Genomic DNA, 70,529 nt, shown 5'->3' with positions numbered 1-70,529 from the left:
CACCATTACACAAGAAACAATTGAAGCTGGTTTGGGGAGAAGAGTCTCCACCCTGCAGCCTGCTCTGTGCCACTGCTCCTCTCACATTTTTCCAGGGGCTGAACTGGATCTGCAGGTACTGGTAAAGTTGCCTTATGGGAGGCTGTACAGTAGGCAGGGGCTGCAGCTGACCTGGTTGAGTCTGTTGGCCTTCTGATAACTATGAAAAGAGGGTGACCAGACCTGGGGTGATGCAAATGTGGAAGTAAAGCTTCACTTCTGTATGCTGACATGATGTTTCTTGCCTCAGGCATAAAGCTGCCTTCCACAAACTCACACATGCCCCCTGCCAGTGGGGCTGGGGGGTTGTCCAGCATCCCCACCTGTGCTCCCCACCTGAGCCCCATGCCATTTATCAACACCCTTCCTATCATTCCCATCAGTGCAGTGGCATCCTAGAGGATCATCTTCCCCCAGCAAGCTGAGCCCTGACCTACCTGCAGGGAGCAAACAGGCAGCAGCATCCCCAGGTGACCAAGAGTGCAGGTGTGTGATGGGGCTCCTGCCCATCTGCCTCGGGTGCAGGACAGTGTGACAGTGCTGCCAGGTGTTCTGACACCAAGGACTTGGGGGAGTTCAGAGCAGAACAACAACCAAACAACAAAAAATCCTTTTCCCCTCTGTCTAACAACTCTGCAAAAGCCAAGAGGCAATCAGCCCAAAGTGCCACGTGGAATAGGACTTGGTAATTGAATGAAATCATAGGGCCTGGTGATGACAGGGCAAAGAGCTCTACAGGGCAGGTTGCTCAACCCTCTTAGCCTCCTTCTATATCTGGAGTGGCTACTATTCTCAGGGAGAGCTGCCAAGGGCATCTGTCAGGGAAATGGCCAAAGCAATGCAGCAAGTTGGAGCAAATGCCTCCAATCAGACCTCAGAATTTAGGTCAACATTTACATACATCAGTGCCGTGTGTGGGGATTGTGTTAGTGTAAATACACAATGAGTAAACTTCAAATACAGACAGCCTGACTTTTTTTTCCCCTGTGCCATGTCTGTGAGGTCAGGGAGCACTTTTATCTAGATGACTTAGTATGTATTTTAGGCTTTGTGTAGGGATACAGGACTGGAGAGTAATTCCTAGTGCACTGGCAGGGCAAACAAACACAGTGAAGGATCCTGTTAATTCATTATCCCACTCCAGGTTGAACACACTTAGTTTCCCAGCTTCCCTTCCTGCAGGGCCATGGCAGTGGCAGCATGCAGCCCTGCACTCTCCCTGAGATCCATTCGACTGGCTTTAGGCATAAATTTGGTTTTAACACACACTCTACATGCAACTTGCTGATTTATTATGGACTCAGAAAAGCACCTGATTTGATGAATCTGAGTTTAATAGTTTAGAAATCCCTTCTGAAAAAAGTAACAGGCCAAAATGACACTCAGTGTCAGAAATTCAAACCTGGCTCTTTGTACTGGTTTTGTATTAACCTTATGCCTAAAAGAAAAATACAGCAAAAATACAAAGACTTAATTTCTACAAAGCCAGCAGTGAGCAGGGGTGAAACAATTCCTGGCTGTTGCAGGGCTTTCTGTGTGGCAGTGCTGCTATAAACAGCATTTAGGCTCTGGATGAAAGCAGCCACTGACAATAAACTCAGAAGTAACAATATCAATTAATTTAAAGTAAGCTTTTCATTGTTCCCTGGAACTGTATGCCTCAAAGCTTAGTAAACGTGGTACTGATTTAGACTTGTATATATAAGGTAATGATTCAGTTTTAATGGTGCAGTTTTCCTCTCTAGGCATGAGTTTTGGGCTCTTTTATGTCTGTTTTCCATGATGGACCCTGGTCCTTGATGTTTGGCACATCATGAACAAATTGTCTGTCAGGTGCTTGGTCCATGGCAAACTGGGTGTGAAATGCACATCATTATTGTTGTTATTATTATTATTATTATTATTATTATTATTATTATTATCATTATCATTATCATTATCATTATTATTATTATCATCCTTGCTGGTGTTACTTGGGAAAGTTTCTTGGTTTTTTAGTGTTTTTTTTGTTTGTTTGGGGTTTGTTGGTTTTTTTTTAATTTGTCTTTATGTACCTCAGCAAATGTGGTGGTTTGTCACTGTAGGATCTTGCTCTTTCTAAGTACTCAAAGCACTGGTGATAACATCAGTAGACTGCTAGGGAACATTTGATGTTTGCACTGGGCTGGTTTGTGTGTAAGGGCACGGTCTGGCTCTCCAAAAGTCAGTGCAGAAATCCCTGCTCATCTCCCTGAAGATCAGGTCAGCACTGATACAGACAGGTTTTTGTGCTGGTTATAAAAGACCATGTGTCATTTAGTGTGAAGCACAATCAGTGCATGGTCAGCTCATTTGTTTGTGCACACAACTGCAGCTCAGACGTGATGGCTGGGGCAATGATGACTTCAAATCCAGTTGGCAGTGAAGAGGGCATTTCCCAGGGCTTTGGAGTTCTGTACAGGTCCAGTGTAGCTGGAGAGGAGAGGGCACAGCTTATTCTGGGAGCACACCTCAGAACCTGCAGGCCAGACCAGTGACTGGTGGCTTTCTCTGAGTGTCAGTCAGATCAGAACCCTCTGCAGTGACACACGTCATTGATGATCCACACATCAGCCCTTCAGCAGTGGGTGTAAAACAAAAAACAAAGTCCAAGCCTGAGGACCAAGGCCCTTTCCAGAGAAAAAGAGAAAGAACTCCTTTCCCAGTGCTACGCCCTTCCTTTCCAACCTCTCCCCTTAATCCAGGTTACCCAACTCCAACGTGATTTAACTCCCAGTTGCCACTTTGAAATGCCTTCCTCCTGTCACTCTTGTCTGCCCTTTGCTGTTTCCTAACCACTGTCACATGCCTTGCCTCGCATGACTTAATTGTTTGGGACCTTGGGCTGGATTTACATATATAAACAAATAAAAAGATCCACACCTGCAGTTGCTTTGGCCAGCTGGCAGCTGCCTCTGCAGTAGCAGCATTCCTGGATCATGACATTTATCAGAGCAATGGATGTGCCCTACACCAAGTGCTCCTGGTTGGCAGCCATAGGCAGTGAGAGGAAGGCCCAGAGCACCAAGTCAGCCATCCCTGCTCCTCTTTCTGCAAACACCTTGTGGGTGCTCTGGCACAGGGCCTGGGGAAGGCAACCAACACTGCAGGAGTGGTGTGGAGTCTGTGAGCAGGAGCACAGCTGTGTCCTGGTCATACCCACAGGCAGCAAGGACAGGGCACATCCTGAACCCCACTGTCTGCAGCCAATGGCTCACAGTGAGAGAGGAGAGCTGGAATGGTGGGATGAGAGAAAGAGAGATGTTGTTAAAGCTCTGCTTATTTTCAAGGGCTCATTAAGCACTCAGCACTTTCTAATGAGGGATTTTGAGCGGGACGTGTGAGGAGCTGAGGTTAAGAAATTATCAAATATGTTTTTGATAGTTAACCTTTCTTGGCATTGTGCAAAAAGCAGTGGTAGCTCCTGTGGCAGGAATGAGAGTGCCCACATGTTTTAAGTCAGGCGTGTGTTTAAACACTTCAGTCAATTAAAACTCCAGGGCAGTGCAAGTTTCATTAATAATCCTCCAGTGTTTCACCACAGGATAATCTAATTGTTCCTCATCAGGCAGATGGGATCCCAGGGACAGAAAGATTAAGCTTTTAAGAAACTCAAATTATAACATTCAAAGTGGTACCCTGAATGATAATGCATTGCCTGTTCATCTTGTAGCCTTTGATGATAACAACCAAAACACATGCATGTTGGGCAGCTGGTTTTGGGGACAGACTTCCTCTGGATTGCAGCAGATCTCTGGGCACCAACCTATCATGGTTTAAGGAGTCCCAGTACATCACAATACTTTGCTTTTCCAGTCCCATTTTCATAAGACCCTCGGGAGCTTTGTAACCTGATAATTAAACATCTCTACTGAGAAATAAGTGTGTGGGAGCCCCACAGCATCTCAGGATAAGCAGTGAAGAATCTAGATGCCTGATTTGGGAAATCCTGTCCCTTGTCCTGGGTGGCACCTCTAAACTTTACCCAAGGTGGTCATCCTTGCCTCCTGGTGACTGTGCAGGAGGCACTGCATATGGAGACACCCTTGGAATTAAACCAGCAAGTGAGAACAACACAGGTCATAAGAGGGATCCATAAGAGAGATGCTTTCTAAGTGAGGACTGATTCTCTCCACCTAATCCCATCCTTCTCTCCACACTCTGCTGCTTGTGACTCTAACACCTTTAGCCAGGAACTGTGCAGGACAAGATGCCTGGAGCCTGTGTGCAAACACAAGAGAGCAGCACGTGCAGTGACTGCTTGATTGTTTTTCAGCTTTAGAAAACCTCTTCCTGCCTCATTTCCTCTACTCTGTTGGAGAACCAGTCATCCACGACATGCTGCAGCACAGGGTAAGGCAGGTCAATAGCCTGACAGAAGCAACAAAGCAAATTGAACCATGGATCATCACAATCCTTCTCACTGTGTCTCTAAAAGGGATTTACTCCTGTTCCCTGCATGGCAGCTCAGACACGGGACATCTGGAAAAAAGCTGCTGGTGGTTGGCCCCTGAGGGGACACAGGCAAGGATGGCTGAGGTTCTCATTGTCACTCTCAGTCAGCAAGTTACTCCTCTGGCAGGATTTTATGCTGTCTTGTGTTTTAAGCTAAGACCAAGAGTTCTCCCGCTCCTCCTCGTGTGTGGAGGGTTTTAGCAAAAATCACATTATAAAGCCAAATAAGGGAAAAGAAGTATTTTATTGCAGGGGTGCAAATAAAAGGGATCTGAAAGTGAAGATGGGAAACTGCTGGGAAATAGACTAAGGAGCAGGAGAGTTGTAGAGCATTGAAGGGCTTGGAAAGATCTCCCCAGATATGGGATGCTTCCAAAGTAGGTTGTACAGAGGGAACACGTCCCTGTGCAGCACATACAGATCAATGGAACTAAAAGAACACCTGGTGTGGGTAATGACTGGAGTTACCCAGTTAACTAATGAGGAAATGCAGGATAAACACTTGATAGAAGCTGACAGGAGAGGACCTGACAGAAAGATGAAGCAGATTGAGCCTGAATGAATGAAGATGGTCATGGGGTATTCAGAGGACTGGGCAAATGGTCCCCAGTCCATGTGCTGGTCAGCCACTGGCTGTCACCCTGACTGCAGGAGCCTTCCTCTCATGGCCTTGTTGGAGTCCAGCCCTGTGGCTGGGCAAGGCTGGGAGAAACTGGGTCAGGATCAGCTCTAGAGCAGCAGGGCTAGGGCCAGCAGCTGATAAAGGGAGGGGAGGGCCCTGGCATCAACCACCCTATGTCAGCACAGAGCTCTGGGGACTGCTGGGGACAGCAAGGCAGCCTCCTGCACCAAGAGGGGCTCTGGGGATCAGGCCCCAAAGGGGACACCAAGGAGAGGAGCTGGGGGGGGGCAGGTGGCTCTCGGGGTCTGTCTCAGCCCTGGAAACTGAGATGTTTTCCCAGGGCAGGCTAAAGCTGGACAGAAGTTAGCATTAAAGACAGATGAGGAGATAAAAAAGCTCAGATTTCCATACGTTTGCTTCGCCACATCATTCACAAAGACACTTTGATCTTGAGTCATCTGTTGCTATAATTACTGCGAGGTGGTTGATGCACACACACTTCCCTCTCTGCTGGGTCACTGCAGCTGGGTCCTGACCCAGGTCTGCCTTCCCAGTCCTTTCTGTGCTCAAAGGTTTCCCACCCAGGGCTATCAGACAAGTCACTCTTCTTGGATATCAAACCTTCCTGCCTGGCAGTCAGTTACCACTCACCATGTGCACAGAAAGAGGTGAGCAGTGGAGAGAGCTCTGGAGAGAGCCCAGCACTGGCAGACAGGCACTGAGCCTGGCCTGGGGGTAGCTGAGGATCAGACACTTGGGGTGCTTATCTGCGGGTGATCACTGCACCTTTTGATGTTCCCTCACTGCTGTTTGGACAAGCCCTTCCAGGAGCCATTCCAGAAGAGCCACTCTGCTGAACAGTTTTATCAGAGCGAGACAGAATCTGCTGCTGGATGTGAGCACAGCTTCAATAAAACAGGTGCATTCCATCCCCTCCTGCTGCTCCCTGCCCAGGGCATTCCTACAGGACAGGACACAGCTCATCACCCTCCCCTTTGATGCTCCCTGTGGGCTGCAGAGGATGTGCCAGTGCTGGAAATTGCTGCTTCATGAAAAAGGGAGAAGGGAAATCACTGGGAGCAAGGATAACAACAGAAGAAGCCTCTGACCTGCTGGGGACAAAAGAGAAAGGAGATACTTCAAAAACACTGTCTCCCTTGAAGTGGCATGCAGCCATTAGTCTGGGGGATGGAGTTTAATCTTAATTAAAAACTGTGTGCAAGCTCCAGAGCATCTTCACAGAGGAGCTAGCAGAGTCAGTCTTTGTCTTGAGATGTGGCTGGTGCAGAATGGGTACAGTGCAGCCCTGGAGCTGCCAGCACTGGCAGAAACCATCTGCACAAGCAGAGCAGCAGAGGCTGCTGAGGGGCAGGGTTGCTGCTGCTGTGGGGACTCTGCAGGGCTGGCACTCAGACACAGGCACACGTGTGGCCCTAAGGCCACCTGGAATAAGGATAGTGTTGCTCATTCCAGAGACAGGAGCAGAAGGAGGTGCAAACATCTCCAGGGGCAGCAGAGATGAGACAAGGGCCTGCAGACACACCACTCACACCCAGAGTCTCCCTCTAGCAACCACTTGGATGTTAATACTCCCAACAAAACATTCCTCTCTGTCTCGGGGTGGATAGCTCCCTGGCTCAGTGCAAAGGTCTTTCACCCTCACTAAGCATGATGAAGCCTTGCAGAGAGACTGTGCAGGGCATGGCAGCTGCTTCTACCCAACCTGGAAAAGAGGATTTGGTCCCAGTTGTTTCTTGTGGGATGGGAGAGGGAGTTTTCATGAGGAGGTGGTCAGGGAGACCAGACACTACTGCCCTCCTGAGTTTGGTGTATGTCATCCCACACTTTTTCAGTCAGGAATTGCCTCTGTCCTGGCTGAACTGGCTGCTCTTCCTCTCTTTCCCTGCCAATAGCAGGGATGACATCAGAGGCACTGAGTCAGGAGCAGATGTGCCTTGGACTCTGCCACGTTACCCCAGCACTGTCCCCTCTGGTCTTTAAAAAATAAAACAAACCTTCCTAAAGCAGGTTGCTGTCACCCATGTTAAAGGCAAATTTACCAACACATCCCATTGCCAGGCAGGAAAGGAGAGGGCGTTCAATTGCTTTATCAGTTTGTACCTTGCCCTATCAGTGGTTTCCATTTCCACTTACTTGTCTGTCTTGTCCATGCAGTTTCTCTTGCTCCCAGGGCAGCTGCAGTCACATTATGTATGTTTGCAGTTGCCACATGGTGATTTGACTTAAACAAATAATGCAACAAGCACACAGGAAATGAGAGGAGAAAATATTTATGGGAAGTGTCATTTTGGGGAAACAGGCCACTTGGTGTAGTTTGTTTCAGATGTGCTATTTGGGGCCTCTTTTGCTTATGTGTCACATTATTTCTTAGGAAGGAAAAGGGAGAACTCCCCTGCATATGTAACTGTACCTTTTAAAGAATGAAACTACAGAAGAGGCTCAGAAGGGAACACAGACTGTGGGAGGCCACGGATTTACAAGCAGAAGATCCATGCTGGAGGTTCCACGTTGATCCTCACTGTTGCAATGGCAATAGAATCTCAAAGAGGAGCCTTTTCCAGGTTTCTTTTGCTTTGGATCAAAATGGGATGAGCTCATTCCACTAAGGGTCCAGAAAGCCTGCAGCTTGTCCCAGGCCTCAAAACATCCATGACATCCTCACACCTGAGCAGCAGAACCTGGTGAATCTGTGATCTAGACCTGGATGCAAGTTCTTCCCCTTCCACCCATGGCTTCAGCCTTCCTAGGAGACCCTCAATCCCCTCCTGCCTGTTTTCCTGCCCCCATTGTAACAAGAGCAGAGGGCTGTCTCTCAGTCCCTCATCTCTCACCACATCTGGTACCACACACAGGAGTCAAGCCCTTGCTCCCAGGATGCCAGCTCTAGCTTGTCTGCTGGATAGAAAAGGAAAAAAAATGACATTTTCTATTCCAGCCTTTCCCCTGAGAAGCAGAAACACTTGCTCAAGGCAAAATGTTCTCCTGGGGCAGGAAGCTGAGGGACAGGGATCTGCAGTCTGGGATCAAGGCTCAGTGCAAGAGCACACTCATCTTTCACATCGTGGTGCACCAGTGCTGACCAGGACAGGTCCATCTGCTCATCAGCCAGCCTCTTGGCTCCCCAGCCACTCTACTGTGCAGGGTATTCATCCTCTTCTTCTCCTCAGGTTTCCTTTTCACACAGACTGCTCCCTTTGCCTCCAAACAGAGTACTTTTCACAATTTCTTTGTGTTACAATCTATTTCTTTCACAGTTATTTTTAATACTGTCTCAGATCTTACATGCAAAATACCATTACTACCTTTTGACAGACAAATATTGTCACCATTTCAAAATGAAATACACTAATATTATGGCAACAAAGCAACTACAATGTCAAAATAGAAAGTTGACGATCTGTAGGATTCCCATTCTGTGGGAGACTGCCAGCTCTGGAGTTTTGGTCCTACAGACTTTAACCCTCATGTTTTCCTGACATCTTCAGTGCCTCTTAACACAAATTATTGAATATGTGTCATAGAGGCTCATTCCAGTTCAGCTGCAGGTGCTTTCTGGAAGAAAGCAACACCAGAGATCTCTGGAAAGAACTCATTTTGCATTAGCATCACCAGACCACTGAGGTATTCCCAGCCAAACCTGACCTCTGGCCCTGCAAGGATCAGCCTCCAAGGATCATACATGTCTCAGCAGCCAAGTTACCAGCTGCTGGCAGCAGAGCAAGTGGAAAAATACTGCCAAGATGGACTTCCCTCACCCCCTCATCAAGGGCTGGTGACACAACCCCTGATGCCCTCCGTTTCTCAAGCATCCTCTGCAGTAGGGAGGGACCTCTTCGAAGGCTGCAATAGATGGAGATGATAAAGTGTGCCTGGAGCAACCACCAGGAGCTGGTAGGTCACATGAGGCACAGCTCAAGGTGGCAGCATGAAGAATTATGTCACATTTGGTTGATCTGTGTATCACCACCTCGATTGCAGAAGGGATCAAAGCAGCTATAAATAGTTTAAGTAACCTGTCCCTGTGTGGAGCCCTGTAAGGAATACTGTTTTTTAGGTCACAAAACAAGCAATTATGTGCCAAGAGGATATTGCCCAAATATTTGCAATGTGTTTTTGCTTTTCTTAATTTCATCTTCGTGCTGTGTCAGTCCCAAAGGGTCAATTACGTGTCCAAAAGACACATGTTTCTGTAATTATGCTGGGCCTAGGGTTACCCTGAGTGGGCCCTGCAGCAGAGAAGCACAGGGGTGTCCTGAGCCAGGAGTGAGTTTCACTGGGAGAAGGTGGGAGCATTGGTAATACCCTTAGTCCCTGAAGGAAAGCAAGTTGGATCTTGGCAGTGACACAAGGCATCTCACCTGAAGAGGTACAATTCAGGTTTTACATTTTACCTTTTACATTTGATTTGCAATTTTTAATTCACTGAATTTGAAGTAGTTTGGGAAAGTAAAGGCATGTGATGCAAAACAAAGCTTGGCCCATGATTCCATCCAGAGGTTTTCCTGGCTTACCCTGCAGTGCTCACAGAAACCAGCTGTGATGTGGGAAGCCACAGGGGACATTTCCCTGTGTGGAAAGGGATGTGTGAAGTGCGGATGTGTGTGAAGAGCTCCTCTCCTGGGGGGCAGAAAGCCAGTGGGGTGGCAGAGCAGGAGTCCTTTCCCTCTCTTTTCTGCTCTGCCTGTTTAAACCATGTGCCCTGATGGGCTCATGAGCCAGGAGTAGCCCCTGCTCCTGGGACAAGGAGGGACAGGGAGGGAGGTGAGACTCTGTTTGCTCCTGGCATCAGGCTTGGGAGCTGGGGAACTGCCAGCCTCTGCTTTGTGGCTGCTGCTCCAGCCCCTTTTTTCAATATTTGGTTTGTTTCTAGAGCTTTCTCGTGACTCAGGAGACTGTTTGCTAGGAAACAAAGTCAGGAGAAGCCCACTCGGGGGGAGAGCCCTGGCAGCAGGAAGGAAGTGGTGAGCAGGTGGTATTCAGAGCTCCTGCTCCCAGCCAGCCCTTCCCCGCCGACGGGAAGTGCTCCTGCTTTGAAGTTTATTTGGAAAGCTTTAAAAATACTTACTAATTGCCTCACATAGAGCCTTTGGTGTACAAGGAACACTTTGCAATGTAAATATTCTCCCTTGGTACACTGAGGATTAGATAACTAAACCAAGCTCATACCTCTTGTAGGAAGCACAGCTCGTCACCACCGCAGCCTCTGTCTCTGGAGGCCTTGAGTTATTCTTTTCTCTTTATTCACAATGAGTGGTTTCTGTGCTGAAAAGATGACACGTGAAAATGTGTACACTTGGTGTCTGATCAGTTTCACATCCCATCTGTAGCACTAGCCAAAAGCCTTTCTCCCACAGAACCCTGAAATTCAGCTGTCCCAGTCCACCTTTGTCAGCAGACAGCCCAAATGAGCCCCCACTTCCCAACCAAAGCACACCCAGAAGGCAGGAGGGACTGGCCATTGGGCAGCCAAAGCAGGGGGGTCACTGGCCATTGGGAAGCCAAAGCAGGGGGGTCACAGTAAAGACACAGCCCTTCCCCTTCTCCTGCAGGGCCCAACACGTGGCTGCTGGTGCACGGAGCTGGGAGCCATAGCAGAGTCTCCAGGAGGACAGGGAGGTCACGTAATACAACAACCTGTAGTGGAGCCAGGTGCCAGATGGGAGAACACCCACAAACCAGAAAATGTAAGTGATTGATTGTTTCTGCAAGATAAATACACGTGGAGTGAGCTGGAGCCAGTCTGAACTACCAAGGGCATGCTGGGGCAGGGGAGGTGTGTGAACCGGGAAATGAGAAGCTGTGAGAGTGGGTGGATTTCAGAAAAGCTCTGTTACTCCAGCAAAGACTCAGGCTGGGTGAGATGGGATGCCACAGAGGAAAGTATGGGATTGCTGTCCCAGCCAGCTCCCTCCCTGTGATTATTTGCCATGTTAGGGCTGGTTTGCCTTTTCTGTAATTTATGCACCTCTGTCTGCTGCCCTGTAATCTTTGTCAACTTTTAGATCTCTGTGAAGGAAAAGTACAGATGGAAGCAAAGACATTTTATATAAGCAGCCTTCCTTGAACTATCACAGCCCAGTTCTAGTTTGGCCTTCCTTGCAGCTCATGGAAATGATTCCCTTTCCTCAAGCCTCAGCCAGCCCTGAAAGCCCTGAGACTAATCCAGCTGTATAGAGAGGTACTGGCTGGCAGAAGTGCTCCTGCATCATGGTGAAGTTCCAGTGACACAAGAAAACCAGGGTCAGGTCTTCAGAGATGAGAGGAGTTAGGGGAAAATGGTCAGGGGAGACATCAAGGGTTGATTTTTCACTCATCTGGTAACATTACTGTGGAGCTAAGGGAATGAATGTCACTCACATTCAGTCATTTGCAGATCATCCACCTAAAGTAAACCATTCCCAGTTACTTCTCTTTCAGGTGCAGGCAACTTCCAGGTCCTGGCTGGGTGGGGGATTTCCTGTCTGTGTTTAGCTTGTACCTCTTCCAAGGCTTGTGGTTGGCAGGGTTCATGCCTTCCATTAGCACCTGCTGGATGTTTAACTCATTTTTAATTTTACGACTAGGGGAGTGAGTCCTGACTTCTGCAACTGGCAGAGTTCATCCTGGCAGCTGAGTCTGTGCCTCTCCCTTGCTCTTGTTCTTTGGACAAAAACCATCTCTATGGCAGAGGTGAAGGGCTGAAACTGTTTTGCTCCATGCTCACTTGTGTTCAAGGGACCTGGGCAGAAGGGGCTGCAGTGGAAAGCAGACATGTGGCACATGCATGGTTTGAGACCTTGCAAGAGACAGGCCACTGGAACTGGGGATTGCCCTCCCTCTTTCTTCCCTGAGGAGTCTAGGACTCCAGTGTTTCTTTGGGGCGCAGATGGATGCAAGACATACACACATGCCTGGAAATCTGCCTGGAAAACTAGAGACAGAGATGCAGGAAGAAACTGAGCACTGCAAGAGTGCTCTTCCCTCCGAGCTTGCTCCTTCCTTCCGAGCAGCACCACAGCCACTGTCAGGTTTGGGTGATGGGCACCCTGTGTGGGCAGACAGCTGGGGCAGGCCCCCAGAGCTTCAGCCAGCTCATGCATGCTGCTGAATGCCAGGCAAAACAGGAACTTAGAAGCATGTCTTCACTAGCATCCTCTAAGGAAAGGGGTCCTGCTTTCCTCTGCTGGATGTCAGGAGTGGCTGTGGCAGAAAGCAGGGATCATCTGTGAGGTTCCCTGTCTCATGCTGACTTAGAGCTGCTGCCAGGCCTGGTACCTTCTCAGAGATGGAGAGATGTGCTACATCATCAGTCCTGTTGTCCTGACACTCCATTTGGGAGATTCTTCAGGGAAATAGAGCAGCAAATCTGCAAATAATAGATATTTGTAGATTCCTAAACCAGCAGATACCTGGAGGCAACTGTTTTGACTAATGTCCTGTTGCATGCCATGAAGCAAGAGGGGAAGAAAGAGTAGCAGTTGCATTATCTGCTCAATCAGAAGTTGGCACAAAGCTCTAATGAGGAGCTGGGAGCATCACCAGGAGTATTCTAGCAGCTGAAGGGTGAAGCATGATGCTGTGTAGCCAGTCCCTGGTGAAAGCTGCATTTCAGGGGTAAAAGCAGAGATGCCAAGGGAATTTCTCACTTGGTTTTTCCTGCTGTCTGCAGAGGTCAAAGCAGGAGACTTCCAGAGCAAAGGGCAGATGTGACTCAAACATAAATGAAGCTTCACCAGGAAGCTGCCTCAAGTCCCCCAGTGATCACATCAGAGCACTCCAGCAGCTCAGGCAGGCACTCACACTCACTGTGTGCACAGGGGGAGCACTCCTGAGATGGCCAAGTCAGACATCTGTGTGGTGATGGAACCTGTCTCAGAGTGCATGTCTGGAGAGTAGCTCTGGATAAAAGACATCTCTTGGAAGCTGTCAGGTGTCTGACATGGCTGCTGTAAATCCAGACACTTCTGTGGACTGGCAAAGCACTCAGTGAACAAGTGCAAGGTGTGACACTGCCCTCTCCACCCAGGATTTTGTAGGCCCCCAGGCAGGAGCACAGTAAGAGGGACCCCTGTGCATGCCAAGGGGATGCACCAGAGTATGGCCATGCCCTCCTGTGGGCTCAGGCTCAGCAGCTGCATCCTCAGAGCCAGCACAGCTCCTAGAATCAGGATCATTTTGGCTGGAAAAGGCTTTGAAGATGATCAAGTCCAACTATTAACCCAGCACTGCCAAGACCACCACTGAACCGTGTCCCTGTGTACCACATCTCCAGAGCTTCTAACTCCCTCCAGGGTACCTGATTTGACACTTTCACTGGCAGCCACTTCTCACAGTCCAAACCCAAGTTCCATTCCAAGCTCTTGTTTCAGATAAACTCATGTCCTCAGACTGTGCCAGCTGCTCAGACTGTTTTAGGTTGAGAATTACTACACTGAGGTATCCGGTGAGTAAGGTTTATTAGAGCTGTTTGCCCTACCTGTGTTTTCCAAACCAGAAGCAACCCTCTGGCCAGCTTGGAGAGCTCCAACTCGGTACCCTCGGTAGCTGCATCCCTGGGGTTCCCCCTGGCCATGCCTGGGAGCACCATGACCTCTGGTGGCCACGCCGAGCTCGGGGAGGGCACCCGGGATCACTGCGGCTGCCAGCCCAGTGCCTACAGAGCCGAGGGATAAACGAGGTCTCACGGGTCACCTCGGCAGCTTTCCCCCTCCCAGCCACCCGGAGAGAAAGGAACCTGCAGCAAATCCCCTCCTGCCTTCCATCATCACCTCGGGGCTGCAGGATGCAGAGGAGAAGCTGGGCTGCCCGGGGGTGAGGCAGCTTGCAGCCTCCTGCTGCCTCACCCATCCTGCTTGCATGGTGGGAGATGGCACACAGACAGCATTTGGTGTTGCAGCTGAGGCTGGATCTTGTTGGGAGTGTTTAGCAGTGAGAAGCTGTCATGAAAGGAGGTGCAAGAAGCCTTGTACTGGAAGCTTAAACCTGTGCATGTCTCAGTACTCCCTTAGTTAGTGGGGAAGCCCCATCTGTCCTTTCTTTTGCACCATGTGTGTATGCAGGAGCTAAGTGTTTTACCCAGTGAAATGTCCAAATCCAAGCTGGATTTACTGGTGTATGCACACTCCACACAGGGAGCCTGCAGAGCTGGAGATAGGAAACAGCAACCTGGCCCTTCCTCCACTGAGGGGGCACAGATCCCACCATTTTGCACCTGTTTTGTCTCTGAAGCTGCAAATAGCAACTCTGCAGACCCTTTGTCCCACTCTCACTTTGTTCTGGAAGCAGAGGTGTGAATAGACAGGACAGGATGAAAGTTGGGGTAAGGCAGATAGAGAATGAGTAAGAAAAGTCCTTCAGGTAACATCCCTGGAAAGGTGAAGATGCAGGCAAGGAATCTGTCCCCAGGGGAGGAGCAGGTGGTGGAAGGTCAAGAAGCAAATCTAGAGCCATGCAACTGCTGGCAAAGCTTCTCCTTGGACTTGTGCACTTCCACAAGTTGGCTCCTGCTCTGTTGGAGATCTGGGTCCAGCACGACTGAGAAGCACATAAGCACCAGCTCTGTCTTTGGCCTCAGCATGACCCAAAAGGAGAGCCGAGAGACTGAAGAGCAACTGGAGACAACTCAGCCTGTTCTCCCCTTGCTGAGTGGAGACACAGCAACAGGAGGGTCAGGAAAGGTTCATTCCTGTGACGTGGGCCTAATTTTGTGCCCTGTGAGCTGGGGAGCACCTCTGTCCCCCAGCCTGTCACGTAGCCCTGGGTCAGCAAGGAGGCCCTGCTGTGGCTGCAGCCCCTGCTGGCATGGCTGGGGGCAGTCTCAGCCCTCCTGCACCTCAGGCCTCACCCCACCTCAGGGACAAGGCATTTTTCTTGGTGCTGAGCTCACTTGTCACCTGCTCCCCAGCCTGCAGAGCAGCAGCTCTTCCCGATGGGCACTGCTATCTCCCCCCCATCAAGCAGCCTGTCTGCCCTGTGAGTTATTGCACTGCTCCTACCCAAACACGTGCTGCCTGCCAGACACTGGTGTGACCACTGCTTGGCCCCTCGTTGCCCAGCAGTGACAGTTTCAGCTCCCAGGCACTCTGCTCCCATGGTATTTTCAGCCTTGGCCCGACCTTCACATCAGCCTGAGGATCTGAGAATGTTGCATCACAGTTTGCTCCCTGTAGGATGTCCTGTAGCAAGAGCAGTGTTGTGAGGTTATTGGTGTCTTATTTAAGCGGTAAGAAGTGATCACAGGCTTGTCCAGAGCCCTTTCTTGTTTCTGAAATGTCATTTTAAATAAACATCATGTTCTGCTCCTGATTCATAGAGCAAAGGAGTCAGAAATGTATGGGGAAATCTTCCAACCTCCAGGAGAGGGCTACAGAACTAGCAATGGTTTTTAAGTGCTGCAGCTGTCTGTCTGCTGTCTTAGATCCACCACTTCATTAGCTTCACCTCCACAGAGAGGGCCTGGTGTCAAAAATCAGTGTAGCTGGATGGGCAGTGCAGGTGAGCTGCAGCATCTCTCCTGGTGGGACTTCCCCACACCCCTCCCTGCAGAGGCTCAGGGAGCAGGCTGGGTGGTATAGGCAGCACAGCCCTGCCTTGCAGGTAGGAGGGGGGGTTACAAATGGTGGAACAGAGAGAAATAATAAGTATGACATTGCTGCTTCAAGTAGCAGCTGAGAGACAGCAAGGCAACCACTGCAGAGTGAGGAAAGCCACCCTGCAGTCATGGTGGGACAGGGAAAGATCCCAAAGAATTAAGAATTAATCTAATTTTCATGATGCAGCCAAGAATGCAGAGTCAAGTGAATACCTTCTAGGCAAAGGCCACCCATTTGACAGTAATAGTTATAATCCAGACACGTCTGCTACCAGGAGGAAGAAGATCTACCACTAGGATGGTGCAATCAAATAATCAAAGCAGGTTTTCTAACTGGGAAGAGCTTTGAACAGGCTTCTTTAAAACCTGTTTGTAACCAGTTTGTCTGTCTCCTTGAAATTCCTACCCCACCTTATCTCTTCCTTCATTTTTTTGCAATTTCAAACACTGAGGTTTCATCCAAAATGTAGAACTTCCCAAGCATAAAACTGCAGAGGAAAAAAAAAAAAGTGGCAGCATACCCTGTGTGGGGAGTGGCACTGGCTGTCCAAGCAAGGTTCCAGATCAAGAGCTCCTGATGGAGATCAGGCCAGACCATCCATCACGTGCCCTGTGCTATCACATACTGAGCCTGGCTTTATGCTTATTTTTCAGGTGATTCCATCTCATCCGTGTCAAGACAAGGTTTCCTTCATTTCCCTATCTCCTTTTCTCTCTTCCCCTTCTCTCTGGAGATACACTTGCCTCCTAGGCTATGCTTAAATACTGAACAACTGCTTACAAAAATACCTGTTTATTTCTGCCTCCAGCATTTTTAGAGACCTCACAGAAAGGCACCCAAAAGACAATAAAGCAAAAACATCTGTGACAATGTAAAAGGTGTGTAGAATATGCAGAGAGCCTGCAAGGTCACAGATCACCTGGGGGGACAGAGGGAGGGAAGAGCAGATCTGCCTGCTGGTGCAGTGTGACAGGACACCACAGCTTCCCAGCCTCCCATACGTGACAGCTCTGACACCACTCCTTCACTGACACCTTCCCTCTCCTAGAGGATCCAACATTCCCACAGAACAGCACTGCCTCCCAGGACAGCTGGCAGCAATGTCTTTATCCAAGCAGATAAAGACATGGACTTGTCACCTCTGAGGTGGCACAATCTGTCACCAGCTCCCAGGTGGTACTGCTGACAGCCACAGACTGCAGTGCCAGGGCTCACAGGACACCTGGGGACTGAAGCTGTCACCTCCATCACAGGTAGTAGGAACAGCATCTTTAGAACTGACTTCCAGACATGCAGAAAGGAGCTCTGATTCCTCAGGGACTGCATCACCCACTGCAACTCCTTACAAAGTGACTGTTCCTTCCCCTCTTCTATTAAAGTGCTATCCATAATGGCACATGGATACAATACACACCTAGCAAGCCCCCTGCTTCTCATCCTTGCTCTTCACACCTCATTCCAAAAAAACCTGCCTCAGCACACAGTGCAAGAATGGAGCTGAAACTACTTGTAGTAACTGCATGGTAAACACAGAGTGCATGAGGTGACTTCAAAAAAGTATTTTTCTGGTCTCTCAAAACAGGCATTTGAACAAGGAATGATTTGATTAAAAAAAAACAACAAACCAACAACAAAAACCCCACAAAACCCAAAACAAAACTAACAAGCAAAAAAACCCCACAACACCAACTCTAAGGAAGTTAAGCAGCTACTAGTTTGAAAAATGCAAAATATGAACCAGCATCCCTCTATGCTTATGAAAGCCTCAGTACCTAGTGTGTCACTTATTTCATCTGCCACTCTAGACTCCTTTTAGACAACTTTACATGTGCATTAAAATATATTTTATTAAACAGGAGAAGAGAATTAAATGAAGGGGTGTTTAGCAGACATACCTATTTTTATTACCAAAAAATGAAACCGATGCATTTACTGTATTCAGGTTTTTCTTTTAAAATTTTCATCTTTTATTCACTCATCAAGAGCCAATAAGTTATATAAATCATAACAGTTTTCATTTCCTTACTGAAGTAGTCAACAAGATTTTTACTTCTTTTCTATGCTGACTCAGTAGCACGTTAGACCTTTAAGAAAAAGTGTACTGGTCTGTTTTTCCAGTGAGATTCTTCTTGCAAAGGCTCCCTCTCTTGCCAAGGTTTCCATGAAACCTCTTCCCAATTATCAGCACAGGGTTGGGGTTCCCCTGGGGGTTCCACAAGGAGCCACAGGAGGTGTCAAGGCACAGGACAGTGTGCAGGACCATTCACCCTGAAGAACCAGCCCCTGCAGCTGGCAGAGTGGCCACCACACACCACAGCCACCCCAACCCTTCCACCACACCACTGCCCTTTCCAGGAAGCTCCACGCTGAAGGCAGGGGCAATGACTCCCTTTGACAGATGTTAAACCAAAGACTCTTGTATTTAATTATGTTAAGAGTTCCAGAAGGTTAAAACCATTGACAAATGCACAGAACTTCTGTCAGTGATAGTGATCTGAGGCAGCAACATTGTCATCCCCGTGCTTTAAACAGGGTCTAAAGCAACTTCTAAACAAGTACAATTTGGGATACTCATGTAGAACTTAAAACAGTGAATTTTGTTTGCTTTACCTAGTATGAAGGGTTTTCCAACACTTCAGTAACTTATAACTATCTCACAGTTGCCACTTTCCCATCTGCTCCTCACAGGCAGATGTTTCACTTTGTAAACCAACAATAGATTTTTCCCAACAATCCAAACTGCTTTTCATGGTAACACACAAACATATTCTAGTCTTGCTCATCTTCATCTCCATCTTCATCTTCATCTCCTTGATCTCCAGATTCAATATCATCTTCATCTTCAACCTGAAATTAAGACAGATTTGTGAGCAGTAACATCCCCTACTCTGTCCCAACACTTTGAAGGCAAGACAAATGCTGAGGGAGTGAAAGTGAGCTTAAAGCTAATCTGAATTATCCTGCTGTATCAATGAGTGCTTTATAAAGACAACTGTCACTTTGCCATGCCTCAGCTGAATGTCTCTGCCAAGGGAACAGCAGCCTCCCTTCAGCACCATCAGCTCTGCCCTGTCCCATCAAGCAGTAGTTTGCCGAACTAAACCTTTTCCTTGTCACTTGTATGATCCATGGGAAGATCCCTTAGGATTGTAACACAGGCATCATCTCTGCAGCTGGCAGGCAGGATAAGCTGCAGCAGAGCCAAGCACTGGTCAGGATCCTTCCAGAAGCAGCTGTCCTCCCAGGGGCTTGGCAGGCCCCTCTCCACACCTGCTTTCAAGAGGCAGACATCCTCTTTTATTGGTGGCTGCCAATGAAGGTTGGGAGAGCAGCTCTGGTGGAACCTCTGATTAGAGGATGCCCACCAGACCTGCTGGGCCAGGCACTGCCACAGCCAGGCTCTGCAGCCTGGCACCCTGGCCCTGCTTACCGGTACACCCAGATCCTTCAGCTTCATCTTCAGTGCAGACAGTTTCTGATCCTGGTCAGCCAAAAGCACCAGAAGATCATCCTGTTCTTTCTTTGATTCTGCAAGTTCTTGCTGAAGTTTACTTTTCTCATCTTGCAAGATAGCAACTGTACTCCTGGAAGAATCCAGGTGCTGTTTCAATGATTCTTTTTCTTCAGAAAGGGCTTTGACTTCACTCTGGCAACAGGAAAAACCCCACCCCAAGTTACACCACAAGCATAGGATCAGCTGAAGCCTTGTTGCCTACAAACTCACTTGATGCACTGTGACAGCTCCAGCCTCACCAAGTGTCCTGTGGCCTCACTCCCACACACTGCCTTACCCAAACTCCCCTTATTACCAACCAGGAGTAAGGTAGGTAGAGGTATTAAAAATAGCTACCCCTTCCCAGCCAGGCAGGACTGCCCATTTCAGAGTAAATCAATTTCCTGCACTGTCCTTACTGACTGTTTAAAGGCAGACCAGGCCTATGCTCCCCAGGTGAAAAGTGGAGGAGATGCAGCCAGGAACACTCAAGATGTTGAGGAAACAAACCAGTTCCACCCAAAGCCTTTCCCATTGTAGAAGTCCTCCTAACTGGAGGCTGAGAATCAAGTGATTTGGTTTGGTGTCCATCCACTACTAACCTTTAATTCTTTTATCTCTTGCTCCAGGTCCAAGCTGTTTGCTGCTGTTGCACTGCTGTCTCCTAACACAGGCTCTGCAGCTGTATTCTGGGGACAAGGAATTCAGTATCAGAGCACCAAATGCCTCACATTCAGCTAAGGTAAGGCATCATGCACTCAGACTTTGAAAGCATATTTCCTTCTTGCAGCATAGCCAAGGTGTGCTAGTCTGTGCTTCCAGGGGTCTCAAACAAACACACATGCACACAAAAAGGAGAACACAAGGTACAACCCCTACTTCAGACAAGCTGCACTTTAAAGATACTTACTGCTTTTTCTAGGCTATTACAGGCCACCAGCCTTCACTCAGATGCTTAAGTGCCAAACTTTTTTTAAATTACACTAAATATCTAAATCTTTCCATGTGGCTACTAAACCCAGCAATAGTTTAATTTAGTCTCAGCCACCCCTACCCAAGATTCTTATTTCCAAAATGTGGCAGCTGATTTTGAGCTCAAACTGCATGAAATCAAGAGGATTGCTTCTGCAGTGATCCCATGTTGAGGTAAAAGCTGAGGAGAGGCAGGCAGGCTGGAGGATGTCCATGAGGGGGCTGGTAGGGGAGGGCACCACCAAGCACTGGGATGTGCCTCTGCCTCCTGAGCATGCCTGGCCAAGCAGGAAAAAGCAAAGGCTTTAAGGTACACTCCCCAAAGAGAGAACAGGGAACTTTGTCACTGGTACCATTACTTGGAGCTTTTGATTCTCCATCTGAAGCTTAGAGATTTCTGCAGACTGCAGCAGTATCTGACTCCTGAGCATCTCTAATTCCTTTGGGAAACAAAACCAAAGCATCACTGTAAGTTAATTTGATAAAGCAAGGTAGTTATTCACATCCATTTTTTTTAAAGCTAAATGCTAACAGAGTGACTGCTTTATACCAGCATACACAAGAGGAAAGCTGCATCTCCCTCTCAGTGAGAGGACAGGAATCATTTCTCTAGAAAACAAAACTAGTCAGCATTCTGCACCATTTTCCACCCTGCTCTAACAAACTCTTTTCTGTGGCTCCTGTCCCAGCCTCAGCTGTGTTTATAAAGGCCACACCACTAGCACTCCATTAGATACAACACGTTATAATGGATAAACATGTTTCACAAGTGTGAAGTCAGTTGAAGCATCTTCTGCTGGCTCAATCTAGCTTAGCAAAAACAAATTACTCCATTTTGGATGTGTAATTTTGATGCTTCAAGATTAGAATTGTCACCAGGTAAGGTACACCATTAAAAATGACATCCTCAGCTATGATGTTCACCCCTCAAGTGTCACAAAGCTTCTCTGCCATCCCAAGCTACCACTCTTCATTGCACTTTTATGAAATACTCACCTTGTGTAGGTCATTACTGAGCTCCAAGCCACCAGATTTGCTGGTCTGTGAAGACTGCTCTGTTGTTCCCACTTCTAGCTGTGATGATTTCTGTAACAGCAAGAGGAAAATCAGCCATAGAACCAGACAGAATACAGTGACATTGTCAGAACACACAGCAAACCGTGTGCTTGCACCATCAGAGTTCCCAGCAGAGAAGGTGCAAACAGGCTAAGGAATGGCACTGTAGCTCTGCTTTCCTGAGAGCAGCTGGCTTGTCTCATCTAAGGCAGATGCAAAAGCCTCTTTCACCAAATTAAACACAGAAAACACACAAAATAAAAGCAGCATGTGTGATCCTGCATTTTGACAAGCAGGCCACCAGGAGCATGTCTGAGGCATTACTCCCACAGAGCTCCTGAGAGACACCCCCAAAACATGTTAAAAACCAGAGAATCTTCAGTACAACAGGTCAGCTACACAAACTGCTCTTGGGATCAGTATGAAGTAGAAAAGGCTCTGCTCAAACCACCTCCCACCAGATTTCCTGTATTACCAGCAATCAGTTCCCATTGCTGGACTGGCAACAGCTCAAGGTAAATTCTGTTTGAAAACAGGACCTGAAAGCCACACCAAGTATTGCAGAGGTAGTTAATGCTTACCAATTTCTCAATCAGAGAATCCTTTTCCCTTAACTGCCCTTGCAGCACTTCATGGTTGCTTTTCCATTCTTCCAGCTCCTCTTTCAGTTTGCTCACTTCTTCTGTCTGAATGCCATTCATCTGAAATGTATCACTGTGGGAATTATGGTGCTGATTGTCTTTTCCTAAAAGACAGTTTATAACAGAGGTCATCAACACAATTTTGAAGTTTACTTCAAACATACCAATGAGAGCATTTATTGCCAGTCCTCCTCCTGCTCCCACAGAGCAGTACCAAGCCATTCTAACTCAAGAACCAAAGCAGAGTGCTTGAGAATTCTATCAAAAGTTCAGCAAAGAGCTCTAATTTGCCACTACTCCAAGTATTTGTGGCTGCACCTACATGTTGCTTCAGTGACTTGTTCATCCCAAGTTCATAGACAAATAACTCTGTAGAGGAAGGACAGTTGTTTCCTTACATATTTAATTGTAAATAATCCTGAAGGCAGAATTTCCTTTTGAAATCATGTCACATACAGCTTATCAGGCATCTTGACCTTGGAATAACTTGACTCTCCTGTTCTGATGTAAGTATTCAGCTATCTCTAGAGACAGCACTGGGCCTCACTGTACACATCTGCCATTCCCCAGTTCTTCCCTAATCCCTTTTTTCATCCCAAACTTCATCTGTTCACATGCTCAGTCTGAACAAGCTGTCCTCTCTGTTCTCTATGTGCTGTATTCTGTAAAATTCAAGGCACTTAAAGCTAAACCAAATATTTTTACATAATGAAGCAATTCTGATGCTTAAATAAAATTGTTTGCAATACTCAACAATTTGAAAACAAAGTTTTCATATGCTGGAGAACATACAACAGCATGGCTGGAGTGACAGAGGGTTGGTTGTCTGCTGGGGCTTTTCTGGAGCTTGCCATACATCACAAGATCTCTGCACTAACAAGATTACTTTTAGTTATTCCTTTGAAGCCTACCTAGCTGTACTTTAAGGAGATTATACTGGTCCTTGTGCTGTTGGATCTGGGACACTTGCTGTGTAACTGTTGCTTGGAGCTGCTCATTTTGAGATGTTAAAGTGCTGATCCGTTGTTTTAATTCCTCAAGCTCCTGGTCCTGTGAAAATAAAAGCATTTAGAGCAGTAACACTTTCCAGTGCCACACTGTCAGGAAGGCAAATAATACTCCACCAGTATATGTGGCCTGTTAGTGACATTGCCAGCACTGCCTGTGACAGGTGAGCAGGAAAGCCTCATGCAAACCTGGACAGATAATCCTAGGAAAAAGCCTGGAGAGACATAAGCTATCTGTCCCACCAGACCAGTGTCTGCCAAATCTGCTGGAGGAAGCCTCCAGCACTGCCACACCAGGGACAGGAGAATCAAAAAGGAAGCTGCTGATGCTGATTTTCCTCCCTTGCACTGAAGCCTGCACACGTTATGTGCACTTCAGGAGTCTGCAAACAGTGACAGTAATTGCAGTCACCACATGTTCAATAAAGCCTCACTGGAGGTTCAGAAGTGCCCCCTGTACCATTATATTCTGTATCCATTCCAGATCCCTGGACTAAAAGCATCTGCTTCAGTTGTCCATTAGCTATTTAGGTTCATTAGCTTTGCTCCTCTACTTCTCCATCTAACCTGTGGCAACAGCTACTGCTGCCACAGAATTTCTTCAGAGTCCAACCACAGCAGGTGTGCCCCAACTTCAGCAACACACTTCATTCTTCATTTAGCCACGTCCTCTGTCATCTTTTCATAGGTGAGAGCATAGAGCTGGGAATTAGATCTCTGCAAGTTCTGCAGTCATGCATTTTGAAAGAAACAAGCACAGGAAAAAGCAGATATACTCCAAGTAAAGACTTAAACTTAACCAGTATTCTAAACACTGACATTTCAGTTGAGCCAGAAATTCTGCAGTGTTTTTAGAAGTGTTTATGCACTGCTGTATTCCCTGTTTTGGAACACTGGGCACCAAACCACACTGCTGTGTCTCCAGAAGCCAGAACAAACAACTTGGAGACACATGTGCAGTGCTGCTCCCTCTTACCTGTTCTCTGATTACTTTTTTGTAGTGAGTCACAATGTTGTCATGCTGTTCCAGTGTCTTCTTGACCTCCTCCTCCTTTTTATCTTCCTCGCTGGACTTGTAGATGGCTTTACTAATGACACCTGTCAGAAACAGTTCTGTCAACTAAAGTGCAGTTCACATCTTGTTTGTCCTTGAAACAGTCTCAGTCTCACCCAGTTTAACTGAGTTCATGGCATTAGAAACTCACTCTGCACTTCAAAAAAATACAATTGTCACAGAGAGGTTTAAGAAAATAGGAAATGGCACTTTTTCATAGAACAGTCTGAACACTTAGTTTTACACTTTGAGAAAAGCAAATGGGTCCTTTTGAGTCCTCCCTATCAGAAAAGGTGTTTTACTTGCATTACAGCTCTATTATAACTGCTGCCCAAGTGGCTGGGGGCTACAAAAGCAAGATGCAAATGAGAAGTGACTGGGAAAAATTCCTGGTTTTCCCATTGCTGTTGCTGCTTCAAGGGTTTTTTTTTCCTTCTCTAGACTCATTTAAGTTGAGCAATATTAATAATGAGGACATTAGTTAGATGGTAAGGATGATGACAACTTCTTTTGTGAAGGACAGAAAACACCAAATAAAGTCCCTATCATTTTCTAACATTCAATTTCCATGATTTTTTTTAATGAACCAGTCCAAATCAGCACATACCTAGACTGCATACTTCTGTGACCACTCTATTTGCTTCAGTCTGTATGAGAGCACAGGTCAGTACACTTCTTGGACACAGTGTGACAATTCACAGCAGTAAGAACCATTTCAAAGAACAGAAGCTTACCCAGTTAGTCCAAGCTCTATCACAGAATCACAGACTAGTTAGGGCTGGACTATGTGCTTGTGCTGGGAGTACTTTCCCTAACTGCTTGAACTGCAAGCTTGGTTATTTCTTTACTTACAGCTTTTACTGTAATACATTTTTCAGAATACTTCAATTTAGCACCATCACACTGTTTAAGCAAGGTTACATAAGGCAGATCAGTCATCAGTTCAAGGTAACTCAAGAAAGGAGCACAACATCTCACCTTCCAATTCCTTTACAAGCTTGGTAAATTCATGATCAAACATCATGTGGTCTGGGCTAGAAAAACTGGGCTGTGGTTTCTGAGCAGCTCTGGAATAAAGCTCATGTTTGCTAATGAAGCCAAGCTTCTCAATGAAGTTCTCCCTACCAATCCTCTTCTCAATCAGTTGTTTCAGCTTCTCTCTGAAAGGAGGAGACAGATCACTCACAGTGCAACACAGAAATAAGCCAAGCCATTCTTCCCTCAGGGTGGTTCTGGCAGTTACAGCTCCAGTGCTCTGTCGAGTCTTGAGCACACAGTGCTTTGAATTCAAGATGCAATTCTGCAGTCAGCACTGACATCTGTTCTCAGCTCAGCAACAGAGGTCAGGAGAACCTGTGCTAAACACTGACCTGCTGTGCCTGCCCAGAGGTAGGTGAGTTACTGTGCATCCTGTACAGAATGTGCATAAAAAGCATTCAGATTATTCTTAACTACAGCACCCGTGTTTATCACCTCATCAACCATCACCTGCCATTCACAGAACCCTTCCCTGCAGCCCTCTTGTCTCCACACATCACACTTACTTCCTGTAATCTTCAAGGGAATTGTCATTGTAGTAGATGGAATGCCAAGCAAAGTGCACACAGGCCTTGGACGAGCTGCTCCTCTTCTCCAAGCGTTTTCAGCTATCTGCCCTGTGAGCCTACAGGCTCTTGTTAAGATGTTCAGAGTACACATGACATACTTATCCCTTCATGCATTCCCAGTTACAATTTCTTTCAAAGGTAAAACCAAGCTTGATTAGGAAGCAGGCAAAATAGCTGATGAAACTCTCACAAAGCTGGCTCTTCCTTTGAGGGATCTGGGTAACCAGTGGTCTCCTTGAAACTTCTGTCTGCTTAATCAAAAACGTTTCAGTTGTCTCCACAAAGATTTCCATTTTGGTGACAGTTCAGTCTTAAATACTTCAGTCAGATGTCTTTTCCTGAAAGCAAGTCTATGAATAAGCTTCAAGAGCAGCAGGAAGACTCTCCCTACCTCTGGGGTGTGTCAGTCTCCCTCACATCAGCAGTGGGGCTTGTCACATGGCACAAGCACAGGGTGCTGGCAGAGGACAGCTGCTCCACAGGCACATCTTCCAGACAGGTCAGTGCACACTGACACTGCCAGCACCAGCCTGTTACATCTCTAGCCCTAAAGGCATTTTATGCCAGTGCAGTATCCCCACCAAGCTCATCTAGATAAACACTTAACGGGATTGATCCAAGTAATTTCCAGGCAAGCAGTCCTGCTGGGCAGGCAGGTGAAGGATACAAAAGGAATATTGGCTGGGTTGTGGAGGAAGTGGGTGACAGCAATTGAGCAGTTGCTGAGCCAAGTGCAAAGCAACATCAGTAGTCCAACCCTGGTCTGTACCTTGCTGCCCTGAAAAGAATAAAAACCCCATTGTTATCTTTCCACAGAGGAGGGCTAAAATAAAGAAAAACTGTACTGATTCAGAAACTCACCCACTTTCACCTCAGCATTTTAAAAATGACAAATCCTGTATTTCAAAATACCCCATTGTTAGTTACACTGAACACAGCTTTAGTGCTTTGGTGAAACAAGTATTAAACCATTCATCTTTAACTCTTTTCAGAGCAAAACAACAAGCAACACAGATGTGAAACATGACTCAATGCAAATTAGCACCAATATAAAACCATAACAAATTAGTTCTGCATTTATAATTAAAATTAGGGTAATAAAGAAACATACACACAAGCCCTGTAAAGAAGGAACAAGTTTAGATTGAGTCAAGTAAGGATTCCCTATGAAAAAACATCACTAAGACTGCTACCCCTGCTGACTAAAAATTGCCATTTGTTACTGTTTTTTAAGTGATAAAGAATAATACTGGAGGAGTGGCTTTTGGGTCAGACAACATACACATTAAGCCAGCAGGAGGAATGCTAACTCCAGTATTTTTTTTTTTGTTATCTAGGGAAAATGAGATTTCATCTGCCATTTCTCAGTTCTGTCCCCCTTGTCTTTGCTGCAGATATTGCTGTGGGCACAGTGTTGGGATGGGTGTACATCTCTGCTGACAGTCAGCATTCAGTCTCCAAGGCAAGGTGAGGCAGACAGAATCACAGAATCCTAGGGGTTAGAAGGGACCTCGAAAGATCATCTAGTCCAACCCCCCCTGCCAGAGCAGGGCCACCTAGAGCACCTCGCATAGGAACGTGTCCAGGGGGGTTTTGAATGTCTCCAGTGAAGGAGACTCCACGACCCCCCTGGGCAGCCTGTTCCAGGGCTCTGTCACCCTTACAGGAAAAACATTTTTCGAATATTCAACTTGAACCTCCTATGCTCCAATTTACACCCATTACCCCTTGTCCTATCACTGGTCACCACTGAGAAGAGCCTAACTCCATCTCCCTGACACTCACCCCTTACATATTTGACAACATTGATGAGGTCACCCCTCAGTCTCCTTTTCTCCAAACTAAAGAGACCCAGCTCCCTCAGCCTTTCCTCATAAGGGAGATGTTCCACTCCCTTAATCATCTTAGTAGCTCTGTGCTGGACTCTTTCGAGCACTTCCCTGTCCTTCTTGAACTGAGGGGCCAGAGTGCTGGGATATCTTCTAAAGGAGGAGAGAAAATACCCTGGAAGAGGTGGCTGCCCGGATCAAGGCAGTGGCAGAACAGAGAAGTATTCAGCAGCATCAGAGTCTCTGCTTGAGACCTTGACCTTCTGATGGCCCCTGTGCTCCAGGGCTGAAGGCAGGGTTGTCTTTAACTTCAGCTGAGCCCCCCCAGGATCTGTGAATCACCCATTCTGCCACCAAACCAGCAGCAGGCTGGCAAGAAGCTCTTCTGTAGGAGGCTCCCAGTTACCCAAGTGCCATTGCAGACCAGGAGCTAGGCAGGAACTGAACCTAGCAACTGTGGAAAAAAACCACCCACCAAGCCATGAGGAGACTGCCTTCAAAGACTTCATCTGAGGTGCTGTTTTGCTGCAGTCTGATCACCATCACTAAGAAAAAACACTCTCCTTAAAGGAGGAGAGGACAGAGTGCAGATACTGAGACTGCAGCCATCCCTAATGCTGCACAGATAGGAAAGGGAACATCTGGCCCTTTTCCATCATCATTGCTTCCAGAGACCCCAGTGAGGTGTGCAGGAGCAGCAGAGAACACAGCCACCCCCACCAGTCATCCCCACCAGCCTGATGCATTTCACAGTGAGTACTGCATGCCCTGCCAGCAGTCATGGACTGGTCTTTGCTATAAGCTTGGCTGCAGCTTTGCTGTGACCCTGCCCTAGGCCTAAAAGACAAGATATATTTCAGAGATACTTCCTACCATGTAGTGCTTGTACCCACAGGGGCCAGACAGGACACCCAAAGATGAGACAGGATGTCTCACCACTTTTCTTTACCCACTGAGTAAGGTTCAGAACTGTGTCCACACTCCACTCTTCAAATGAAGCATCAATTAAGACACAAGGTGACAAATGATAGGTCTTACAAGCTCCTACAGAAAATCATCTGCCAAGCACACTGGTGTAGGAAACTGCTACACTTAACCAGTTTAAGTGCTGGCAACCAACCATACAATCCTGCTTTCACCCTTCTGGGATAGAAAAGTTACCTGGAGAGACCAGAACCAGTAGTTGAAAGTTCAGATTAATTACTGACAAACCATGACACCCATTAACTGCACAAAGACAAGTTACTCCATCTTTTGATGAACAGTAAGTTGTAAGTTCTCTCCTAACTGAACAAAAGGAAATGTTTGCTTCAAACAGAACTAGCCAGCAACCCTAGAAACACCTTTCCCTCACTTAGTTTACAAACACTGGCTCTTACTATCCCAGCAGCATTAGCCAGTTCACATGCCCTGGGCACTCAGCAGCATTGCTGGCACACCTGGAGCTTCTGAAGAGATCCCTGGTAGGAACATCACTTGGCTTGTCAGAAACACAAAGCTGCTTTGCCTTGTGGGCCCTGGCACTTAGAGCACACACTGTGTGCTGGAACCAGCCACAAACCACATTTATTCTCCAGCACTGCATGCTGTTCTGAGGTCACATTAACATATTCTGCCTAAGGATTTCCACATGGTCCAGAAACACCCCTTCTAACCAAGTCACGCTGAACTGCTTTCCAGACACCCCATGATAACCCCTACTGTGACAGATGACAGCTTTCCACAGACATTGTTCTGCAGCTCAGGGATGGCAACAACAACACAAGCCCACCTCTCAGCACTAATGCTGAGAAAGGCAGTAAATAAAGCAGATAAATCTGCAGCACTGACACTTTACAGTTTCTTTTTTACCACTGGCAGCCAGCTTGGCAGCACTTCAGGTAACAGCCTGGAAGTCAAAGAGCTCACTTCAGGGGTCTGCAGGCAGACATCAGATCCCTGCTGGCCACAGCTGGCAGTACAGTGTTCAAACCTCTGATGGTAAGCAGAGGGTACCCAGTGGCTGGAAGGCAGGCTAAACACAGTTTTTCTTTGAGAAGTCAGGAAACCAGCAGCATATTCCCACTTAGATCATACCAGCTGTTTCCTACAGCCCAGACTCCTAGAAAACAGCATTTCCAACAATTTTCCTCACAAGAAAGTGCATGTGTTGGGTGAACAGATGGCAAACAAGTCCACCCCAGGGGAAAGAAAGCACCAGTGCTGCCCAAGAACTCTACCCCATAGTTTTGTGGAGCACCCCCAGAGAATCCCCTGGAGACACAGAAAGAGCTTGTTATGCTAGGGAAAACCCCAAACCCAACTGCAACACAAAGCTGTGAGTGGAAACACATCAAAAAGCAGTTAAAGGAAACCTCCCCAGCAAAACCCAAGAGAAGAGGAAAAGGCCTGCTTTTGGCAAGGAAGTGCCCAAGCTGTGCCAGGAAATACATACCCGTCTGTCGATCTTATCACCCTGCAAGTTACACACATATTACTTGAGAACCTTGAAGTGCAACACATTTCAGAAACATCCCCCCAAAGGCTGAGTCTCCTGTATCATTTAAGGCCAGAGCCACAGGCAGTTTTACAGACTCAAAAAAAACCCAGGAAAAGGATAAAAAGGAGCACTGTCTATTGTCAGCTAGAGCAGATGAAAAAGTCACCTGAACAAAGTAAAATTCCAGTATTCTGCCATCTTTCTCAAATACAGGAGAGTCTGATTGCTGCCAGAGTTAACTAGCTCATTATCACAACTACTTGTGGAAAAAGCAGCACATGCCACAGGGAAGTGTGGGCTTGGAGGTGAAGTTCCCTCAACGTGACACTCAAAGCCAGATGTTAACATGTGGAACAAGTTGAGAGAAGCTTTTAGCTCTGAACAGCAAACCCAACATCAATCAATAGGTGAGAGCTGGGTATTCTCAAAATGCTCCAAGTTAGCAGCCACAGGTTAAGTACTACCCAGGCAGTTCTTCAGTAACAAGATGTGAGTGGGGGTCCTGCTGGTTTGCCTTGTCTTTTAAGGCAAGCTTTAGGACCCCCTGACTGTACCAGGAGCAGTGACCTGCCCCAGAGCAGCATCCCTCTGCCCCTTGCTGCCCAGTCTGTGTGGTACCTGTGAGAGGATGTTGGTGCACTGCTGCAGCAGGGAGACGGGGGGGTTGCCAATGCTGGTGGCCAGCTGGACTCTCAGGAGCTGCTCCTTCAGAGTGGCATTCTCCTGCAAGGCATGGGCCAGGGCCACAGCAGCACACCAGTTGGACAGGGAGTCCGTGGAGAAGAGGCCCCCACACAGCAGCTGACCAGCTGAGACAGAGTTACCTGTAGCTACCAGAAGGACCAAGAGGCACCAGTGAGATGCAAGCAAACCACAAAACCAGCAACAGATGTAAGAAATCAGCAAACAGTTAAAATCCAGGTAAATTAAACTGGTTGAAGTCTTAGAGAAATCCATCCTAAGCCAGTTAATCTTGCTTGGAACAGGCACTCAGTGGCAAGGAACCAGTCCTGCAGGAGACATCAGCTGCTGCTTTGGATGCTCATTCACAAGCCCCTGCAGAGCCCTTTGCCTCACGTACCGTCAATAGTAGATGGCAGTAGTGTTGAAACAATTTCTCCTTGTCCTTTCTGGTTTTTGTATAAAAAGCACTGGAAGCAATAGAGAACAGCACAACGTAGCACAAAAGGCTGCCTTTCATTTACCATGGACATCAGAAGCACTACAATTGCAGGCCTGTTTGGAAAGAGCAAAAATATTAGGACAGAGGTGTGAAGGAGGCCAGGGGATACAATGCTGAGTGCATTCTCCAGGGAAGGAAAGAGATTTTGCCTATTCCATCTAGTGCCATTTCAAACATCTGACTAAAGCCTTTGATTTTAATACCAAAGTTTTTCAGCCAGTTAAAACACAAAGGAGAAGATCCCTCACACATAACCCCATTTTCATTTCCCATTTCCCTGCTGGCTTCAGTCAAGATGCCTGACAAGGCCACTACAGCAACTTGTAAGACAGAATGTTCTTTCTATACCCTCACCCTCATATCCTAATGGTGACCTTCAGACCTCATTAAGCTAACACTTGCTGTTCCCTGGGCTGAGTGAATACCAATTACCTGTCTATTTTCTTAGCCTCTAAATTCTCTGTAGCCCATCCTCTGCCTCACAGGAGCAGCTTATCCCAACCCAGCACTTTCTCAAGTACTACTCACTCACTTTTCAGGTATCACATAACAAGTAAAATCAGTTCCAGACTTGTATTAACTGCTGTGGAAACACATCTGACACCTTCATGCTGCAGCTAACACTCCACTGTGAACCTGAAGCTGTTGCTGTGCATCACCAGCCCAAACTCTGAATGTAAAGAATGCTGCCATTGCCCATCCCAAGGCATCATTACCCAACACAGTTAAACACTTTTCTTCCTCTACCTTGGTGGATTAGAGGGTGCATTTACAGAGGCAAAGTAGTCTTGATTCATCTGGCATCCTCGAATGACCTCTGATACAGTGTTAATGGTCTACAAAAAGGACAGAAAAAAAAGTAGTTAAATGTGAGCCATAATTTACTACCCAGATCACTCAAAATTATTCAAGGTCATCCTGGCAGCTTAGTATTGAAAAATACATCCCAAACATCAGATATTTATTCCATAAAACAATTTCAAATGAAACCCAAACAACTAACACCTGTGAAGTGTGCTGAGCAAAGGGCAGGGGACAGACACCTCCACCTTCATGTTGTGTGTCAGACCAGTTCTGCAGTGACAGCCAGCTACACTGGACACTTCTGAGAAATCAAAAGGTGAAACTTCAGAAACTCTTCAGAGGTGAAAGCACTGGAACAGGGGCCATGCCAAAGAAACCAGCCTGAGCTTCAGCTAAGCACAGCATGGTACCAAGGGAAAACACACCTCATCCTACAGTGCTGATCAGGCTTTCTAGAACTAAAAATCATCACTGGAAACCTGCTCAGTCAGAATATTTCTAGACTTTCTCAAAATAAAAACAATCCCAAACCAGGGAAAACCATGAATCAGGTCAGCCACATTAGGCTGCACTGGGAGCTGACAGAAAAACTAAGCAAATCCAAAGACTCTCTGGTTGTAAAAGACAACCTTACATTTCTGTTGCCCACACAGGAAGCTGACATCTCTGCCATCTGAAATACATCCTGAGCAAATGCTGTAATTCCAGTTTGCCTTTGCAGAAACCACTTATCCCTGCTGACTCCTGCTTTCACCCAGTGAGTTGCCCCCATCCCCACACCTCTTTGCTCCCTCTTACTTCTGTCAGGATATCAGCAGGAACTCCAGTTGCCATCAGGATGGTGCAGAGCTGCTGTAACAACCCACAGTGAAACATTGCCTTCTGGCAGCTGCTGGTAGCACCGGGGGGATTTGTGGGAGACACGAGGACCCGCACAAGCTAGAGAGAAAAGCAAACAACATTTCTGTGTGAAGAGAGCCCGAGACCTTCTGAAAGGCAAAACAAAAACTCATCCATTTGAAGGTCAGCCATGAAAAAGAATGGCTACTAAAAATGGGCATAAGAGACAGCACACCTTCATCTCATTGCTACATATGGCTGTTTGATACTGCATTCAGGGAAACTCCCTAACACCTTCAAATCTTCACTGCAAACTTTGTAATGAAGTGATGAAAAATCAAGCTGCATTTTTTTTATTTGGTTGGCCATTTATCAGAATTACATTTTAGAAAGTCAGAACCTTCATCATTAATTTTCAGCTCCCACACAACGTGCCACAGGACAGGGAAACCTCAGTGCATTGTGGAAGGGTGAGCAGAAGGGAAGAAGCCCCACAATCAATAATTATAATCCCAGCAATCAATAATTAGGAGCCCACCATGAAAGCAGCTGCTGGAACTTGGTTAATACTCTGTGTCCATACATGAATTCCTACAGGAGGATTCTGTATACAGAACAGCTCTAGGCACTTAGCTCAAACCACAGTTCCATCTTAAGCCACACACAATGAAGTCTCAGCCATTCCCAACTTACCCTTTGGCATCAGTATTGGTGCTGAACGCAGCACACCTGGGAATGTCAGTAGCTAATTCCCAGCTGCAGACAGCACATGGATTTCACAGCTAACTGGTGCATTACACTTATTCTTCATTGCAAGAGAGCTGAAAACCTGCTGACTGAGGAGTTAGGTGAGTGTTCTACCTGCAGCATGAGGTGAAGGTTGGTTACTTTCTGTGCAGACCACCCACAGTTGTCATCTCCAACTTCAAACCAAGGCTTCATACGCTGAATGTAGGAACCTTCTTTGAAGAAATTCTGATTGGAATTGTTATTCTTCAACAAGTTTTGTATTAGGAGGAGACAGTCTTCTACTACTATTCCTGGTGAGACAAAACCCCCCCAAAAATTAATCAAAAACTGACACACAGCAAAGTAACCACCTGTCCAGGCACTAAGCATGTTCTGGATGGAACAGGGCACACACTCCTCAACTCTTCCTTGTTAACAAATCTTACACAGGTATTAAGAACTGTGACCTGCACATATGGAAAAATAATTAAAAGTCACCCTAAATTAATTACATCTGAGTTTTACAATCTGCATATTTCCAAGGAAACCATAGTGTTTTATTCACAAGACTGAACCAAACCTCTTATTTTCAAAGGATATGCAGTTTGTATGAGTTAATTGGGTAGGAATGGGGAGAATTTCAAACAAAAATCCTCACAAGCACTTTCTGTACCTCCTTCAGCATCAGGCAACACTGCTGTCTCTTTGTACTGTGAGAGCTAAAATGAAGTTTCACTTGAACTGCATCATGGATCAACTGCACAAATTACTACTGAATTACACGTTTCTTATCTTTAATCACTAGCTACATCTTCAACTCAATTCAAAGCTATTTTTTGGCTTATTTTGGTGGAGAAGCAATTCTTAGAAATAGCCCTTAAGATGAGCCAATTCAAACCCAACTCCTTGGAATTGCAACAGCTTTTTAGGTTTTTTTTACCCTCAGTTTTTCTCTGAACTGAGAAAGCACCATAGCTTCTAGTCAGCCATGTATTCTATGAAGAGAAAATCCTCAGACAAGTCCCTCCAGAAGACAGCAGGACTCAAAGCAGCCTGCTTCTGGGACTGCTGGGATGCCTCCAAGTCTGGACTGGACAGCAAGGGTGGAGACTCCTCCTTGCACTCTGAACACACAGAACGGAGCAAGACCAGCTGCCACATTCCCTGCTTCCCCGTGTCATATTCCCTGCTCCTCCAGCAGAGCCACAGCTGATAACCCAGCCCTTGGCAAGGCTGCAGACAGGAGAGGGTAAGCAGAGAATCTGGAGCACTTGGGATTTACATACCAAGTCTCCTAAAATTATTACTGCCTAAAAATAGCAGCTTTGAAGCAAAGGTTTGCTTGATCCTTCCATGCCAACATACCTGGAATAATTCAGCTGGAGGAGAAGCAGTAACTGCTCCTGCAGCCCACAGAAAGGTCATGGAACAGCAACCTGTCATGTTACTGAAATAGATCCTGTAGCAAACTGCAACTAATGATAAATTTGTAATATGATGCTAATAAAAAAGGAGCAAAGTACTGCATCATTTTTGCTCATTTTTAAAAACATTTGTCTTCCCCAACAGGTAAATCATTTGGCAAGAAGCTAAGTAGAACACTGCAGCTACCAGTGAGGCTGAAGAAACTCAAGCTGTTACTTCCAGGCATCCAGGGACATCACAGGAGGAATGCAGCTGCCTAACTCTGTAAGTGACAACCACACACACACACCTGACACTGCCACTTGTGGTACACACATTGACAGGCAGGAGCCCAGCAGGAACACTCACTACACATGCTCAGAGGAAATACCTGATCTTTTAACTGAGCACCTCAGGACCACTTTGGAGATGCTGCAACTTCCAACTTGCTCTCTGTTTTTGCTAGTTTTGTTACCAGCAGGCTGAGTTTTGTCCCTCCTGGCTCTGACCTAGCTCCAAGGACACACTGTAAACATTGTCACCTTATGGCTGTAAGTCTTGAACTGTTTCTGTACCTCCATCGCTGTTTCCTTCCTCTGTTATGATATCCAGAAGTCTCTCAAAGGCATTCTCAAAGGCAACAATCTTCTGTATGGCTGCATTACTTTTTGTCAACTGCTGTAACAACAACACTCCCTTGGCAGGTAAGGAGAGAAGAAATGGATTTTACTAGAGCTTACATTGCTTTTCACGACTCACAGCTCTTAGAAAGGTGCTAGATCAGCAGCATAACCCTTGGCCATGAGCACAGGACAGAACTGTGTGCCCTGCAACTCAGCACACCTAACAAAGCCCCCCATGGACACCATGCAATCGTTCCCTCTTGCCTCACTGCATAGAGGGATACTCAGGGACTATCCAGAAGAGGGGACTTGTTAAGCACCTCATCTCTTCTGTAGTAATTAGATCATTTAGGCCATTTATTAGGAGGATAAACTTCCTCTGTTCTGTACTTACATCATTTCGTATAACCTCCCTAGAGTCTGCTAGTAAATCCATGAGTCTGGAAACACCTGCAAGAAACACATTAAAAAAAAACAGCATAAAAAGGTGCAGCTTTTTCATATTGGAGCTCTTTAAAACATCACTACTGACACTTCTCCAGCTGTCTGCCATGATGTTAGCTGAGCTTCCAGCTTCAGGTTTATCAGCAGTCAGCTCCAACACTTACCCATGGGGCTGACCAGAATTATCTGCTGCACCTGAGGCCCTTGCTGCTTGAGCAGGGATGTCAGCAGCTTCACTCCTGGCCAACGCACGTGGAAATCAAACTCCTGCAAAGACACAGTAAGACACTCCTCAGTTCAACTCTCTCTTCTGGACACTACTTATGAAGAGATATCAGCTGGATAAGGGATTTCATTTCCTGTCAGTTTCTTTTTTCATCCATCCCACCACAGCACGTGGCCAGCAAGTCAGCAGGCTCTCCTGTTCAGTGGTTCTGTCTGCTTCCTTAGCAGCTCCCTGACCTCCTAGCAGTTCCCTTTCCTCCTCTCCTTTGGGATAGCTTTCCCAGCTATTTCTTCTTTTTAAAAAGACAGGGATCAGCCTATATTAGACAGAAACCCAAGTGGGAAATTAAAACAAGTTCTTTTGTATCTTTTTCCTATTCCCAGACAGTAACAGCAGCTTCTCTGTTAGAACAGGGTCTTGTCAGCAAGAGAAAACTCCAGAACCAATGACTCCATGGACAGACTTGACCAACCACAACAAATCTGTGGGCTTCTACCTCCCACCTCCCATTTACTCTGTCCAAGAACACCTCACAGCTGAGGCAGACTTCACCAGACAGACAAAGCCACAGCTGTATCCATTAAGATAACCTCCCTGCACAGCACTACACATCCCTCAGCATTCCGAGTACAATCCTGCTACTCACCTCCACAAGTGTCAGCAGGAGTGTGACATTTTCTTGCTGTTTAATGAAAATCTCTGTGAACTGACTTCCCAGGTCATCAACTTGTTTTGGCAAGTTCTCCTCTGTAACAGTAAAAAGCAATGTATTACAACAAGACTGGAAGAAGTTCAGATAGTTGTAATTTTTATTCTGACTAAAATAGGGCCATGGAGAACAACTGCCTATTAGAGCAATACTCTAATGTTAAGTGAATTATTTTCATTACAGACACTGACACAAGCTTTGCACAAAAAAAGAAAACTTTTATAGAGGGGTATTTTTATTTTAAAAGCAGGAGGGAACAAAAAAAAAATCTACTAAACATGCTGTTTTCAGCATTAAAAGACAATCTTATTAGATGGTGTTTTAATGTACCATATCCAGCCAGCCTCATAGTTCTCAGCCCCACAGGTGCCTGTTACAAGTACAACCAAGCAGAGTGAGCAGAGAGCTCAGAAAGCAAAGAGAACCCTCCCTCCAGCAGAGGAGGAGCAGGAAGCCTGACAGGGGCTGTGTTCCTGTGCAGCTGAAGGGATCCAGCAGAGAGGTTCCTCGTAAGGACCATTCCCCAATGTGCAGACACAAGGCACATCCCATACCAGCAGGACTGGAGTGGTGGGGAATAAAATCCATCTGAAGCTAAACACTCAAACACCTCATCTATTTGTTTTGGTTTAGCAACAAACACAACCTAAACATTAGGAGATTAAGTTTGAAAGAAATGAGCACCAAAACCTCTGTCCTCCAATCCAGACAAGTGTTCAGAGGGGCAATGAGGGATCCCTTACTTACTCTCCAGTCATGTACTTGGGGTAGCACCTGAATTACCTCTTACAGTTATTTTATGCATCATTATTGCTAAAAAAACCAAATGCAAGTGTGTCCTACAGAACAACAGAAATCATGCAGACTGGGGCCCAGCACTGTTTTTCTATTCCCAGGGACAATTTACAAAGCTGGTTCAGAGAACAAGCCTGTGGTACTACTGCTTGGCACAGTTTCAGTGGAAAACCTAAGGAACAGAAATTCTAATTCAAAGGGATTGTTTCTTTCATTCTGGACAGGAAGAGGAGATTTCCTTCAGGTCCAGAGCAGCTTGAGACCTCAGCCCTTCAGCTGCTTTGCAGTGGTTCAGATCCCGCCCCACAACAGGGGCAGGAATTCAGCTGGACCTGACACCAGAGCCACCCCATCTGAAGAGTCTCCCATGGATTCTTGGCTTGGTTGTGTCCTCACAAGGCTTCTTGCACACCCAGCACCTGATGGAGCCAGGGGCATGGGAGCAGGCTGAAGCATGAAGCACAGAAAATTGGTGATAAACCCACTTGATTTCTGACCTAAATCAGATCTTTGGATTTGATAAGTGAAGGCAAACCAAAACTTTTGTTCCTCCTGCTTCAACTGCAGGCTTTGCAGTCTCACCAAGGAGCACTATCAAACCATTAACAACTGAGCAGCCACAAAAAGGGTCAGAGACCACACAGGGTTCAAACTCTACCTCAGCAAGGTGATGGCAAAACAGAGATAAAGGACTCTAGCATCAACACCTGGTGCTGAGACAATTTAAATTCTGTCAGCCAAGACAATTCAAACTGTTGGCTGCAGTGACCTACTGCAAGGTATCAGTTTATAAGATCCAGTTTCCAAGGATTTCCAACACAGGAAAGAGGTTTTTGTTTGGTTTTTCAGACAGAGAGTAGCTGATTTCTCTAACAGAGTGTAGCTGTATTTCTCCCTTGCAGCAGGCTTATCAGGAGGTAGAGAAGCAGCTTTGGGCTGCTGTAAATGTTTATCTGCAGAAAAAGATTACTCTCATCCCAACTCCTGTCCTTGCACGAGGTTATGGTGCTCAGGGAAAACCTGAGCAGTATACACAACTTAGAGCCTCTTGTAAGTTTGCTGTAGTTTTTATTGATTCCAAAAAAAAGCATGACTCTTGTTCAGGATGCTCTGGACCCTCCCATAAAAGGGCCAAATTGAAGTTGTTACGCCCCAAAATCCTCCAGCTTTTTACTTACCCTATTTCTTCTACATTTTTAAAAAGGGGAGAGAGGAGCTGGACAGAAATAAACAGGGAAAGTGAAAGTGCATGTTCTACCTATGTGGATATACCATAGATCTTGCAACCAGACTTCCACCTGTAGTTATTTTGTAAACCTGCATGTTCACAGGGCTCAAAGAGAATGACTTCAGGCTGTTAAGGTGTGCTCATAGTGATTCTACCAACCAGCACTGCAAACCAGAATTTCATCTTATTATGACAGATGAAGTGCCCTTTGGTACAACCAGGTTAAAAAAGAGAATACACTAAGTGTTAGTGGTAACTTAGTGGTAGCAGTGAACACTACAACATGCATTGCTTAAAAGAGACACTGTGAAGGATGCTTATGTGCAGCACATGCATTCATGTGAAACCTCAGGGCTTCTTGACAATAGAAGCTCTGTTCATAACCTTTTGTCCATTAAAATCCCAGCAGTGCTGAAGCTGCACACGTTCATGACATCCTGAACAAGAATTTATCATTATTACCATCTCCAGAGATCTGCTGGCACTCAACGTGCCCAAATGACATAAAATTGGGCAGACATTTCAGCTCCAAAGGAGGAGCACAGGGCAGAATGTAAAAAGCTCTCAGGAAGCTCCAATGCATATCTTGACAGTGTCCTTTTTAAACCTGTTTAGACAGCAGCACGTGCTGTGGGTGAGTAGCAACTAGGCCTAGTAGAGCCACATTTATACAAGTAAAGATTTGTTTACCTTCAGAGTCATCTGTCAATGCAGATATGAGAAAAAGAAACAAGAGACAGGTTTACAAGTTGAATAGCTTTCCAAACAGCACAACCAACAGCAGCATAAGCTCAGATTTTCACAGCAGCCATCCCAGCTTTCTACACAGCAGTTACTCCTCCAGGCAGCTCTGCAATCAGCAGCCCTGCACTCCTACAACAGCTCAGCTCACACACCATCACTCAGCTCCCCCAATGCTTTGCTCCCTCTAAGAGACTGCTAAACACATTCTTGTCAAATCCATCAAGGCCACTACCATGAATATGGATTCCCAACACCATAAAACTCTGATCTTGTTCAAAACTCCTTCCATCAAGAGCAGACCACTGGATGAACAAGGAAAAGGCAGAGACTCAGCAAGATGGTTAGGACACATCACAGAAGGATTGCAGCTTCCAAGTCTCCTGCAGCTATATAGGATACTTCATTATAGAAGGCACCACAGAAGGACATACTGCACAAAGTAATGCCAGCCAAGTGGCAGTAATTAATTCATATTGGAGAACCCTCACCTACTTTCCATAGTGTTATCACCTAAGGAGTCTTTGAGGAAATATCTTGGGGTAAATACTGCAGAAAAGAGACTTGAAGTCAAGCAGCAGTATCATCTCATATTCTGCCCATTCACAGCAGCATTTGCAGTCCATTGCATGTAATGGAAACTGAAAAACAATAATCAAAGCTTCTTGAGGTCAATGGCTAATGCAGGATGTTTTGAACCCACAGATATTCAGCCATCTTAAACACAGCCTTCTGCTCACACTGCACTCATGGACCTCTGAGTGGGGTTTTTTGGAGAAGCTGGTTGGATGGATTTTCATGTTTGTTCATCCAAAAGCAGGATGGATGTCCAACAAGCCTTTGTATTTCTTGTTTTCCTCTCCAAGCCTCAGGAAGCAAGCCTACAACCATTTGGCTTAGTTAATGTTTTAAACAGTGCTCAAGCCAAGATGACAGAAGGGGCTTTCCAAAGAACACCTGCAGCAGGACAAGTGCCTGGTGAGCTGAGTCCTGCAGCTGGCTCTCCTACACAGCCTGCCTCAGTCTCACCTTTCTGGCACTCACCTGCCCCTGCCCTGGTGACCACAGCTCCATCCTCCCCAGTGATGGGAGACCCCAGGCTCACACACAGCAGACAGGGCTCTCCTCTCATCCAGGCTGGCACTTGCACAGCCCCCAGACAGATCCCAGCCCCACTCTCTAGGGACCTCCTTGATGTTCAAAAACAAGGAATCTCAGCCTGTCCTGCCCTCTGCACCCCTCCAGAGCCTCAAGTGGTTATAACCAACACCTGGGTTACTTGTCAGAAGCATCTGGCTCTTCTTCAGCACCTATTCAGGTACTTAGTTTTAAGAACATTCTTCTTGCCCAAGCCTACTCTGGGTTATTGCTGTCTTTTTCTCCAGGGTACTGATGTTTCTGTGAAACATGGGGTTATTTATTAACAGCTGCAATCATTCTTCATCAGCCTTTGAAACCAGTTTTGATGGCCTATCCTAAAGAGCCTCCAAAAACAGAAAAAGGCAGAAGGGGCAGGGAGTTTCACAGCCCAGCTGTACAGCATCTAGTTCTACATCTGGCTATCCTGGCAAGGACATCCACAGCTTCTTCCTAAACTGCCACAGCAGGGCTCTAAAAGAAGCTTTGTACACTTGCCAGCTTATCATAGGTACCTAAGACAAACTCTCAGTATCCTTGTGAAATCATCAGGGTCCCATCTGACAGTAACAGAACTGCCCTTTCCCAGTAGCAAAGAATGGCCTGACTCTTTATTTACAAACTAGAAAAAACCCAGTGAATGAGCCCATTCCAGCCTGGCTGCTGGTCACAGGACAGTTTTTAAAATTATTAAGCAAGAAATCCAGTATTACTTCAAGGCAAGCTGGATACAAGCAGATCCCCTGAGCCTTGTGGTAGCAGCTCCACAGTGACAACTCAGGCTCTGCATTAGTCAGTCAGTGTTACAGTTTATAATGTCAGCAAAACCACCCAGGGAAACACCCCCACAGTTAATACAGCTATTACTACCCAGTGCTTACCTTGCTCCTCCTCTTCTAGGTCATTGGATATTACATTGTAGAGAGTGTCCAAGGCATAGCCAATTATTTCAGAATCTGAACTGCAAACGAGAGAACCACTTTTCTTTAATGACTTATTTCCAACAACTCTTACAAAACTGTCTTTCTGCAGAGGCAGTTCCCTTTGCAGCATTAGCCATCAGGACTGATGTTGACAGACCTTTTGTAACACCATGGACCCATGTGCTGTGCTGTCCCTGAACAAACTGCTTGTCCCAGTCCCATTCCCTCAGGTACATCCAGAAAGTCTGGTGACACAAGATGACCACAGGCAGCTTCACTGTGAGCACCTCTTCCATTCCCTGAGTCACTCCTTCCAACCTGCTCCTCAGGTACAGCAGGAGGCATCTCCAGCAGGGATTAGGAACCCTTCCCAGTGAAGCTGCAGGCAAGCTTCAGCACCATCCCACCAGCTTCAGGCACCTCCCCACTGCCCCCTCAGAGAACTGGGGACAAAACCTTCACAAGAAAGGGATGGCAGCAGCTACACATCCTCCCAAACAGGTCAGCTCAGACTACACCCAGTTATTAAGGGTGTTTTGAACTCCATGCATCCCTGAAGAGCTGCTGGGCAGACAATCTGACCCAAGCATGAGCTTGCTTACACCAAGACTCTTCTCGTGGTAACCCTGCTTTAGGGGAGACCTGTGTCTTCTGCATTGCAACACCAAAACCATCTCTAAACCCTGCAGTACAACAGAGAACAGGGAAGAGTTTGGGGGGGTTGGAAATGTGACCATTTATGCTTCTTGTTTTGCTGCTCATAAAGCAGAAAAGTATTGAAGCACAGCTGGTCAGGCAACAAAGGAAAAGAAACCCTAACCTTACAGAGGAAGGCACTGCAGAGTGCAGGAGGACACAGCTCTCAGCTGGTTTTATGTCCTGCCCAAGCACCAAGAGAATGCTGACCACACCAGACCTCTTTCAAACTTGTGTTTGCTTCCACTCATCTCCAAGGCATACAAAGCAAGGCCTCCACACCAAAGATAAATTTGCATTTTAAGACACTACTAGGCCAGTTCAGAGCACAGACCTCAAAAAAGCAACTAAGCCTTAAGTGAGGCCAGCACTCTGCCAGACCACTAATTAAAGACAACAGACCCACAGCAGTTGTTGGAACCAAGAGATGCCTCCAGGTGAGCCACTATCTCAGAGCAGACAGAACGGAGCAATCCATACCTACACTTCTTGCAGCACTACAGCAAGGACTTGAGTGAGGTGCCAGAGTAACACCTCTTGTTCTACAAATCTCAAGATAATCAGGTGTCAGGGCAGTTTATTCTTTCATGCTGGGCTATTAATTGAATCCTGGTCCTGCTGATGCCCTCCCAGGACACATGCATTTTTCCTCAGTGTGGCACTCAGCTGATACCACCTGCTTTTCAGCTGTGCTGTAATGGAAATAAATGGGGACAAAATGATCTTCTCTCTCAAACTGCCAGTCAAAATAAGGAACAGAAGCTTTTAGTGCAGGTAAACACTCTCATGCAGCAGGTACACATATTTCCAGCCTGCTTAAGTTCTCCCTTTGTTTTAATTTTAGTTCTTAAACACAACAGCACAGTCTGTGGTTTTCCTCTTCGTGTAACTGCAACAATTTCACATCTGAAAACCACACAGAAATTATTTCCCAGATACTTGAACACACTGCAGCCTTGCTTTTCCTTTCCCTTGTCAGGGACATCACAGCAGCTACAAAAGAATAAGCAGTAAAAGCAGGCCCTGTTTCTCTTGTCTAAATAGCAGCATCACAAACTGAGGAGAGCAGCATCCCATCTTCCCTGCTCACTGCCTTTCTGCTGCTCAACACAGTGGTGTATTTATTATTCTGCTTAGACTAATGCTGTGCAGCTTTGGCTCTGTAGTGAAAGTCAGCCAGGAGATAGACTTGGAGTCTCTCACACATCCACAGAAGATGCAGAAGTGTCAGTGCACCATCCCATAAGTTCACACAGCAAAAGAAAAGAACTACCATGTTCTGAACTACAGTGCTGTGCTGCCCAACAGAGACAAAGCAGTATCTGTGCCATCAAGAGAAGCATGGAAAAGCAGAGTGTCCTCCTGTCATCAACCACAGCATGCCTGGAAGGGAAAACTCAAGTCATGGAAAAGCTACCAAAGGATTGGTGACATCTATATCACCTTATAGAGGTTTTAATGAGAAGCATATCACAACTCAAGCATTAGGAACTAAAGGCACATAAATAACTGCAGTTTGTGCCTTAAGGGGAAAAAAAAAGTCTCTCTCTGGTTCCTATTAGATTTCAAGCTATTAGAACTGTCCTGCTGAAATCTAAAGACCTTATTATGCAAGCAGAACCAAGGCAGCTAAAGACCACATTGACTTCTCACCCGGGTGCCTCCTCCCATACCAGCAGAAAGTGTTCTACATTCTGTGCCAACTTCTTTTCAAAACAATCCCTGGTGGGATGTGGTAACATCAAAGCCAGGGGAAGTCCTCTAGCAGGTATTAGTTCCTAGTTCATGTTACACAATAAACACACTGGTGTGTTCAAGAGTCTGGAGCATGTGGAGGGTGACTCAGGAGTGTCACCAGGCCCCAGGGGGGCTGATCTGCAGAGCTGGAAAACTCAGCAAAGAAGTCAGTCTGGAGTGCTCAGGCAGGACACAGAGCTTGAGGCAAAGTTCTAGTAAACCATGTGATTGGAATGATGTGTTCTGTTAAGAGACAGAAGGGTATTCCTGTTCCAGGATGAAGGCTGCCAATCACTGGAAGCAGCAGTGCAAGATCTGAGGACAGAAACAAGACCAGGACAGAAGCAGCACTCACCACCTCAGCACAGCCATGCAAACCAGACCTTCTCTTTATAAAGATAGGAGATGAAGCTCTAAGTGCCTCTCACCCCATACCAACAACTACAGAATTAAGAAAATACCAGTGTGCTGTCTATAAAGCAAAGAGCTGAAGAAAAGCCCAATTTACTACAAGGAAAGTATATGATTAGCAAAGCAAGGAGGCTGCAGATAGGAGGAAGGGAAGAACAGCTACAGAACTGTTCTGTACTTGTTCCTTTTCTTGGTATTTGAAGTGATAAGCACATTGATTCACCAAAATCAGGAGATACACCAGAGATACAAATACTTTTTCACTCGAGGACTATGTGAATAATAATTAATATGATTCTCAAAAAAGCTAAGAACTGTTACCATCCTTGGCTGAGAGGGTCATAAAACCAAATCACTTTTATTCTACTAGACACTGACTTCAGGTTGAGCTCATTTGCATTAGGAATAATCATCTCTTACCAACAATGTTGCTCCAGTTTTTCATACTGCTGTTACATATTCCAGCAAGACAAATGCTGAAGATCAAACAGCTGTGCATCCTGAACTATTCCATTAATTTTGGGTAAATACCAAACAGGAAAGCATGTTTGCACTTGTCTCTGCTCTCAGGTTGCAGTGTCTGCACACCAGTCAGCCATCCCACACATGCACCCAGGCTCTGGGAATTCAGAGACCCGTGCCTGCTGCTGGCATTCTTTCCACCCAAATGCCCCATCCATATCCATGCAAACAAGGCTGGAGAGCAGATAATTCCTCCCCTCATACCGCCCAGCCAAGCCCTGCTTCTGCTTAACTGGGAACTTAGAAGGGAATCCCACGGATCAGATTCACATCCTGAGGCACACAAACCACAGCAGCTACAGGCAAACATCCCAGACAACAGGCAGACAGCTCTGGGACATCTCCAGTCACTGAGGTAACAACCACCTGCAGCTTCATGGCCAAACAGCTTCACCTTGAGGACCTCAGTCACCTGCCTTCAGGCCAACCCAACAAGGATGGAAAAGCAGACTTCCTCACAGCTAAGCTAGAGAGGGGAACAGAAGTCACTGCTTAGGCTTCAGCACAGCTTTCCTGATCTTTTCATATCTCTCATCTAATTAGTCCTTCTGCAGCTGTAAATGTCACAGCAACACATCCACCAGTGCTCAGCACCACCAGGTGAGCCACACAAACATGTACAAGAAGGCAGCCTGGTTCAATCATTGCCTTCTGTTTTCTTTGAAGCTGCAATGCTGCCTCTTAAAAATAATCTTGAGCAGCTGCAAGGCAGATGGGTTAGCACTGAGAAGGAAAGAGATCAGTAGTGCCCCACCTCCCTTCTCCAGGTTGAGGTCTGGCCCCAAGAGCAGACAAGGGGATGAGAGCAGCCTCCTTGACCTCATTTTTCAAGGGCTTCCCCTTGGTGTCACTCTCACCACCCCTTTGCTGTTCCCATCACACAAGCTGCAGGCAGGTCAGACACTGACTGTACCTGCCAGCCAAGGGAGTGTCAGTACCACAGACTCACCTGGACACCACCAGAACTTCCCAGCCAGGCAAGGGCTTCATGTCCTGCATGCACCAGCAGAGCAAGATGCCCACTTCTAGACACTGAGCTGCTGCTTCCCTAACTCTCCTCCATCTGGCTGCCCATGTACACACACCTGTAGCACACATATATTTAGGGCTGGTTTTTATTAGATATTTTTACCAGCTTGATGTTCACATCCAGCCTGAAGGAGTGTCACAAGGCACTTGCTTACCTAAGCATCACAAAGGTGGAATGTTTGCAGCCTAAACCAGAGCACTGCAAACAGGATCCAAGTTACAACATGCAGGTACTATCCAGTGCAGCAATGCAACCAGTTGCAGAGAGACAGATAAAGATACTTTAAATGCTAGATTGCATAAAAATTGCATTCCAGTCCTCATAAGCTGCTTGGACTAGTGTCACCTCTCTTCCCAGCAGCCACAGAGTCCAGCTCTCCTATTTACCTGAGCCCTTCCACATACCAGCCTGCATTACTTCCCCTGGCAGGATTATTCTGACAAGTCACTGGTGACACAGCTGAGAAAACACATTTGCTGACTTCACCCTCTTCATGCTGTCTGGTTCACCCTGTGCCCCACAGCAGGTTGATTTGGGTTATTTCAAGTACTGTATTTAATTACCATGGCCATTTTGCAGCTACCATCCCCAGCAGGGGACACTGAGAAGCATTCAGGTACACGCTGGTACCACCTAACTCTGGGGATGCTCTTTCTGTCCCTCTCACCCAGGTTCCTGCAGTCCTTTTCACCTCTGAGTAGGAGCTTCTCCCCACTCGTTATTTCAGAGCTGTCTGTCAGAATCCCAGCTCCCTGAGCAGAGGGGATGGGTCCCCCGTGTTGGTTCTGGGGGCAGGGGAGGTGTGTGAGGAGGTGGGGGGATTGCAGAGCACTTACCGGTCTGTCTGCAGGACGTGGATCAGGTGCTCCATGGCCTGCACACCCACCTCCAGACGGTATTTCTAGAAAAACATTAACTGAGTACTTAATGCCCTTGCCCCAGAGCCCCAGCAAGGCTTCCCCAGCGTCCCCGCACCAGGAGGAGCCTGCGTGGCTCTCCAGGAGCGGTGCTCACCTTGGACAAGGCTTTCAGAGCCCGCACAGCGTCCCGCCGGTCATCCAGCAGCGTGGAAGAGGCCACCCGGTGGCACAGCTTCTGGATCTGGGGAGGGACGAGACCCGTGTGAGGGGACAGCGGGAGGGTGACAGCCACAGCGGGAGGCCGCCGGCAGCCCCGCACACACCCCGCAACTCCCTGCGCCCGGCAGGAAGGTCCCGGAGCAGCCGGCACCCCCGGCCGGACCGGGCAGCCCAGGGGGCACGGCCGACAGACCGCCCCAGCCGGCGGGCCCTACCCGAGCCCGGGGCTCACCCAGGGACGGGAACCCCGCGGTGCGCATCAGGGACCCGCACCCGGGGGAGGCGGCACCGGGGCCGCTCCCGCGGCTGTCCCCGCAGAGGCCCCCGCCCCGCCGGGCCCCGCCGAGCCGCCCGGCGGCCCGCTCACCGTCTCTGCGCCGGAGGGTTGCATGCCGGCGGTGGGGCCGCCCATGACGCCCCGTAAGAAGTTCATGGCGGCGGGGAGCGGCGGGGCCGGGGGAGCGGCGGGGCCGGGGGAGCGGGGGAGCGGCGGGGCCCGGGTCACCGGCACCGCAGACACGGAAGCGGCCACCGCGCATGCGCCGCCACGTGGCACAGACGTGGCCGCCGCGAGAGCGGGGCGGGGCCAGCACAGAGCCACGCCCCCTGCCCGGCCACGCCCAGAGGCGCCCGTGGGCAGAGCCGGTAATTAGCGCTCTGTTAATGAGGGGCAGCATCTCCTCCCGCCCCGAAACCCGCTCAGGCCGAGGCTGCAGAGCGGAGCGCTGCCCCTGCCCAGCTTCCCACATAAAGGGCACGAGGGCCCCAGCCTTCCCCCAGCTGGAGAAGGCAGTGACGTTCTCAGCTCAGCCCCGCGGCTCACACCGCACACGTACCCGGTGCTCCAACACCCAGCGTGTTCCCCCATCGCAACACACACCAGGAACCAATGCCTCACTCTGAAGATACAACGCAGGCATCACGGAACAGGCAGGTTTTTGTTTGACAGCACTTCTGGGAACGCCAGGAGTCACACCTGAGCACCTCCCGTGACACCCTGAGCACGCAGCACACCTGCACTGCATTCCCGCAGCACTCCCAAGCCGTGGCTCACCCGCCCTGCAGCCTCCCTCTTGAAAGAAATCGTTTGGGGGTTGGTTCGTTTGACTGTTTTCTGTTTGTTTTCCTTTTTAAGAGGACAAGGGGTTTTTCTCGTAACGGCAAAGGGCTCCGGATTCTGCAGGGTTTAGGAAAGGCTCCCAAGGGGATGGGTTAAAGCTCTTACCTTCTGCGACCGGTACCGGAGCTGCCCAGGAACGCTCGAGCTGGGCAGCGGGAGAGCCTGGCCCCGCACCCAGAGGCAAACCAGACCAGAACCAGGGGTTCTCTCCAGAACAGGAGCTCTTTATTTCAAAGCTTTGGACCCGCACAGCCAGCCCAGGCAGGGCAGTGCCCTGAGTGAGAAGGGTGCTGGGTGCCCCCGCGCCTCAGAGCCCCGTTACTCCCAAAGGCACCTCGGGAACACGATGCGCTCCAGGGCCCGGTTCTGTTACCGCGGATGGGACCATTCGATACCGGCCTCGCAGTCATGACCGAGAGCTCAGCAGCCTGCGGACACCCCCGGGAGCTCTGAGCCGGGACATCAGGCCCCGCTCGGTACCGGGGACACCCCCGGACACGGCCACCGCTTCCCGGGCTGCCCTCACCGCGCCGCTCCGGTACAGACGAGACCCAGAGCTGCGAGGAGAGAACCGCACAGTCCCGGCGTGCTGCCGGTACCGAGACCGCTCCCCGCGTACCGTGCCCTCTGCCCCCCAGAGCCTCCGCTCCCCTCCCAGCCCGCGGGAAAAGCGCGCCGAGTGCTGACGTCACCGCCGACGTCACCGCGGTTGGGGGCGGTGATTGGCGGAGCGCCCTCCGGAGACAATGCGGGTGGCGCAGGCGCACGCGCGTTGCCCCGCCCCTTCCCTGCCCCGCCCCCGCGCTCCGCGCAGGCGCGCGCAGCAGGCAGGCTGAGGCACGCGCGCACGGCCGCCCCGCCCCCGCCCGGCCCGGACACCGCCGATCCCCGCACCCCGCACCCCGCACCCCCAGGCACCGCGGGCACACCCGTGTCCCGCAGACACCCCGCAGCAGGACCTTGGGGGGGACGGCCCCGGCCTCATCGCACGGATTCCTTTCGCTAGGTGAGCGGTGTCCGTGTGGGGGGGTAAGGCCCCGCCGCCCTGAGGCGAGGGGAGGGGAGGGGGGGGAGGGTGTGTGAGGGGGGCGCTTAACGGCGGCGGGGAGCGCCCCGGGACCCGCTTTGCCCTTGGCCGCCCGGCCCGGGCCTCACCCGGGGTGCGGGGAGCGGAGGTGCGGGGGGATGTGCGGGGGGGGCTTTTGTTCGGCGTCACCTTGGCGGCGATCGCTGTTCCGCCTCGCCCCGGGCGGCGGGAGGAGCCCCAGGGGAAGGGTCCCCTCACCCGCCGCCTCCGGGCGTTCCGCGGGCCCTGCCTCAGGCATCGCCTCCCGGAGGCCTCCGGAGGTATGCGGGCTGGGGCATGTGCGGGATGCAGCCCCCGGGCCCCGCTGGTGCTGCAGAGGCTGCTCCGGGGCTGGGTGAGCCCTGCGGTCCCTGAGGAATCGGTGGTGCGGCGGGATCGGTGCTGCAGGAGCTCCCCCGGCTCTGCGGGCCTCGCCTTTCTCCGCTCCCGCCTTCCCCCCGCACAGCCTGAGCTCAGCGGTTTTCACAGGGAACATGGCCGAGGTTCTTGCAAGCACCTTCTCTGCTCCAGGCCTGGGTGCCCTCAGCAGATCTTCTCAGAGCTTTGTCTTCTGAGTTGCCTGCCGTGTTCTCAGGCTTCTGCTCCCCAGAACCTCGGAGGGCTGAGGGCATTGCAGGTCCCGGGCAATGCGCAGGAGCATCCCCAAGACAAAGCTTTTAAATCCCCTGGTGAGCTGGGTGACTCTGGATCTCGAGCTTTGTGCCAAGCACTACTACAAGAAAGACCTGAGGCAGTGCAGAAGCAGAGAATAAGAGATAATTGCTTGATTCCCACCAGAAAGGCTTAAGACAGCCATGTATTTTTTGTTACTGTGGCCTTCCATGGGGGTCCAGCAGTTCCTGACCCCTCTGTTATGTTCTAGGCAGTTCAGGCTCCCTGTGCAAATGTTCTGCTTTGTTAGAGAAAGAAGTGTCAGGATACTCAGGGTGGGTTTGCTCTGCTGAGAAACAGGCTAAGTTCTGTTGTTGCTTGCTCAGTTCTTGTGCAGGTAGTTTACTTCTTCACAGCCTGTTTGTGTAAAGCCAGCACAGCCTTCTCTGATCCGTAATGAGATGAAGGAGGATGAGTGGAAAGATATCCTCTTAGGAAGCATCTATTTTTTGTAGAAAGCACTCTCTGCTGTCTCAGATGTCTCAGGTTTGGTTTTTTGTTTGTTGTGGGGTTTTTTTAGTTTCTGTGATGGACACTTTTAATAGAGAAGTGGCAGAATAAATCTCAGTGACCAGGTTACAGGAGATGGCTGCTGTGCTGTGTGGACTTCACGTGCAGGGAGATGGAGCTCAGGCTGCTGCCTGCACCCAGGTTCTAGGAGCAGAACTGCCAGTGGGCACAGGCTTGGTGCAGAGACTGACAAACTGGTATTGTTTTCTTCTCCGGGGTTAATTCATCATTAACGAGGCACTCTGGGTTCATTGTGATTTTAACTATGCCTGCAGGGCTGTGCCTGCCCCAGGAAAGCCTTTTCATTCCTAGGGATTCTTTCCTGGTGTAGCTGGGGTGTAAGAGACCCAATCTTTTATCATTTTAAATGTTCTGATAACGTTCCAGTTGGCAGATGTGGGCTCTGAGTGTGGAGCTGTGATCTGTATCATGCATTTTATTGTTAGCAGAATAAAATCTTTTCTGTGATAGTGAGCTTGAACTGAAGGCAGAATGGGCTGCCCATCCAGCCTGCCTATCCACCAGTGTTCCTCTGAATGAGAAGATTTCCTTGTGGAGCTGAGGGCTCAAACTGCACTCGTACTCTCACACCTAAATAGTTCTTTTACAGTGCTGAAGATGCACTGAGGGAACGAGGTATCCTAACACTTAGTGTGGAATCTGAGTCCTCCTGCTCACTGCAGTGGTTGTGACTCTGTATGTCACTTCCTCTGAGAGGGTTTGACAAGTGAAGCAATGTGTTGCAACTCAAGGAACATGTGGAAAGATTAATATGTCAGACTAGTAAGTGTATCTGTTGAGATACCAGACAAAAGTCAGGGAAGCTGTGCCTGGGTGATGACAGAGGGAGGTGCAGTGGCTTCCCCAGAGCTGTGGCCATGAGGTGCAGCTCCTTTGGTGGTGCTGATGGTTCCCTCCTCAGTCAGATGCCTGGGATACAGGGGGCTGCTGAGCTCCTCTCAGAAATCAGAACACCAGCCCTGTGGGACAGCTTGATCTGCAAAAACTGAGGCTGTGCCTTGGGGCTCAGCCAGTTGGGGTTGTAGCAGAGTAGGTGGAGATGATGAAGTGAAAGGATGTAGGCAGATTTCACAGGGTTGCTGGCCCTCCCTTGGGGATGGAGGGTGAGCTCAGTGCTTACCTTGCTCGGGGTCACAGAGAGGAGGTGGTTTCAGTACTGAACTGCCTGTATTAGGACTTGAAATTGCTCATGCAGGTTTTAAATTTTTCTTGCACTCCATGCTGACTTTACTTTGCCATGGAGTAACCTGCCAGTCCTTGCAGGGCTGTACAACAGATGCCCTGGCCTGTGCCAGCTGGACTCTCTCATCACCGTGGGGATTTTATCTTTATTCAAGGTGTGGTTGCTCACACAATGTGTTGCAGTCGGGGGGATCTCAGTGTCATGGGCTGCTGTAGCAGGCACACTCCCTGAGCCATCATTTCCTTGTCTGCAGTGGGAAACACAATCTAGAAGTGGTAATCTGCAGTCTGGAGAAACCTGTCCAAGACTGAAAGCTGCTCTCCTTTTCTGTTTTCCCCTAGCTCCTGTGGTGTGCCCCAGGACTTCGGGGTGTCTGGTTGCTGTGTGGGGAGCATCTTTCTGATTCACAGGAGCATTTTTCCAAACTCTCTTTTCAGTTTAGGTGATGCATTAAATCATATCAGAGAGTTGGGCACTGTTTACAGACCTGTGGATTTAAGAACAAGCCATGCTGTTGCAGGTTTATGCAAAGCTGTAGGTCAGTGCCTGTGTGTCCTTAGTCACAGAAGAACTGTTCAGAGGAGGGAATTTGCTTGTCAAATGTGACCAAGTATTTTCCTTGCTTGTAATTTCTAGTAAAACAAGTAGTGAGGCCTGAATTTCCCTCACAAAACTTTGTCCTGAGGAGGTTACTTTCAAGTGCAGATGACACTTTATTGAGCTTCTTTCAGAACTCACTTAAAAATTTTCTATTTGTGAAGCAGAATTAGTGAAGCATCCAGGCATGACTCTGAGGTCTGTCTTGAAATAGGATGGGGATGTACCATGTTTTGAAGTACCTCTTTCAGCAGAACCAAACACTGTGCCGAAATCTATTGTCTGGATACCTAAACTTGAACGTGTACACCACCATTCTGTACTTATCATCTCCTCAGGTAACTTAACTCCTGTCACAGGGGACTGCTCACACTTCCTTTTTGTACCAGGTAAGGGAAAGAATAATGAGAAAGTGTACATATATTTAGAGGAAAAAAAGGCTTTTTTAATGGAGAGCTGCTTGTCCATCAAGTTGCAGTGTACACATCTGGCTATTCAGCATGTAGTGGCCTCCCATGCTTCCTCAGAAACAAACTGCTGCTGTGCAGGGTGGTGGGTGAAACTTTGTTTTATTTTTGTATTGTTTTTTATTTAGTGTAAGGGACAACAAACACAGTATAATAAAGTTTTATGTGTAAAGATCATTACAGACTGCATGAGCTTGCATGCTATTAGTTCAGTGTGGATTTGAGAAATGATTATACCAGTGGGTTCCCAGGTACCTGAGTGCAGTTGTCCTAATGTGAGCTGTACCTCATCCAGTGAGCCCTTAACAGCTCCATCTCATCACCAGGGCTGACTTCTGGCTTTATTTCTCACAGCCAGCATTTGTTATCCTGGGCCACTGAGCTGCTTTTGCAGCTGAGGGAAATCTGTAGTGCTGCTGTACCAGAGCCTGGCTGTGTGGCCGAGGTGTTGTCACAAAGTTCACTTGCTGTTTATTTCAGCCTTGCCCTGCAGCTGCCCTTGGGTTTGCTCTTGGGGGGAATCTCCCTTCTGCTTTTGTTCATTTGCTTATCTTGGCATGCAGATAACAGGTAGTCCCTTCCTGGGCTAGCTCTCCCACTGGCTTCGTGTACTTGAAGGAAGCAAATATGGTGATAACTCAAGATAGGAACTGGGTTGTTTGAGGTGGGGGTGACAAGATTATCCAGTCCCACCTGTAGGCTGGAGCTGATGTGAAGTTGTTATGAACTTGGATCAGTCCAGGCTGCAGAAGTGTCACACTGGTGGCTGTGCATGTGCCCTCTGGGTCCTTCCCATTGGGCCTTTCCTCAGGGAAAGGGATTCCATGTGTCCTGTGAGTCCATTATGAAAATGCCTTCTTATGAGTCAGAGACCTGAACAGTTCATTAAGTCTCTGCTACCCCTGCTGAGACCTCTGGAGAGAACAGTGGAAGGGAATGACACTGAGACAGGTGAAGAATTGTACTGAGACATGCTGTAAATGCAGTGATGCTGTGGTGCAGGTCTGAAGTGTGAACACAGATGAAAGGCACTCATCTCTGACCATCTAAGCCAACATCTGCCTCAGGTCAGTGGGGAGGAACTGGCAGTGTGGGATCACTGCCTGCTTGCCTGCCTCAGACTTTCTGAAAGGTTTCAGCAGCCTTTCCTGAAACAGCTCCCAGTGAAGAGAAGATCCAGTGTGATAGAGATCTGCTGCAGTGCAATGACTTGTCACAGATTAGCACGTTTTGTACCCAGAGGCATTTCCAGTGTTCCTGTGGTATGCCTGCAATTTGTTAACATAGGTACTTTGCTTGTTGCTTCATCCATAGGAAGGAGTGCTGGCTATCATCTGCTTTTTAATAGGTTCTTGGAAAACAAAATTCTGGTGCTCTGTCCATGTGCATTCTCACAAGTGCTTGTGGTAAAGATTGCACCACCAGTTTTGTGTTCATTGCCTGCTTGTGGGGCAGGGGATAAACCTGTAGAAACTGAGGTCTGTGTTCTTTTAGGGTTGGTTTCTAAGGAAAAACCCCACATTGCTGTAGTATGAGTCATGTTAGGAAGATCCCCAAATGGTACAAATCTCATTTCTTTCTTTGGAGGTTCCCACTGGGAACGTGCACAGGGCTCCAGCATTTGTATTCTCAACATTAGGGTTTGGGTCTGATGATGAAAATTGCTGCCCAGGGGACATAACTGATACTGTGTTTAAGAGTCTTGGAAGGTTATAATGAAAATTTTGGATAATAAATATCCATAATAAAATTTCATTTTAAATTTTCTGATAAAATAGATTTTCTGATGTCTTGTTTTCAAGTCCAAAACTTGTATTTTGGGGATTGTTCCCATTCACATAATTGTTTCAATTCTAAAATCACTGTGGTTATCCTTCTGTGGGGAAGCTGTGATCTATAAGGGGTTTCTTCAAACTAACATGAATGGTTTTAATTACAGCTCTTGACACTGTGTACCAAAGAAATGGTGATGGAGAAGCCCAGTCCCCTGCTGGTCGGGCGGGAGTTCGTGAGGCAGTACTACACCCTGCTAAATAAAGCTCCTGACTTCTTGCACAGGTAACTCTGTCACACACGGGGGGGCTGGTGTTGGGCAGCAGTCTGTACTGTTCATTAGAAATCAGAAAACATTCATTTTTTTGTATGGTTGGACAAGCACCTGGCTAACCTTCTGGCTCTTGGAAAATTATTTCATCTTACTAAAAACTCTTTGGGCTTTACTGCAGTAGGTTGTGGTCCACTGTTTAAGTGGTACTCTGAATGTGTTTCTTCCTTCTTGTTTTATTGTTTTATCCCCCCCCCTCCCTTTTCTTTTTTTCTTGTTTTTGATGGCTGCTTACAGCACACCACATAAGATTTTGCATTTCCACGTCTGAACTTGGAGCAGCATGGACTTGTGATAAATAAAGGCACAAGCAGCTTTGCCAGTGTATAAAAGCAATCACTGCTTAGGTTGTTCCTGTCTCAGAGCTTGACATAAGGTGGATGGTGAGAAATTGGACTGTTTGATTGAATAGAAGTTGGAGCTCTCAGGTGGCTTGCCTAAAAGTTCAGTCTTTGAATAATGCCTCTTTTCATCTAGAGCACTGAGGCTGGGAAAATGAATGGTGTAATTTTTACTTGAATCACTGAACCACTGTAGAACCGTGTTGTTTCTGTGTTTAAAAATGTTTTTAAGGTTTCTGGACAATATATTCCAGGTTTTCCTAATCTCTGTTGAGTAATCTCACAGAAGTGGAAAGCAGGAGTTTCAGGCACTGCAGAATTTTTCCTGCCCCCAGAACTTCAGCAGATGAGTCAGATCTGGACAACCTGTCCATGTCACCCCAGTCTGTCCTCAGTCCCTCTCATGCCCAGGTGCTTTCCGCAGCCTGTGACAGGACCTCACCTTGGGGTGCCCTTTGGAGGCACCCCTTCTGCACAGCTCTCAGCAGCCTTGTTTATCCATTCACCCATTGCCTGGAAGGGTCAGGCAGTTGAAATGCTCTCAAACGGGTGTGACTGTGCCAATTTTTCAAGGCATCAATTCCCTTGTGAGCAAATGGGGCAGTGGGGATCCTGCTGTTTCCTCCTGTGACCAGCAGGGTCGGTTTTGAATGATGGAACAGCCCAAGTTAGTGAGGCAAGGTTCTTCATTTTGCTCTGAAAACTGGAAGCTGTCTGCATGAGCAAACAGACAGTTTAGAGGGATGATTAGGCCATGTTTCACAGGTTAATACCAAAGGCAGAGGGAGGACTGGATTGGTTCTGTGGTGAGATTGACTTTGCCTTTCCTCACACTGATTCTCAGTGGCAGTTACGTTGTACAGAGGGGTAAAACCACCAGTGCTTCAAACTTGCAGTTGAAAATAGCCCTTGATTTTGTTCCCAAGAGCATTAGCATGTAATGATAGTGACTGTAACCTTGGCAGGATTTGGGGGGGGTGTTTTGATTTAAGAAGCAAACTTCTGTTGATATGTTTTTCCTTCTTAACTGCTTCAGTGCTGCTCCAGGTTTGCCCTCTCTCCTGCTTTCCCTTGGCATGGCAGCATCACTGCCACTGCACCCACGCTCAAAGGTGATGTGGGAGCATTGTGGAGCTGTGTCCCTGGTACATTTGGGAGGCTCCCTCAGTGCTCTGTAGGAGGTACCAGACACTCCAAAAGCACTTTGCTAATGCACTGAGCTCTGTAGCATCTGGATAAAATACTGGTTGGATTTGTTTCTGTTTTTTCCCAGCACTGACCTTTACATCTCTTCAACTTGCAGGTTTTATGGCAGGAATTCTTCTTATGTCCACGGGGGACTGGATGCCAGTGGGAAACCCCAGGAAGCAGTGTATGGCCAAGCTGTGAGTATCACAACCAGGCTGCAGGCCTCAGTCATGTTCAGAGCTTGCCAGATAGAGCACTCTTGTTCTTTACCAGTTACTTTGATTTTCTTTTCTGGTAAATAATGTGTTGTGGTTCTGTCCCCTCTTCAGAGGCAGAGAGGAATTTGTTAGCTTGAGTTACTTTATTTAATGGTTGCTGCTTTTAACTGTGACTTGTGTTTAATGCATCAGCTTTGTGTCTGGGCTGTATAAAATATACATAGGGGAAAACAAAAACAAGAGGACCTGTTAGACTTGCCCGGTTGATGTATCTTAGTTCAGTGAGAAGTAGTTCCTTGCTAAAGGGGCTTTGATCTTTGAGTTACATGGAATTCTGTGTTTGGAATTGTGACACTTGGGTACCTGGCAGATGTGTAAAAGGTTGGAGTTTTTGTTTAAACACAAGGTAAATCCCATCTCTCTCACATGCCCTTTAAAAAATCAAAGCAGAAAGCCTTAGAGTAGGCTTTGTGTGTTGTAATGCAGCTGGAAAAGTTGGATAGCAAGTTGTACACTCTGTCTCCTCTGAGAAGTACTTGAATCCCAGTGGGAAACTGCAGACTAGAAGTTAAGTGAGCACAGGTAGCTTGTTCTCAGCACTTCTGCAGTTGCCTTTCTGAGCTTCAGTGGGGTGATGTGTGTGGGTGTGTCTGACCATGTCTGTCTCTGCAGGAGATCCACAAGAAGGTGATGTCCCTGCAGTTCAGTGAGTGCCACACCAAGATCCGTCACGTGGACGCCCACGCCACGCTGAGCGACGGCGTGGTGGTGCAGGTCATGGGGGAGCTGTCCAACAATGGGCAGCCCATGAGGAAGTTCATGCAGACCTTTGTGCTTGCCCCAGAGGTAAGTGTGTGCAGAATTGTGTTTCACTCCAAGTAATGGTGATGGAAACCTGGGCTGGAGCTGCTCTTTGTCTGATGGGGGCAAAAGATGCAAATATGGCTTTTTAGAGTGAGTGCACTGTCCCCATCCTGGGCTCTTCTGTGTCCTGAGACTTGAAGCATTGGGGGAGTAACCTAAAGCAAATTGGAGCTTGCATTTAGGAGCTGCCATTGGCACAAATAAATTAAAAAATAAAGTTGAGCTCTACAGATCAAGTCTCCAGTGTAGTTCTGCACTCTCCAAGCCTGCTGGGACGTGAGTGTGAGTTGATGCTGCCCAAGTTCCTGCTCAGAATTCTCTCTTAATGAGAGCAGAGCTGTGTAAGGCTGAAGGGTGTCTTGTGTGCTTTCCACTTCTCTCCCCAGCTTCATTAGAGACTGTAATTCCTTGGTAAAACTGAGGGACTTTGAGTTCATTTAGAACCTGTCATTTTTGGTTTTTACAGGGTTCTGTTCCAAACAAGTTCTATGTCCATAATGATATCTTCAGATATGAAGATGAAGTATTTGGGGATTCAGAAGGAGAGCTTGATGAAGGTGAGAAGAACTGTACATTCTTTGTCTTGTTCTCCTAGCATGCGTGCAGAGCTTTCAGAAGCATCTAAAAGAGATGGAAAGGCAGGAACTGCACTGCATTTGTGTGGAGTGCAGTGGTTTGGGAGGGGCCTGAGGCTGTAAGGGACTGTAAGTTATGTTGCTGGGTCTGCCTGCTGGTCCCAAACATTCTGTACATTGAAGGCTGGGGTGTAGAACCTTACTTCTTGAAGGGCTGAACTGTCTGAGACTGGCAGAGAATGGAAATAATGAGCAATAGTACAGCTGCTGCCACTGGTTTCATCAGGAAGACTTGATTTTCTGAGCAGTTGAATTTTGGGGTAAATTGAATATTTTAAGTTGAATTTTTAGTGATTTGAAGAAAATATATAATTAGGTTTTCAAATATGAGATGTAATTGGCTGCTCTATCATTCAGTAATTAATTTCTGCTCAGGGGATGAACTGAACCTGGGTGTTTGTGTTTTCCCCCTCTGCTGACTGAAGCAGAGCAAATCAGAGTGCAGCCAGAATGTGTGTACCTGTGCTCACTGGGTCATTTCTGGAATTTTTTCATCTCAGTTCTGTGGAACAGAGCATCTTAGGCAGCTCTCCTTGTATTTCAGGTTACTTTTCTTAGTTTTGGATACCAAGATTTATGAGCTAATAATGCAATCTGTCTCCTTTACTACCACCACAAGAAAAGCATCTGCTGCTTTACAAGACCCTTGAACCCTCCTCCCAGAACTTCCTAGCAGCCATACATCTGCAGTTTCTCTTTTTTGTGAAAATATTAAGAAATAAAACCTCTTAGATGAGCAGAAGGGTCATCTCACAGTTAATTCTGCCTTATTTTGTTGATGAACTTTATTTTGACTACTACTTGTTCCATATGCTTTTATTTTAAGCGTGGCTTGTGTAAGCTTGCTGAGATCTTTAAGGAAGGTTTGGGATTTTTTTTTTTGTCAGAGTCTGAAGAAGAGGTGGAAGAGGAGCAGGAGGAAAGACAGCCATCACCTGAACCAGCACAAGAGAATGCAAGCAGTACTTACTATGAAAACCATCCTGTCACGTAAGAATCCAGTTTATTGTATGAAATTGGTTTTTTTGTTTGTATGCTTTTGCATAAAAATGACAGAATTGGTTTGGCTTTGGGTGCTGGATGTGATTTAACAGGTTTAGGAAATCCTAACCTTGTGTTTCTTGGAAACATTGCTTCCTGAATGGAGGGAAGAAGTGGGGGGATGTTCTTTTGTGTGTTATTTTTCCTCTGGTTTCACACATGAGGTGACAAGGTAGTAGCCCTGTTTGGCTGCACACTTACTGGAGCCTTTGGGTTATGTTTTATAAACTTCCAACAGTGAGTTGATAGATTGCAATCTGTGTGAGCAGATGAGATGTCAAAGGGGTGGTCAGGGGTACCTCACTCAAATTGGGGAAGTCCTGGAAACTGAGAGAAAGGCCTCTTTTGAGAAGCTGCTGTGGATGGTCTCTGTCATGAGTGTCCTAAGATACAAGCAAGGTTAAAGCAAAAAGTTTCCTTACCACTTTTAAGAAAACCACGTTTTGCTAAAAGAGCAAACAAAGAAAACCAAAACCCTACAAAGCAACCAAGGCACCCAAACCCTGGGCTTTTTTTAAAGTTTTTAATCCCTAAAGTGATAAAGTCAGGTGGTTATATGTCTGATTCTCTGCAGAGAATTGTAGAAGCTGTCACTGCTGCAGCAGTGACTCTGTGTGCAGCTCACGGGGTGCAGCTTCCCTTCACAGTGTTGTACATGGAGGTTCCATAGGGCACCAACTGAAAACACAGTTCAAGTCCAGCCCTTCCCATAGCACAGCTTATAAAATGCATGAAATACAAAGCACTGGAGAAGCTGCATAAAACATGTTTGGTTATTGTAGCAATGGGATAGAGGAGGCATTAGAAGAATCATCTCATGAACCTGAGCCTGAACTGGAGTCGGAAACAAAAAACGAGGAGCTGAAAACTGAAACAGAAGAAAAGACCCTTGAGGAGCTAGAAGAGAAATCTCCATCTCCACCTCCTGTAGAACCTGTTTCTCTACCACAAGAACCTCCAAAGGTCAGTTAAAAGTTGTATTTGTGCTTTGAGGTGCAGGTGGTAAACCAGAAAATTGGATTTAAGCTTTTTTGAGTGGCCAGAGCAGGCACCCCTTCTCAGTGTCATGCTTATAAACAGCTAGGCTTGAACCCAGAGCTTGTAAAAATGTGGACTTTAGTCAAAAAAGGAATGAATATTGTTTTAATATTGCTGCTTGAGTCACCTATCATTAATTTAATGCTCTGCTTGTAAAGTGTGTGTGTGAGGGTTTATGTAGGGGCAAACCTTTTTAAATGTGGAGTTAACATGTTAAGAAAACACCTCAAGCTACCACCAACAAAACTCTCACACCATGGGGACCACTGCTCTCTTGGACAAAGGTGTAATGCATGGGCACTTGCTCAGAGGCAGGCAGCAGAGGTTCCTCAGCAGTGTGGGGGCACTGCCTGTCTCCTTTAGAGGCAGGATGCCCTCAGACCACAGAGCACATTGCTGTGGTGTCATCTGGGACACTCAGGTCCCTAGAAATAGCTGATGGGAACTGGTGAAAGCTGGAGAGAGGTCTATTTCTAGCTCCAGTCTGCCTCCTCTATCTTTTTTTTATCCAATGATTTTTCTTGCTTTTGTGTTTTTTACTTCTACCTTCTGGCATCCACTTCCTTTCTTTGTGCAAAAGACACGTAACCCAACAGGGTTTTCAGTCCTAGATTTGGTTACCTGATGGGAAGCAGAGATCTGGGTGGTGACAGTGGGCACAGGACACACTTGCTCCACACTGCTGGAGTCCACACAGGGCTAGAACTGCAACTTCTGCTGTATCCTCGTTGTAATGCTTGCACAACAATTATTTAAGAGATATGAACCAAAAGTGTGTTTTCAGCAGCCAAGTTTCCCTGTAGGAATGTCAGTGGTTTGCCATGATTAGTAGCCTAGGTTTGTTGCATTTCCTGCAGGCTTTCTCTTGGGCTTCAGTGACCAGTAAAAACCTGCCTCCTAGTGGTACTGTTTCTTCCTCTGGAATTCCACCCCATGTTAAAGCACCAGTCTCACAGGTAACCCATCTGTGAACGCCTTGGATTGTCTCATTACTTCTGCAAACTGCTTCAGTTTTTTTAAATTAACAGATTGATTTGTTTGACTTAAATTGCACAAGTCAATTGTGTCTTAAATGTGAATGCTCTCACTTTCTTGTGGCAAGCAAAGGCACTTACACACAACAGGTGTAAATTTGGGTGATGGTGATGTTAAAACCTGCTCATATGGAAACAGAAAATCACTTCTGAAAGTTTTGACCTATCTTTAATGGGATATGGTTTGATTTACAAGGGAAAAAAAACCAAAAAACCAAGAAAACACCAACTCCCCCCAAAATGTTAGTTTTCTAAAGTGTGTCTGAAAGGGAAGGGGTGTTTCATTGGCAGAAGTGAAAAGGGAAAGCACCATTTCTGAGAAGGTGCAAAATGGCCTTATAAGGCTAACATCTACAAATACATGCTGGATTTCAGTAGCCATTTATCATAAACCCTGTACCAACTTATGACTGTGTGAGGAATGGAAGGATTCACATTTCTTTGCCAGGGCAGTGCTGTTTTCCCATTTCTAGGTTGACTGTGTGAGAAGGGGAAGGAGGAAGGAAGGTTTGACCGGGTGACAGCTGATGTCCTGCAGGTGCCAGGCTGGTGTCAGGCAGTCTGGGGCTCTCAGGTTCTCACAACAGAACACGTGTGCTTATCCCCTCCTGCTGATGCTGTACCAGTGTGCTGTGTGTCCTGGCAGCTCATCCCCAGCCTTTAAACCACAGCAGTTCTCAGCTGAGCAGTTGTGCTATTGCAGCTGTTAGCACTGGGGGTTTATTCTCTGTTGTTTTACTGCTGGAGAGGAACCTGTCTAGGATTGCCCTTCAGCCATCTGCATGTTGAAAAGAAAACAGAAAAAAAAAGCAAAACAAACCAGCAACAGAAAACCACCGTGTTGTGTGGTGTTGCTTCTGGTCTGACAGGGCTGTCAGGGAAATCAGATCCTGGCTATGTAATGAGTTGGGAAGCCTGTCTGTCTATCAGCTTCAACATGGCTCTCAGCATTTAGTTGGTATTTGAGCTGTAAAAACTGTGGCTTTTCTAGTACAGAGTAATTTTTCCTTATGCAAAACCAAAATTGGTTTTGAGTTATTTGGAGTAGAGAGGGTGTTTTTTCATAGTATGGCTGCACACAGCTTGTCAGGCTTTCTGCCTCTTACAGTGTTTTTGCTCTGAAGTTGTGTTTGGATAATTCTCTGTGGAAGTTTCTGAGCAATACTGAAGTGGTGAGAATTGGAACTCTCCACTCTTCTGGAGACAGAATTAGTCAGTTCTTGGCTCCTTTCCTTGTCCACTTTTCAGACCTGGCACACAGAAAGCTGGAGGAAAATTACCTAAACAATATCCAAGGGGTTACAGATCAGGAGCAGCTTTTTCCTGTTTCCTTGGATCCATTAATACCAGATGCTCTGTGTGTAAATTAGGACATCAGACTGCACAGGTGGGTGGTAGGTGGCTCTGTTGGGGTGCTGATGTAGCCAGCAGCAGTGATGTTACAAAGCAGCAGGTAACTTCCTCCCCTCCTTCCTCTCTTCCTCTGCATCACTCCAGTGTTTCCCCCATCTTTGATCAAGCTAAAGGCTCTGTCCTCTTACCTCAGAGCCCCTCAAAGACCTTACAAAGCACAGCTGTGGGGTTAAACAGGTCAGCATTTACTGCTCCTCTTCTTGTGTGATGCCCAACCAGCCTGCCCCTGCTGATAAATCAAGCATTCTCTTCATAGGATTTCCAGCTCTTCTGACCTTTCATTTGCATTTTCAGGCCAGGTGTGGCAGGGAGGTAGGCAGGGTGCTCCCTCAACCTTCTCTCCTGGCTTGGAAACGGTGAGTTCAGGGAAGATCTCCTGACAGGCATTCTCTCACCCCCTAAATCAGTTTGGACTCCAGATAGGCTCCTCCATAATGTAAAGCACCTCTGTGGAAATGATGGATGAGTGCCTTTAGGAAGCTGTGTGGTCCACATTGACTTCAGAGACAGTGCAGTAGCTCCCTGAGGTGTGCATCCAAGCTAGCCACAGGAATTCTGGTGAGATGCTGTGGGCTTTTTCTTGTTTTTCATGTCAGGTATGGTTTCTTTCTTGTTTGGTTGCTTGGCCACTGGTTCTTTGCATGCTCTTCGATTGTGGCAGGTGTCTCACTGTAGAGAAACCTTTAAGCCATGTAAGGTATCAAAACCAGAGGCTGGTACCAGGGCTGGTGCAGCTTTTTTCTCTTTTGCTCTCTCTTTTCCTCTGTTTTCCTCCTGTGGCAGTGCCAGAGAGCATGGAAGCAGTCTCCCTCTGCCAAGAGGGGTGGTACTGATGGGAAAGCAATGAATGAGATCAGAGGTTTGTTTTTTGGGTAGACAGTTGGACTCCATGATCTACTGAGACCCCTTCCAGCCCTTAACATTTTGTGATTCTGTGGTATTTGTGTGATAGGTGAGAAGTCCAGTGAAGTGCAAAGCAAGCAGGGCAAAGTGAAGTGGTATTTGGGATTTTATAGAAGGACACCAGTGACACCCAGTGAAACTCTGTTGTGGCTGACAGAAGGGCTGAGTGTTTAAGCCAGAGGTGTCTATGAAACAGGGGTCTGCATGCATTGTGCTTTGCTTTTGAGGTATAATTTGTGCTGCAGTAAAGGTGTGTGAGCAGAAGATGGCAGGGGAGCCCCAGTGACCTATCAGGAGGTATAAAGAAAGGAGATTTAACATGAGGACTGATTTTAGCTTATTCTTGGAACTGAAAAAGTGGCCCTAGAAGAGCTGGAAGGACAAGCTAATGCCTAGCTGAGTAGAGCACAAGTGACAAGAGGACTGAAACATTCATTTGGTGTGGTCTGCTTACCTCTGTCAAGTACTCTGGCTGGTGGAACCATCATCTGTCTTCAGTCCTTAGAGGAAAATAAGGGCCACGTAACATAAACTCCTTAGCAGCAGTCTGGGCCTCGAGCTGTGTCCTTCCTCAGAGGCTGGTGTTATTCTTTATGCTCCCAAGGATAATTTTGTTCTTCTAAGATAAGAAACCAGCACAGTAGCACAGATAATGGAATTCTAAAAATATTGGGAATCACTTCAGCAACCAAGAGGCTACTTAGAAGTACTTTTTATTATTGTCTCATTTTCTCAAATTATCTTTAAGGGGTTTTTTGCAAAAAGTGGATTAGGGATTTAATTCCTGAGAATATGAAGGGTGCACTTCTGTCATCATAGTCTTGACATCAGGAAAGCTGGAGAATATCCTCAGTCTGTAGAAACTGTCATTTTGGGTGGCTTTATTGTATCAGAAATACTTACTACACTTCTGAGGACTTCTGGTTTTTCTCCTCTTTTTGAGAGTTTCCATGTTGTTGTTCTGCATTCAGGGAAAAGAACCCCGGAGGGACTCAGGAAAGGTGCTTTGTTCATCTCAGACTGCCTTCTAGTCCTCGAGGTTTGAGCTTGGCAGGAGGGAGCTGTACCTGATGGCTGTGGGGCTTTCAGTCAGGCTGAGGGATTCTTGACTCCTGAAGCGTTGGGGTCTCAGTGCCTGGTCAAACATGGGGAATTCACCTTAGCTCTGCTCTGGGGAGGTGTTTGCTTTGCACCTTTAGCAGAGATAACTGAACACTGCAGTCCTGGATTGGTACAGAGGAATTTATAGAGGTGAAAAAGACGTTTTCCCAAACACACTGACATGGATGTACATCCTCTGGAGTTAGTTTTGTGCATGCCACTTAGCTATGTCTTGTGTTATGGGATTTTTTGTGGTTTGATGAGTTTTGGTTTTACTTTTTACCAGACCAACATTTAACAATGCACCTTCTCCTCCTGTTTTAGCCAAGAGTTGAAACTAAACCTGAAGCTCAGTCTCAGCCTCCTCGTGTACGTGAGCAGCGTCCCAGGGAAAGACCAGGATTCCCCCCCCGAGGACCCCGCCCAGGTAAGGAGGATCAGTCAGCTGCTGGGTGATGAGAGGTGTCTGGTGGTGGGTCCTGTCTGAGCCTGGGACTGTGTTCAGCTGATGATGAACTCTCTGTCCCTACTGCATTCAGCTCGAAAGGGGGGAGTAGGATTTGGAGTGCCAGCAGGTGATGAGTTGTTGCAAAGATAAATTGGGCATTATTTCCAAGCTTCTGTTTTGCTGAAATATTGTTTTAATAGGCCACTTGTTTACATGCCTGAGTACTTCTCCTGTGGCTTGATGCAGTTCTGAAAAGCTGGCCTGGAATCTGAATGTTTTTTTCCATGTCTTAATTTTGCTGAACCTTGCGAGCCAGAGCTCTTCAAATACCTGTTGTTGCTCTTTGTTTTGGAAGAAAACCTTCCCACTGTGTCCACCCCAGTCAGTGAATAATTTTATGCATATTTTTCCATCTTGTGTAAAATACCATTCTCATTTTGGCTCCCTCTTGTTTGTCTTAGTTTATGAGCATCCAGCTCTCTGTTTTCCTACTCATACAGAGTAAAGAAAAAAAAAAGCTACAATAAGTTCTGGTGAAGGTTTTCAGTCAGCTTGGTGTAAATGGGCTTGAGGGGGGAGCAGAGAGAGAGGGGTTCACACCTCTGCTGTGATACTTCAGGAACAAAAGGGGTGACAGTGCTGTCACACCAAGAGGCAGGTAATGATTTAGGAGGGAGATCCTGAGGGAGAGGTTATTGTGCTAAGTGTGCTGGTGCTCCAGTTGAGCTGGGGAGGACTTGGGGAGCTCTCACCTGTGTTTGGGGCAAAATGGTGGCAGATGGAAGCCAGAAGAGGTGACTGGAAAACATTGTGTGTATGTGGGCACCAAAGTAAGTAACTGCTGCTGGGCCCAGGAATTGCTTGGTTTACTTAACCTAGCCAAGGAAACCAGACAAAAAGAAAATACTTGGTGGGGTTATCACAAACTTGTCAGGACCGTGTAAAGAGGAAGAATGAATCCTCCCTGGTGTGTCTGCTAAGCACAGTGTCTCTGCCTTCTGTCTGTCACCACAGGGAGAGGGGACATGGAGCAGAACGAGTCGGATAACCGCCGGATAATCCGCTACCCAGACAGCCACCAGCTCTTTGTGGGGAACTTGCCACATGACATCGACGAGAGTGAGCTGAAGGAGTTCTTCATGAGTAAGTAGCAGTGCCAGCTCCGGGGCTGAGAACAAACACTGTGATGCAGAGTCCTAGACTGTTCACTTAGAGCCACCCTGGGCAACTTGCAGGTGGTGTAGCACAGCTGTCTGGAACAAGCTGGCTCTGGTGTTTGGGATAATGTTGCTTTTCCCTTGTGTTTTCCTAGGCTTTGGAAACGTGGTAGAACTTCGCATAAATACCAAGGGAGTGGGAGGAAAACTGCCTAATTTTGGTTTCGTGGTGTTTGACGATTCTGAGCCGGTCCAGAGAATTTTAGTTGCAAAAGTAAGTATTGTCCTGGAGTAGCCTGCAAAGGATGTGCTGAGTGCTCAGGCCCTGAGCAGTGTGGGCCATCCCTGTCTGCACTGCTGTTGTTTCTAACAGTCGCTCATGAACAGCAGCTGTAAGACAACTGTAGTTCTGCCACACTCACTCCCCCAGGAGTGCTCTGTAGCTTGTGGAAGCCGTGCCAGCCCTCCTCAAACCATGTCACACCAAATTCAGGGTGTCTGTACCTCTGCACATAGGCATCACTGGGAGCACAACCCTTACTTTAAGAGATCCTTTAAGCTGAAAGTCGAGTATATAACATGTTGAAGGACCTCACATGGATCTCTGCATTCAGCTTCCTGGGGCAGAGGAAAAGGAGCGAGGTTATTTGTGGTTGTGACTTGAGGAACTGGAGAGGAGGAGGCAGCAGTTTTCATGTCTAGTAGACCTGCTAGAGCAATTCTTCAGGAGCTTTACCCCTGAAGCAAAAGGGCTAAAGCCAGCAGTGAAGAGGCTAAAGACAACCCTGCCTGAATTGAGAAAGACATTTGAATTCCTTGCATGCCAAAGAAATGTCAAAATGCTGTTCCCTTCACCGAGGGCCCCAGGGCGGGGGTTGTGTGCTCCTTAACCCGCACTTGTTGTCCTTTGCATGCGAGTGAAGGCGTGTGGAGAAGGGGGTGTTTCTCGTGCTGGTACTAACCTGTGCCCTGAACACTTTTCCCTGTAAGCCCATAATGTTCCGGGGTGAGGTGCGCTTGAACGTAGAAGAGAAAAAAACGAGAGCGGCTCGTGAGCGCGAGACCCGAGGCGGAGGAGGCGAGGACCGTAGGGACCTTCGTCGCAGTGATAGAGGCCCCGGGGGTCCCCGTGGAATAGTGGGTGGTGGCATGATGCGAGAGCGTGATGGAAGAGGACCCCCCCCCAGGGGTGGCATGGCACAGAAGCTGGGCTCCGGCCGAGGGACTGGGCAGATGGAAGGCCGCTTCACCGGACAGCGCCGCTGAGCCTCCGCTGCGGGCAGCCGGCCTGGGCAGGGGTACACTATCCATCGTGTTTGCATTCTTGTTAATTTTTTTTGGCTTTGGAATGTGACACAGCCCTTCTGATCATTTCTTTGATGTGAAAGCATCCTTTGGTTTCCGGTTTAAATTGAGGTGGACGTTCTTTCCCAGTTTCACAACAGGAGTTACGCTGTTAATTTATAAATGTAGACTTGGAGAATTGAGGAATGAAAAAAAAAAAAAAAAAAAAAAAAAAAACAAAACAAAAACAACCAAAAAAAAAAAAAGACCGGTTAACTATCTGCAACAGAAGTGAACTAAAGGACATGCCCAGTAGAATTCAGGTCCTTTCAGTCAAAAACCCTCTGCTGCACATTTTGTGTAAGTGTTACGGTTCTGCCTATTCCTGATGGAAACACAAATTGTGCAATTCGTGCAATTGGAGAAGTTGCTTTTTTTTTTTTTTCCTTCTTAGAACACTCTGCTCCAAACAAACTCGTGTTTACGCACTCATCAAAATGCACTAATGGGTACTCTGAACTCATTTGTATTGACATCTGCAGGAGGCTGCGGAGGGAAAATCCTTCATCCTCTTACTCAGACAGAGTAGCTTGTGAAACGATGCGGGCATCTGATCTGCTTGCTGTGACCAACATGTACACACACAGACCTTAACGAGACTACACCTTGACTGCAGGAGGAATCCATTTAGATGTAAACAGAACCCAGAGTTTCAAACTCATAGCAAACAAGTACACAACAAGTTTGATAGCTCACGTCAGGTTTTTCTGTCAGCCCCTCTTCAGTCCAGGGATGGCTGCTCAACACACTGCTCCTTCCCCTCCCCTCGGTCAGCATTGTACAGTGGAATTTGTCTTGACTGTATTTGAGTTCTCTGGTAATGTAATAAGCATGATGGTGCCTTCTATGAATACATCATTCCAGTCTTGCTGGTGATTCTGTACAGTATAGTGTATGAATTACTGTGCCGCAGAGCCGACTGGCTGCAAAGCATTTAAAGGAAGTAATTGAAAAATTGTATTAAAAAAAAAAAAAACACAACCAAAAAAATTGCAGTATCTTTCAATCAGTAAACGTTGCTCAAGTTATCATCCTCCTTGCTCTTCAGTTAACAAGTTCGCCTGTTTTTTTGCAGAGGGGGGAAGGGAGGAAGAAAGCATCCAAGTAGTCTCCAGGTTGTCTCTGCTCTTTGATCAGTGTCAAAGTTACAGGAAACGGAGCTGAAATCTCTCTTGGGTGTGAATTTCAGAAGGCAGAATGGTGAACACTTGTGGCCAGCTGGCGATGGGTAGAACTGAGCATCCTGTGTGAGGGTGAGCTGATCAAACGAGGATACTGCAATTTTCAGAGAATGAAAGCAGCAGGTCCCAAGTACTCGCGTTTTCCAGTTGCGCTTTTTGAAAAACTGATTTTGCACATGACCCTCAAGCTGGCACTTGTGTGGCTTCAGACTGAAGGGTAGAAAGGAGACGTGCTCTCCCTGGGGCTCAGAGGTGTTTCCAGGGGATGCTCTGGAGTGCATCCCCAGGAGCTGTCTCTGCAGCAGGCAGTGCAGCTCAGCCCAAGGCCAGGGCGTGCTGTGGGCTGACAGTGGGGGGAGTTCGTGGGCACCTCTGTGGGAAAGCACAGCCACCTGAAGCTGCTCCTGAGTGTAGGAGACCTCAAACAAAGTAATGGCAATTTCAGACAGAAGCAAAGAGGGCACTGTAGCAGTCTGTGTCTGGGTGATGCAATCATTTGCTGGGACCCAGTCTGATGGTGTCCGTTTTTCTGACCCGTTAGGCCCAGGGAAGTGGCATCTGACTCCAGGTCTTCTCTGTTCCATGGTAAGTCTTGCACTACGTTCATACACTTAGGTTTGTTTTTTTTTCTGGGGCACATTTCTAGGAGTTTCCATTTCCAGATTCCAGTTTTTCAGTGAAGGTCTTGCATTTTCAGCTGTTACCCAGAAATCTGTAGTACTTGAACTGCTCGCCACACACCACCATCACTTGGGTTTGAAGCCTTTGGACAGATTGCTGGCAGCAGTTTGCCACCAGTGTGCTTGCTGTAGCCTGTTTTGGTTTTTTTTTCCCTTTTGTGCTGTGGTGTTTTGCCACCACCTCACTGGTTTGTGTGGCAAATAGCAGTGGGAGTGATTTCCACAACAAATGGAATATTCGCAAGAGCTACTGAGCCATTCTGTTTTCTGGCTTGCTTCTTGTTGAAGCGAGATGACCAACCCTTGGAACATCATCTGGAGAAGTTTACATGGTGACAGCTCACCTGCTGTGCTGTGGACTCGAGGTGTTCTCAACCCTCTCAATAGTACCTCTTGGAGCAAAGGAAGGGTTCCCTGACCATTACTGTTCATTGCTGATTTGTGGATGGTGGGAGTGTTTTGTCATTACGGTTCTATTTCAACAAACTTGGCTGCCCATCTTGGCTTGAGTAGCTATACCAGACAGTGGATCACCATCTTCATTGCTGTAACGTGTCAAGCATTATATGCTAGTAGATTCTAGTTTAAATGTTGCAGGTGGAAAGTATTTTTACTTTTTAAGTTTCCATTCTGACTGTGTTTTGACTAAACATACCAATAAACTACTGATGTCTGCAGCATTTATCCATGTCCCTAATTCTCTTGAATGCAGGTCTCTGGAGAACACTGCTCCAACCCTTGCTCCACAGAAAATGCTCTTTTAAGACAATTCAAAGGCCGGCCAGGCCTTGGTCCTGGTCCTTGGTGCAGGTCAGTCCCCTCTGTCTGGCAGCTCCTCACCTTGGGGTGCACATAGCCCAGGGGAAGGACAGGAGCTCCTCTGGAATGGGTCCCAGGTGGCATTCCTCTGCCTGCCCCAGGCTGTCAGGGATGTGTAACACAGCTGAAGCCACCACAGTGACAGAGCTGGGAGCAACGTGAGCTGCCCTGAACAAACCAACTGGAGTTACTGTCAACTTTAGTGTCACTTTCCTTGATGCTGGAGAATTGGTTGTTGTACTGCAAGATAATCCTTGTT

At 47.3% G+C, this 70,529-nt stretch overlaps 2 protein-coding genes across 4 annotated transcripts; one reads left to right on the top strand and one right to left on the bottom strand.

Moving 5' to 3' along the window:
- Positions 1 to 17,691: 17,691 nt before the first annotated feature.
- Positions 17,692 to 47,631, bottom strand: USO1 (USO1 vesicle transport factor). The gene is given in 27 exon segments (XM_030449667.1): positions 17,692 to 18,573; positions 19,157 to 19,372; positions 19,822 to 19,908; positions 20,545 to 20,631; positions 21,188 to 21,277; positions 21,829 to 21,992; positions 22,800 to 22,938; positions 23,872 to 23,993; positions 24,928 to 25,109; positions 25,494 to 25,535; positions 25,537 to 25,604; positions 26,224 to 26,334; positions 29,820 to 29,840; positions 30,483 to 30,694; positions 30,946 to 31,100; positions 31,795 to 31,883; positions 32,650 to 32,790; positions 33,553 to 33,731; positions 35,400 to 35,520; positions 35,842 to 35,897; positions 36,056 to 36,158; positions 36,764 to 36,864; positions 39,540 to 39,551; positions 41,609 to 41,688; positions 46,883 to 46,947; positions 47,061 to 47,147; positions 47,493 to 47,631. Coding segments are annotated over 27 exon segments (2,874 nt in total). The 5' UTR covers positions 47,559 to 47,631; the 3' UTR covers positions 17,692 to 18,495.
- A 1,417-nt stretch (positions 47,632 to 49,048) lies between these two features.
- Positions 49,049 to 70,128, top strand: G3BP2 (G3BP stress granule assembly factor 2). 3 transcript variants are annotated; one of them, XM_030449687.1, is made up of 12 exons: positions 49,049 to 49,251; positions 54,701 to 54,819; positions 56,510 to 56,591; positions 57,285 to 57,458; positions 57,943 to 58,033; positions 58,999 to 59,101; positions 59,935 to 60,115; positions 61,048 to 61,146; positions 64,966 to 65,068; positions 66,104 to 66,232; positions 66,402 to 66,520; positions 67,237 to 70,128. In XM_030449687.1, the coding sequence occupies exons 2-12, from the start codon at positions 54,725 to 54,727 to the stop codon at positions 67,510 to 67,512; spliced, it is 1,452 nt and encodes a 483-aa protein (XP_030305547.1). In that variant the 5' UTR covers positions 49,049 to 49,251; positions 54,701 to 54,724; the 3' UTR covers positions 67,513 to 70,128. The 3 variants fall into 3 exon arrangements, with proteins under 3 accessions (XP_030305547.1, XP_030305550.1, XP_030305549.1); XM_030449690.1 differs by having other exon boundaries at positions 49,123 to 49,251; positions 68,073 to 70,128; XM_030449689.1 differs by lacking the exon at positions 61,048 to 61,146 and having other exon boundaries at positions 49,123 to 49,251; positions 67,237 to 67,766.
- Positions 70,129 to 70,529: the final 401 nt, after the last annotated feature.

This window comes from Calypte anna, chromosome 4A (assembly GCF_003957555.1).
Source record: "Calypte anna isolate BGI_N300 chromosome 4A, bCalAnn1_v1.p, whole genome shotgun sequence".
Lineage (NCBI taxonomy): Eukaryota > Metazoa > Chordata > Aves > Apodiformes > Trochilidae > Calypte > Calypte anna.
The sequence above is the reverse complement of the archived record's forward strand: the minus strand, read 5'-3'. Positions and strand labels throughout refer to the sequence as shown.

What these genes read in the sequence shown, in the direction of transcription:
- G3BP2 (XM_030449687.1), top strand. Translation starts at nt 54,725, where the DNA reads ATGGTGATGGAGAAGCCCAGTCCCCTGCTGGTCGGGCGGGAGTTCGTG. An exon ending in TATGAAAACCATCCTGTCAC is followed by an intron (nt 59,102 to 59,934) that starts GTAAGAATCCAG and finishes TGGTTATTGTAG; the next exon opens with CAATGGGATAGAGGAGGCAT. An exon ending in TTAAAGCACCAGTCTCACAG is followed by an intron (nt 61,147 to 64,965) that starts GTAACCCATCTG and finishes CTCCTGTTTTAG; the next exon opens with CCAAGAGTTGAAACTAAACC.